This window comes from Helianthus annuus, chromosome 5, assembly GCF_002127325.2.
Source record: "Helianthus annuus cultivar XRQ/B chromosome 5, HanXRQr2.0-SUNRISE, whole genome shotgun sequence".
NCBI lineage: Eukaryota > Viridiplantae > Streptophyta > Magnoliopsida > Asterales > Asteraceae > Helianthus > Helianthus annuus.
This window is the reverse complement of record NC_035437.2, coordinates 54,340,373-54,412,461: the sequence shown is the minus strand read 5'-3', so window position 1 is coordinate 54,412,461 and position 72,089 is coordinate 54,340,373. Positions and strand designations below refer to the sequence as shown.

General features: G+C 38.5%; 1 protein-coding gene and 2 long non-coding RNA genes across 7 annotated transcripts; 2 read left to right on the top strand and 1 right to left on the bottom strand.

The window, feature by feature from the left end:
* Nucleotides 1-17,210: 17,210 nt before the first annotated feature.
* LOC110940325 (receptor-like serine/threonine-protein kinase At3g01300) lies at nt 17,211-23,970 on the bottom strand. Its single transcript, XM_022181881.2, has 6 exons — nt 23,408-23,970; nt 22,149-22,483; nt 20,687-20,822; nt 20,228-20,361; nt 17,882-18,005; nt 17,211-17,786 (listed from the first exon to the last, which is right to left on the bottom strand). The coding sequence occupies exons 1-6, from the start codon at nt 23,535-23,537 to the stop codon at nt 17,341-17,343; spliced, it is 1,305 nt and encodes a 434-aa protein (XP_022037573.1). The 5' UTR covers nt 23,538-23,970; the 3' UTR covers nt 17,211-17,340.
* A 7,590-nt stretch (nt 23,971-31,560) lies between these two features.
* On the top strand, nt 31,561-33,085 carry LOC118492354. The gene is made up of 3 exons (XR_004893331.1): nt 31,561-31,860; nt 32,518-32,598; nt 33,039-33,085. It is a non-coding gene; the product is annotated as an uncharacterized LOC118492354 (long non-coding RNA).
* Nucleotides 33,086-57,589: 24,504 nt separating this feature from the next.
* LOC110940318 lies at nt 57,590-67,594 on the top strand. 5 transcript variants are annotated; one of them, XR_002592995.2, is made up of 6 exons: nt 57,590-58,014; nt 59,685-59,768; nt 60,074-60,164; nt 60,894-61,575; nt 66,211-66,294; nt 66,600-67,594. It is a non-coding gene; the product is annotated as an uncharacterized LOC110940318 (long non-coding RNA). The 5 variants fall into 5 exon arrangements; XR_004893328.1 differs by having other exon boundaries at nt 60,074-61,204; nt 61,415-61,575; XR_004893327.1 differs by having other exon boundaries at nt 60,074-61,575; nt 66,600-66,690; nt 67,424-67,594.
* The last annotated feature ends 4,495 nt before the right edge of the window (nt 67,595-72,089 follow it).

Genomic DNA, 72,089 nt, shown 5'->3' with positions numbered 1-72,089 from the left:
GTTTTCCCGCCGCGGTTTTGTACTATGTGGTGTGTTAATTAACCTTAAACCCGGCACGAACCGGGAAACTGAACGCTTAACGAACATGTAATTCTTTTACAAGATTAGATTTGATTAATTATCCCAAGTTATAAAAGTTTGTGCCTCGTGCATTCAAATCAATTTTTATTAAACTTTTTAAAAGTGTCGGTTGAATGTATTTACCAGTGTAAACTGACTTATTTTCCTCAAAAAGATTAAATGCAGGTTCTACACGAAATAGGCTAGCCACTCCTTAGCATCGTTAGAGTCTCGCAAGCCTGGATGCCACTATCTGTTGAACATTACTTCCTATTTTATTGTTGATCCCCTGTGGATTATTTCGACTACTTGTGATACTTGGATATTACATTTGATGGTTGAAATATATCTATCCTTATGCTTCCGCTGTGCATTTAAATATTGTGTGGTTTGACTATATTGTTGCCAACTACGTCACGGTAATCCCCCACCAGGCCCACCGGTGAAACGTGTGGAAATCGGGGTTTGACAAGTGCCGATGGGGGTAAGTGTACATTGAGTCTAGTTTAAGTGTTTTTGCATCGTCTTTGTGTCGTTTTAGCATAGTTTTAGTAGTATTTAGTATTGTTTGGGTTTACTTGCACGTACAAGTGGTTTAAGCTCGCCCGTACTCAATCTCCATTCGGGCGAGTTCAACTACCACTTAGCAATTGTAAAAAGTAACCCGCTTGTGTTAGAATTAGCCGCGAATGGAATGCTATACAGCTATTCTTATTTTTTCGAAAAATTATAAAAAAAATCATAAAACTTGAAAATATCAAAAATAGTTTGTTATTACTGACTGTCTGCTTGTTTTGTCTTGAAATTTATCTGTTTTGCAGGCATGGCTAGTAGTTCTCGCCGAGGAAAAAGTAGGAAAACAGGAGCGGGCCAGTCAGCACCGCAGCAGGATTCGGTTCCTCAAGAGACACCGATAATTCAAATAGTTGCGGATGATCCGAAACTTAGAAAAATCAAATATCAAGCGGGTTATAACTTTATTCCGGAACAGAAAACGCATAGAGCTGATCACCCGATTCTGAAATTTCAGCCAATGACAAACGAGTGGAACAAATATGATAAGATGAATGATACTGAGCTACTTCAGCATCGGGTCATCGATTGGAGTTGGTTGGAGGAGATAGGTTCGTTACAGGAAGTGCAGGACCTTGTGGGTCCTAAGTTGTCTGATGCGATGGAATGCACACAGCCTCAGTATGAGGAGTTAGTACTGGAGTTTCATAGTACGTGGTTACATAAGGAAGGGAAGTTCGAGCAGGACACAGCGGTGTCGTCTAGTCTGGGGAGGCAAGTGTATGAAATGAATATGGCGCGGTTTGCTATAGTTTCGTGGTTGTATACTGAAGAGGAGGTGAAGAGGCCGGAATTTGTTACTTGCTTGAGGGGTGCGTATAATAAGCCTAGGGATTCTAGTGTCGGTGGGACTGAGTTGAGAGAGTTTTGGAGTACGATTTCTGATCATCCATTCGCATCTACGAATCTGATCACGTCAGTTCGTAATCCAATTTACAGGTATTTGCTGAAGATCTTGTCTACTACACTTGTGCGTAGCAAGTCGGGGGAGAACAAGGCAAACTGGATCGAGCTGTTTATTTTGATGTGTAGAGTGCAGAAGAGGGAGATGAATCTGGCTACGGTTTTAGCAGATTCCTTTAGTAAAGGTCGAAGAGGTGGTATTCGTGCTGGTTTGGATATGGTCCCCTACATCACTAGGATTGCAACAAATTTGGGGGTGCTTGACAAATATCGCCCCGAATTTTTACATGAGGGGCCAAAGACGGTGATTTTGGGTTGAAAGAGCTACAGTAGGCAGGCATTGTGTCATGGCAGGAACCCTACAGCTAGGAGCCGATCAGACAGGGTCCACAGGTTCAGCCGCCACAGGGACATACAGCTCAGGATGTCATGATTCAGATTGAGCCGACACACAGGTAGCAGCCACCGCAAATACATGAGCTGCCAGTACGTCAGTACCCGAGGAGGCAGCGTCCACCTGAACCTCTTACTTTGGAGTCACTCTCTGGCTATGTGAAGCAGAGATTTGACAGGCTGGAGCATTTGATTGAGGCACTTCAGATGGGTCAGTCGAGGCAGGATGATGCTCTTCGTTATATGATGAACGTTCACAGCATGAGGATTCCAGATTACTTCCAGCCAAGGCAGCAGGAGGGCCAGGCTGGTGCTGGTTCACAGGTAGATTCGGAGCCTCCGTTTCAGGTATTTGGGGAGAGCAGTGGTGCAGGTGGTAGGCAGGAGAGCAGTCACGCGTCCGATAGTGGATAGTGAGGAGTAGTGTGGGGATTGCACGAGGATGCAAGAGCAGCAGCTGATATTATATCTTTTGTTGATTATTTTTCTTTTATGCTGTTTTTTTTATCCTCATACTTTTGGTCTGTATTGATATTTATACACTTTAAACAGGTTGGTTAGGGATGGCTGGGTTGGTTGATGTGATGAAACTGATGAACTACTGATGATTTTGATATACATATGATGATATGTTTTGGTAGTTTGTTTGATTCAAATAGGTTGATTTTGTTAGCCGCTTTCATACGCGTGTCCGAGGTTAGAGTTGTTTGCTGAGCGCGTTTCGAATTAGAGGGCTTATGTGGAAATGACTGGCACTTTGACAGTCTCACATATCAGCTAAGTCGTTTCCCTTTTTGTTGTTGTATTTTATTTATTTATTTCGTCGTTAGTCGTTATTTATTTAGTTAGTTCGTTAGTAGTTTAGGAGTTTAATTTTAGTGTTTAGGTAGTTGAGTCGTATTTTGATACATATCCAACTGACCTAACGGGTCAAATTAACCCATTTCCTGTTGATGATCCTAGACCCATGACCCAGTCAAATGACCCAATTAATTGCAGTCAAATGGCTCAATTAATTACAGTTCTAGTCCAGTCAAAAGACCCAATTAACTGCAGCTTTAATCAAGGAGGAAACTGATGTAATGTGGGGACATGTTATGGGCAGTTACTTAGTATCTTGTATCTTTAAATAAGTTTTTTAAGGTGAGAATAAGGTGTCTGGGATATTTTATTTGTATTGTGATCTTTGATCAGAATTTAGGAGACTAGCCCCTCTCGAATCGGGCCAACTATCGTGTTTGTTCTTGTTTCAATTTAATAAGATTTTCAGTATCTATCATTTGGTTCCATTGCCGGGAAACCTGATGGTGTAGACCCGGAGCAACCAGATTGGAGGCATCGAAATTTTTTATGATTCAATCGTTGCGCGGTTGGAGATCATTTCAGAAAAACTCGATTCCTTGTTATCTCTGAAAAATGATATTGCAGCGATTAGGGAAGCTTGGCTAGCAAGACAAACACAGCTAACCAAGGAACCCGAGGATGACCCTCCGTGCCTCACTGCGCCCTCAAACAAACATCAACCATCACCAACAATCACACCGGTTCTACGAGTACCCTTTCCCATGTTCTTTACAACCACGCCCAAACAAGGGACATGCTTTCCAAGAGCTCCTGTATCACCAAACGCATCATTACCAACTTCAACCGGGTGTCGCAATGACGTGCCAAATCAATATGGGATGGCACAAAGTTTTGTTTTCGACCCCGGCCAACAAGAAGCTCACAGCTTTGCTACTTGCCACCATCTCTCCATCGAACCGTTCAAGGAACAACTAATGATTTGTACGTATCAATTTTCGTCAAATCGACTTGAGGACAAGTCGGTTTTCTGGGCGGGATGTATTGATACATATCCAACTGACCTAACGGGTCAAATTAACCCATTTCCTGTTGATGATCCTAGACCCATGACCCAGTCAAATGACCCAATTAATTGCAGTCAAATGGCTCAATTAATTACAGTTCTAGTCCAGTCAAAAGACCCAATTAACTACAGCTTTAATCAAGGGGGAAACTGATGTAATGTGGGGACATGTTATGGGCAGTTACTTAGTATCTTGTGTCTTTAAATAAGTTGTTTAAGGTGAGAATAAGGTGTCTGGGATATTTTATTTGTATTGTGATCTTTGATCAGAATTTAGGAGACTAGCCCCTCGCGAATCGGGCCAACTATCGTGTTTGTTCTTGTTTCAATTTAATAAGATTTTCAGTATCTATCATTTAAATAATAGACACCGGAAAATAAAGGGCTGATTTATTGAAATAATAAGGTAGTTGGCCTGATTCGAGATGGCTAATCTCCAATACAAAAACACTTAGATAATCAAACTAAACAAGTCATAGAAAACTAGGGCAGAAATGAAATACTTAAATAAGAAATAGAGAGGTTACTAATCCTAAAGTTTAGCCCTTAAATTCAGCCCTTTGACTCGTTCTTGACTTTCACTCCAATAGCAGTCAACCCCCATTAATTCAGCCCTAAATCTTTGCTCTTCCTTGATTGGGTCAAGGTTATTGAACCAGGACCCGTTGGATCCAGATGGGTTAACCCGCTGACAAGGTAGAGTCCTATCAATACTTCCCTCCCAGAGAAACGACTTGTCCTCAAGTCGATTTGGCAAAAACTGATATGCTGCTATCATTAATTGTTCCTTGAACGGTTCAATGGAGAGATAGTGGCATGTAGTAGAGTTTTGAGCTTCTTGTTGGTCGGTGTTGAAAACCCACCTTTGTGCCATCCCATACTGATTTGGCAGGTCATTTTGACACCTGGTTGAAGTTGGCAGTGATGCGATCGGTGGTATAAGAGCTGCTGGAAAGTTGATCCCTTGTGTGGGCGTGGTTGTAAACAACACGGGGGAGGGTACTCGTAGAACAGGTGTGAGCGTTGGTGATGGTGGAGGTTTGTTTGAGGACATAGTGAGGCAAGGAGAATTGTAGGTAGCGAAGTGCTTTGGTGGCAATTCAACGGTAATATGTGGTGGGGTGGCAGAGGTAGGTGGTGGATATGCTACTGTTGGGGATTGTGCTAGAGGAGATGGTGGTGTAGAGGCGGGAAATGATGGTGAAGATGGTATGGTCCCCTTAACCAGATTCGTCAATAGGCCTTGAGGTTCATCCTCAGGTTCTAAATTATGTTTAGGATGAGCAATCTGAGTAGGTATGATAGGATCAATTGCTGGACTAGAATGTACCATGATAGCGGATGTTCCATACATCTGGGCCTTGATTGTTTCAACATCATTCTTCATGGCTACAAAAATTGAATCCAGTCGCGCTCCTATGGCTGCTAATTGAGCAGCGATAACATCTCTGTAATCTCCGGGTTTCTGATCCATCTTCTCTTCGTTTCCCGGCAATGGAACCAAATGATAGACACCGGAAAATAAAGGGCTGATTTATTGAAATAATAAGGTAGTTGGCCTGATTCGAGATGGCTAATCTCCAATACAAAAACACATAGATAATCAAACTAAACAAGACATAGAAAACTAGGGCAGAAATGAAATACTTAAATAAGAAATAGAGAGGTTACTAATCCTAAAGTTTAGCCCTTAAATTCAGCCCTTTGACTCGTTCTTGACTTTCACTCCAATAGCAGTCAACCCCCCATTACTTCAGCCCTAAATCTTTGCTCTTCCTTGATTGGGTCAAGGTTATTGAACTAGGACCCGTTGGATCCAGATGGGTTAACCCGCTGACAAGGTAGAGTCCTATCATATTTCCATTCTTGCATTAGGGACAATGCAATCTTTAAGTGTGGGGATGGGATACATGTAAATAATCGAGTCTTATTGAAAAAATACAAAAAAATTAATAATTTTTGAAAATCCAAAAAAATCGAAAAACTAGAAAATGTCCTTCGATATGAGAAGTTTGCATATCTAAAACGGAAAATGATAGAAAAGTTGAATTGTATCTTGGGTTAAATAATAATAATATGAGATTATAATAAATCGAGCTTGCGTCTAGTTAGGGATATGTGGATAGGCCCGGGTTTGGTTTTAAGTCTCTTTAAGCTAATATACCTTAATTGTCAGTCTGCTAGTGGGTTTTCGCCTGGGAGATATGGGAAATTAAAACTACCGATAATAGTATAAGGGGCACCGTTATAAGTTAAAACTGTTAGAGTTTGTGATCATGCGAATAAAAATAGAATAAAAAGTGAGCTAGAAACTAAATGAAAGTAGTGCATTCCTATGTAGTCTGGGCTGGGGATAGCGATTCTACAGCAGGATTACCGCTAGGGTGTGTGAAATCGACCGTGCAAAGAAAAGAAAAAAAAGTACCGAAGCTTATGCAATCCGAGTTGGGGATAGCGACTCTACAGCCGGATTGCCTCTTGTTTAGGGAAAGCATTGTCTAAGCTCATGAAAGAAAAAAAAAAGAGAAAAGCGAAAAAAATGGAAAAAGAAAGAGAAAAAATTTTGATTGTAAACTCTCTTGGTTTTTATATAAGACGGTTGGGAATTGGTCAGGTGATCGTTCCTTTAGTCCTATAAGCTTGAGGTGGGAGTAGGTGGACCGTAAATTCTAGTGTGAGGCCCTAGGTGGATTGACCGCACTTAAATTAAATTCACATGATAAGGGCTTAGGATTGGATTCGGGTTTAAAGGGATAAGTATATTCGCAATCGCGGCTAACGCAAGCCTTGGTTTGAATAAGATATAAATAATTTTTGACCTAAGTAATTGTTCGTCTCTGATTCCGTTGCACAATTCTTTTTCGAGGACGAAAAAAGAGCAAGTGTGGGGATATTTGATGTATTGCAAAATACATCCTTTATCGTGTATATTTTGTATAGTTTATCGTTATTTATAGTCTAGTTTTATTTAGAATTACGTGCTATTGATCATAATTCAGTTTTCCAGGTCTCGATGAATAAAGTTGCTGAAAAAGGAGCAAAAATGAGCTTGAATGCTGAAACATCACGTCCTGGAACAAGTCAAAAAGAGTTAGAATAATTCTTGAATGTTTTGGGGTTGGAAAGCTGAGTTTTGGACGAACATTCTGTGGAAATACGCCCGTGGCGTCGCGCCATGGGTAGGTGATATGATGCTCGCGCAGCGCCAGCATGTAACAAGAAAAATCTGGTTTTTGACCTGCTGGCATCGCGCCACCGCAAAAGAAGGTCCCCGTCGCACGACGCGACGGGGTGATATCCGGAAATTAATTGTTTAATTATTAGGGTTTGGTATTTAATGGAAGAGAATCATCATTAACGAGGGATTGACGAATCTAAGAACCCTAAGGCGAATTTCAGAGTTATTTTCGAGGTTTTTGGAGTGCTTTAGCTTGCGGGAATCATACGGTTGAAGCTTGGAGTGTGGAAACGAAGATTGTTCGGGTTTTATCTCCCGGTTTTCTTTAATTTCGTGTTTCAATATTTTTCCAATGAATTCTTGTCTTGAACTTGATTTGTTTATTTTAGATAACATGTTTCTTGGCTAAAACCCTTATTACTACCTAGGCAAGATGATAGTTTGATAAAAGTTTGGATTTTTAACGGTTATTATTACTTGCTATGGATTGATTTCTGAAAGTAAAGTATTCTAGAATTTCTGATTTGGTGCGTATGCGTATTTACTTGTGATTGTTGATTACTTGCTGTTTCACATAGATTTTGGTGAACGTCTTTCACATAATAAATTTGTGTTGATTATTTGCATCCTTGCGGGTTCGGGTGATCTTTGGGTAAATTGGCCAATAGCCTTAGAAACAATAATTAAAATACAATTAGAATTAAATATTCTGCTTAACTTGTCGCTGAGAGGCTCGAGTTAGTTATTAGGTCTCAGTGCAATATATAGCTAAGACAGGTTTTGAGATAAGTCGGTTTTAGTTCCCTGATTGCATTTGTGTCTAATAAACCAAGTTAGAACCTAGAATTGCCTTAGATTATCACGTTGAGAGGTAGATAGTCAAATTAGGGCACTTTTAGAGTCGTTAGAGGATTGAGAGGAAGTCTAACAGTCGGTGTTCATAACAGCCTTGTAGGGTTTCCTAGGTTTCTTCCTGAGAAGGGTCGGGAAGTCTTAGCTTGAAATACCTTAAGGTTTAGTATTTTACGATCCCGACTCCGTACAACAATAATACCGTTAGAAGTCCATTCATAGTTAAACTGGATTCAAGTCTAGGTAGTCGTTAATCTCATCTGAATCAAACCTTAGTTTCTTTCGTGTCTTAGTCTAATTTTCATTTTAATTTCAATTTTAGGATTGTAGTAAAATCCCCCCCCCCCTTAAAACATAACAATTGTTAAGTTGTGTCAGTGTCTAGTCTAAATAGAGTCGTTAACGTAATTAATTAGAGTCCTTGTGGGTTCGACATCCGGACTTACTTTTCTTTGCTAGAGTCGACCGGTTCACTTGCGGTGAGTAGTTTAGTCAAGTTAGAGAGTCTAGATTTTTATTACTTGAGTCTTAATTTAGGGTTATTTTAGTCTATTTAGTTGAACTACTTTTTCCACATCAGCGAGCATATGAGAATTCTATGGTATGATTCAAAGGCCTGCACACTTTTGAATTTTTTTACCTAAATTAGTATGTTAATTTTTAAAATAATTTAAGGTTATTCATGGGGCTTTGAATGGAAATGGATATGTATACTTATCCAGGTGACTCATAATCGTTGGGTAAGTAACTACAATTAGGAATTTTTTTTTGAATGAAATCTTTTGCAGACCAAAATTCAACAATATTAGAATAGTTTTAATTACTTGGTATCTTTTTATAGAATGACCCACTTTGACCTGAACCTATTTTTGGTAAACATGTTCTGACACGACCCAATATGACCATGTATTGAACTTACGTGTTTTGACCCGAACAAATCCTGACTTGCCATCCTGCATGACCGTTTTGCCACTCGACCGAACACTTGGTGCATTCTTGGTTTTAGATTGTGTGATGCGCCCGATGCGTTTGGTCCAAAAATCAGATGCGAGATGCGTGATGTGTGATGCATGATGTGCGATGCGAGCGCATCACGCATGCGATGAGCTATTTATAAAAAATACTAAAAAAATATTTATACATAACAACTTATACAAACATACTTAAACTAAAACAACTAATATAATAAGAAGAGAAAAGTTGTACTTTTGGTTCAAATATTTTTAGAACTGACTGTCTTATATGCTATCTGAACGATGGTGGATATATGAAGTTGGATCGAGTTATTGGCATTGACTTAACTCTAGAAGTAGAATGAATGATGTACCCAATTACACATTGCTCGGTTCAGACCATTTCCAACGACATGGCCCTTGGACACCTGTGGCCGATGTGTATATTGAACCCAACTTTTATTTGTCTATGAAGGCCTTGTTGAGTATGAAAGATATGGCTATAATGGGCTCCATTATTCTAGCCGAGCAAACATATTTAGGGAAGGTAAAAATACTTTTTTTATCTAAAATTTATAAAGCCCAGCTCATTATCTTTTACCTAAATACATGCGAAAAAAAAAGTTGACATCTAATTTATATCCTCATAGGGTTTTGGGTAAAAGTAAGGATAATGAGCTTTAAATTGGTGAGCAAATATGAGTAGAAAAAATGAATTTTGGATAAAGAATTTGCATAGAATTGTTGTCACAAGGTTATTACAAACATGTTGAGCCTGTAACAACCCGACTTTTCGAGTCATTACTTGTATTTGTCATCCTTGCTTAATTAACTTGTACTCTCGAGATTTCGGTTATCGCAATGGGTTAACTATTTTAAACTACATTCTACAAACGTGTTCACAACGCTTATTCAAAACGCAGTTATCACAACTAAACGCTATTTACAACGCATACTATTTACATGCATTTTATCGCTTGTTTAGACTAAACGCTATCGCAACGCAATCTCAATGCAAACTCAAAACGCAGATTTACTTTTATGCATCTTAGTTATTATGTGTGTCATTTGTGTGATTACTTGTTTAAATGTTATGTAGTTATCTCAACGCAACGCTTACTCGCAACTCACTTAAACGCAACTCAACGCTTAACGCACGAAATGAAAGTTGGAAAACTGACTCACACAACTAGGCTGTCCGGATAAACAACCAATCGAATGGACTACCGTCCGGATGACCATCCACTCGGATGGCCATCCGATCGGATGGTCATTCGATCGGTAGTTCATCCGACACCTCGCACTTCCCCACTGCCTTAACCTCTCATCTCACCCTATAAATACCCGCCGTACACGTCTCTTTCACTGATGTGACAGCTCCATTCGACCAAACACTCCCAAGTCACTTTCAAGCACTATTTCCCTCGATTCAAGGCTATTTCGTAAATATTTCTCCCTAAATCTTGTACAATCATCATCACTACACACTTCTCCATCATCTTCTCCATCAAAATCACACACTTCTATCTTGAAATCACCTGGTTTGGACTCCTTGAAGGTGGTTCTCACTCAGGATTAGTTCAGATCTAAAGTATTTTCGCACTATTCAATAGGATTTCAACATTTTTCAACTGTTTTTAACTTATCTTCAACCTTTCTTCACTTTTTACTCAAAACCGATGGAATCTAGATTCACTCAGGCTCTCTACATATTCTCTAGTTGAGAACCGGTCTGAGAACGAATTTCCACCGAACAGATGACCGATTTACGGGTTGAACATGAAACTCCATCAAGAACAGTGAATCTGATCGAATGGGGTGATTCTCATCCGATCGAATGAGCTGGACTTGGTGTGGTTTCCGTTGTTTGACACGTCATCACGCTGTCTCCGATAAACTCAAAACTTTTTAACTTTGAAAATTTTATAGAATTTTCAAACTAACAGATCGCCCACTCGAGTGGCCATCCGATCGAATAATCATTCGATTGCATGACCATTCGACCAGGTGACCTGTCCCTTATAATATTCCTTGCTCAAAATGTCTTACCGAAAACTTCAAACTACCAAACTCTCAATCGAATAGCCATCCGATCGAATGGTCATCTGTCCGGATGACCATCCGACCGGATGACTTGTTTAAATGCTACAACAAAAACTTCAAAAGTTTTCAAAACAATTTAGAAACACCCACACCTTATTCGAATGGCCATCCGCTCGAATGGTCATCCGCTCGGATGACCATCTCCTTGGATGACCATCCGATCGAATGGGTATTCACCCGTTCGACTCACCATTCGACATTTATCTCATCCAACATGCTGTTCAACGCTTACGCTACTGTTCTATGCTCAGGCTAACTCCAACGCGCTCCCTTCAATCCAATTCAAGGCTGTGTTTATTTGTTAAACACCTATTGTGAGTATACTCGAACTCTTTTTCGCTTAACGCACTTTTGGGTGTTACACACGTTCTATATCAACACACAATGCACACAATACTCATACTCTTTATAAACGCTAACCGCTCTCGCATGCTATACGTGATTGGATGAATGCTTGTATGTTATGTTTACACAGTGATTGTTTGCCTGACACCTTAGCAACGATAGTACTATAGTTTGGACTCAGCACCTGTTTGTTCACGGATTGTTAAGGGCCTTACTTCACATGTTCATAGTGGTGAAAATGTGTTGCGCATTCTACAACTCGCAGTCATGTCGGTTGCATGCGTCATTGTCGATAGCTTACTTGATTCACATTTCTATGTGTTACATGCTGGTTATGCGTAAACGCTTTCGCCATACTATATGCTACTCAAACTTGTGTACTCACCTTTACATTTTATGTATTGACTGTATTTTAACGTATGTGACAGGTTGATAGGATGCTATGCTTGGTGAAATGAGTAGGAAGTCTAAACACTCCATTAAAGAGTTGTCGGAACAGTTTATTTGTTTTTGAGACACGCTATCTGTAATGATTGTTTTTACTTTGTATGTTAGTGGTATGGGACATTAACGTTAAATATATTGTCATTAATAGTTGTTATGGAATCTCTTGGACAATCTGTTTCGCTCAGTGCCACGCCCCAATGTTTCCGCCATCGGTTGGGGTGTGACAGAGCCAAACACTCTTCCCATCTATTAATTAATAAGTAAAAATAATAGAAAACGAATGTGGTATTGGTCAGGGGTAAGAGGTAGCAAAATAAGACATTCACCTTTAGTAACGTACTAGAACATGGACTTTTCTTAGAAGTGGTAACCAATTTTAACCGATATTATTAATCTACTAACGTAACCGTGACATTGGAAGTTCATATATCAATGTCCACTGTCTTATACAGGTGTGCTTTAATTAACCAAACAGGTTGAAGTGTCGACCCTGCCAACTCCCTTTGATTTCATGGTTTATGAACACATTCTCTGGTTTTGTGCGCGACGTGGATCTCGCAGCTTTCATCGGGTGCGTATCTTCTACCACCGTAAATTCTTTCTTGGCGTATGTGATCGCCACCCTAGACTCAGTTGGGAAACCGATTCCGGAGTGAGGTGTGGATGTGATCATGCTAAAGTCACCTTGCGAAACCCGCCCTAGAAGTACATCATGCCTGGAGTTTGCTGGCATTATCATGAAATTTGCCTCTTTGGTTCTTGAATACTCCCTGTTGGTGAGCATAACGTCGAAAGCAATTTACCCCAAAGGAAAAATGACTTCATTGCAGAAACTTTGAACAGGTAGTTATGTAACGTTCCGTATTTTTGTAACTCTTTTCATTTTATTGTCATTCGTATCTTCATTTCAATATTTTAATTCTGAGACTTTGATGATAATGGAAATCGAATTTTATATCATACTTGCTTAATCATGCATGCACAATACGCAAACAATCTCGAGATACGTGTTTTAATTAATAACCGAGACATAAATCGAGATAATATTTTCTCGGAATGATATTCATACATGTCCATACATTACACATGCGTAATTACACTTTAAAATGTCCAAAACATGCTTAACTATACGTTTATGGCCCCAAATAACAACTAAACCTAAGCACAAGGCCCAAAAGGGAATTTTGGTACTTTTGAAAGGTCTTACGGACCGCCAGACCAAACCTCTTAGGGTTCGCAAGGACCTGGTCTGGAAGTTTATTTGGATTTCGTGAATTTTTTCTCCATTTCCTTCCTTTCAACCCCAACCACTTCATTTAACACCCAAACTCTAATCCAAACTATCGATGCAACCCCTTACCACATCCTAAACACTTTCCACACTCCAAACACTCTCTCTAACACTCTCAAATCTCCATATTTCTCAAGTTAGGGCAGAAAACTCCAAGTTCAAAATAATGAGTTTTGGACTCTTTCCTTACAATTTTTTCTTGTTTTCTTGCTTTCTCCATCATTGGATAATCTATAGGAGTGTTCTACATGTTTACCAAGGTAAACAAAGATGGTACCACAACTAGGGGTGCAAATGAGCCGAGCCGAGCCCGAGCTCGACCAGGCTCGATATCGAGCTCGTTTAATATATGAAAGCTCGAGCTCGAGCTCGGCTTGATTCGAGCTTTATTTCTAAAGCTCGAGCTCGACTCGAAGGTAAATTTTCAAGCTTAAGCTCAGCTCGGGCTCGACTCATTTAGTATTTATTAATTAATTTATATTGATTATAATTATTACTATACATATAATTTAGTTATTTTTATATTTATATAAATGGTACTTATTATTATACAAATATATGTTTAATATATTAATAAAAAATATATAAACAGAAAGCTCGTTTAGGCTCGCGAGCCGGCTCGAGCTCGATAAGTGAAGCTCGGCCTCGGGCTCGGGCTCGAGATCGAGCTCGTTTAAGCTTGGCTTGTTCGAGCTTTTTTTTCGAGCCGAGCTCGAGTAGCTCAGCTCGTTTGCACCCCTAATGGTACATCACCATTTTGAGGTCCAAAGTTGGGAATTTTTCTTGGTTTCTTCAAAACTTGTTCATTATACGTAGGTTTCTTGGAACATTTGCAAACCAAACCAAGCTATTAACTAACTTCAATGTTGAATGGCTTGTGTTAGGGTTTTGTTCCAGAAATATTGAGGTTCAAAAGCCTCCATTATATGCACTCTAAGTCACTAAGGAGGTGTTTATTCTTTCGAAGAAACCTTCCTGGCCTCTTATGTCTGCGTCGCGCAGACCTTTGGGTCTGAAGACTGTTTGTTTTCTCGAAGACCCTTCATTGAAAAAGGTCTGCGAGTTCTCTTTTTGGTGTAGATGTGGGTCAAGAACTTCTTACATCTTCTCCATTTTTTGCCATATATCAACACCAAAACCCTAGAGCTCCTTCTCCATCTCCTCTACCCCAACCACCCCCTCCCTCATCCCCGTCGCCGCCTCCTCCTCCCTCCTCCACACCACTGCCACCTCCTCCCTCCTCAGTGCTGCCGCCTTTATCCTCCCTCCCCACCGCCACCTGCTCCTACTTCCTCCTACATGCCGCCGCTGCCACCTCCTCCTCACCGCCGCGCATCCTCCTCCCTCATCTCCGCCCTGCTGCCACCTCCCTGCCACTTCCTTCAGCCGACATTAACCACAGCCGACAGGTATGTATTGTTTTTATGAATTTCTTTTTGTTTGATGTTATGAATTGTTGGTGCTTATATTCCGACTATAATTGTTGCTTTTGATTATGTTAATTTATAAGTTAATTGTTGTTTAATGTTAGTTTATAAGTTAATTGTTTTTTTTTGTTTAATGTTAGTTCATAAGTTAATTATTGGTGTTTATATTCTGATTTTTGCTTATGATTATGTTAATTTTTTGTGTTTGTTATGGAATATAGATGTTCATCTTGATAAATTGTTTGATTAGAGTTCTTTGTTTGTTATGATTATGCAGCTTGCAGAAGTTAAAAATCAAACAGTCTTCTTCTTGCAGACTACAGAGGTTTGGTCCATCTTTTCTGCTACAGATGTGGTCCGTAGACTGCAGGCGTTTTACCTCTGAAAAAAAAACAACGCCTAAGTAACTTCCAAGTAACAAAGTGAACAAACTACACCAAGTCTCCAATCATAACCATGTTTGGAATGCACTCGTCTAGTTGTACTCACTTGGTTACTTAGTGATTTAGATGATTTATTTATGTTATTCATACTTGTATTTCATGACCATTCAAATCGTCCTTGTGGTAATTTTGTACAATGGTGAACATCATGAGGTTAGTGGATTACCCTACCTCTAATACATGACATATACATGATTATAATATATCTAGTAATATACATATATAATACTACCAAAACCAAACTATAACATCAATCAGAACCATGATTGAATGTTATATGTTAAAGGTGAAAATTATCTTAGTTTTAGACTCCATATTTTGGACTTCTAATGGGTTACTTCGTGCTAATGAAAAACACTTACTAAAATAGTGTCCGAATAAGTATCTAAGCAAGATGTATTTTTATGTATTTTCATACTTATAAATTCGTGAATACATTCCGTCTTTAAACTCCACAACCTCATACACCTTTGTTTATCCTTTTAGGGTAACTTGGTGATTCCATCCTCTAACCGCTTACTCGCCTTTTGTGGAATAGTTTCGCAAACCGTGAGTATACTTGACCCATTTTACGTTTTAAATCACTTTGCAACATGTACCATTATTAAATTCAAAATCACACATACAATCAATATTATGCAAACACTCAATCCTTAGACGTGCTATTTGTTATGCTATCTGTTTATACATTCTAGGACAATCTTACGCATGCTATCTATCATTAACTTTGCAAGCCTTCCTTAAATGTATAGCAATATAGGAGTAGTACACCGCCCATTTTGTGATCATTGTTAAGTATACAATCAATACGGTCTTATTCACTTAGGTGATAAGATTACGCTAGTGGACACTTTGGTTTGATTTATAGTTGATGCATGCTAGTATGTTTATATAACTTAGTGTACAATTAACATGTGGATTTGAGACACTTTTATACTTATGCTATGTAAACAAAACCTACATGCTCACCGACCTTTTTGTGTTGACGGATACTTATTATATGATGATGCACAAGCAATCGAATTAGGGTGGAACAAGAAACGCACCCAAACTTTACTTTATGTTTTTCTTTTATGTTTATCACACTAATCCCAACTTGTTGTAATTTTCTTTTGAAACAATATTATTTGAAGTTATGAAATGAAATGAAATTTGAACTTTAATCTATTGTTGCAAATTTAGTGTTATGTTGTCTTTGAGCAATCTGTTACGTCTCGCCTTGATGTTTCCGCCATCGGTTAGGGTGCGATAGATTGGTATCAGATCCATAACTATAGTGAATTAGGAAAATTGCCATGATTGACCTAGTCTATAGTTAAGAAACCCGCATGAACCACCCTTTGGTGTGAGAATAAGTATCGTTAACATAGGAGTAACGAGTCTGTATTAAGAGTAAGAGAGTGAAAAATCTGATCCTTAAACTTGTGGTTGAAGGCTGGTATTTATAGCCAAAAAATGTGGAGAAGGAGATGGGTTGATGGGCCTTGGGTTGGACGTCGCCAACAACGAATATCCTGTTTGTCTCCTCTGACACGACCGTTAGTGCTTGTAGAGGATAGAGATGTTGACGCACAGTGATTGGAGCCACGTGGTCTGACGATTGTCCTTGTTGTAGAGTCTGTAACCAGTTGTGAGTGGACATCATGGAGTAGTGAACGACGCAACCTGATTGGTTCCACGTCACTGTCCTTTTATACTTCTTGTCTCCTGCACGACTGGTCATCGTGGGAGTTGTTTGGTCAGGGCCTAGCGCATGCTGATTAGCTTCAACTCCGACCATCTATACTATTGTACTTATCTTAGTTGCCGTTGTGCTGCATACGCCAGTCTAGGCCTGCGCGCATGCTCTTGTTAAGGCTAAGTATAATTTTGTTGTCTTGGGTATGGTCTTTTGCGTGCATGTCTTTGGATGCTTTGTGTAGGATTTAAGACCATACCCTTTTAGTCCCTAATCTAAGGAGTTTAGACCATGTAAATATATAAAATATACTTAGATTTAATTTCAATACACTGGTTGTGTGAAATTAGTGCTTACCAGTTAGTTAAAAAGTATAAGTTTGGAAAAGTTCGCAAATCTATAACATTTTCTATTTGTACTTGAACACCCTGAAAATGTGTTACTTTTTGTTTGATGAATCTCTTTAAGCCTAGTGTTTGTGAGATTTAAACTCATGACCTTCAAACCTTGGTTGTTCCTAAAGGCTTTGCCATCAAGCCCATTGGTTCGAAAATGTGTTACTTAATATAGACAAATTTGTTGTATTTGTACTTAAAAGTTCTACTCAAAAACTAACGACTCAACTTGGCTCATCATCATATTTTGATGAGAGTTAAGACTTATGATACATACCGTCCAAATCTCAATGCACAATATACAAGTCATCAATCCAATCCAACATTAGCCTTGTTAAATATTTGACACACAAAAACATACACCATAAAGGTCTTTAAATTGACTAAATACATTCGCAAATTAGCAGGTACATACAATTTCTATTTACAATGTTACTTACCCGAGCTCCTTGGGGACTCATTAAAGCACTTGGATTGATTAAGAGTAACATTTTGAGTCCCTTCGGGTTGTTTCTTTTTACGCCTAGCTTGTTGTGACATACGCGCGTGATAAGATAGAATGGCAAAGTCGTTTAAGCCCTGCAATGGGCTCAGGGCTTTAACAACATCATCCATTGAGGGCCGGGCCTTTGAGTCTCGGCTCAAACAATTGTATGCTATTTGAGAAACCTTTTGGACTCCTTTCACCGAGTAGTTTAGCTCCAATCGAGGGTCAACTAGTTGATATACTTTTCGCTTGTCAGCTAGGTATGGACGGGCCCACATAACAAGGTTTTGCTCACCACTTGGGCGTTTTTTGTCCATTGATCTTCGTCCTGTCAAGATCTCTAGTAGTACAACTCCAAAGCTGTAAACGTCACTCTTCGTTGTCAAGTGTCCTATGAAAACACAAATTAAAAACCTAATTAATCTTTACACGGACGGATTTTCATGCTTAATAAATATACAGTTAATAGTATATAATGAATAGTACCTGTCATCACATATTCCGGAGCGGCATAACCGTAAGTTCCAACAACCCTAGTAGAGACATGAGTCTTATCTCCTTGTGGTCCTGCTTTCGCTAGACCGAAATCCGAAAGCTTCACGTTATATTCCTAACAAAAGATACGAAAAAATATTAAGAATCATATAAATGTAACTTTAATACAAGTAATTAATGAGTTTTTTTTTTTTTTTTTTTTTTCAAAAGTGTATCGGTGAAAAAAAATATTTATCAAAACACGTGGTTTCAAAAATATTTAGCAAAATGACTGTTTCATATATTTTTTATTTTCAATTTAAAAAAAATCAAAGTAAAGTTCAAACGCCACTACTTTTAATTAATCTTAAATTGCTATTTCATATCTGGAATGAAATCAGACAATTAATTGTAGATGAATGAAATCAAAATCGCTGCTTGTTCATTAGTTTAGATTTCATTTTAATAGGATAAATTAGTTAAGAGAATAATAGATGAACTTCAGCCCTGAATATATATGCCCAGCAGCATCCTACTCTTCCACCATTGTACAAGAAGCTGAAGCTACTACAACCGCCAAATCTGGGACTTTGGCGAGATTCCGGCAATCTTCCCCGGTCAGAACCCAACCCATGATTTTACTACAGAAATACAATATTTCCTCTCCTTATTTTACTGTCCATCACGAATTATATGGGATTGTTATTTTATTCCCAGTTTAATTCTTTCCATTATTATGTAAACCTCATGCCTATTTAGGCTTTTTTAAATGAGAACGTAAAAGCATCTTTTGTGAAATAAACTCTCTGTACCAAAACTATATTTACGGCTACCAATGCCATGTGCATATAGAAATAGCCGGCAAGTTCAGTTGCTTCAAACGGAGTGGCTGTGAGTTCTGTTGGGGGCATCTACGAAATAATAAATAGGTGTCTTTTGCTGTGATATATGGTGGGTATCTTTTGTATAAAACCGTGTTTTTTACGCTACGAAAATGGTATGGAAACGAAGTTGAGGGATAGCCCGTGTTACCCCTCCCAGTCCCCTAATACACTAACTCCACCTCTGATGGGGCGTCGGAAAGTTCATGACCAAAAGGGCGTGTCTTTTAGTTTTTTTTTAAATTATCTCAACGAATTCTAGCTAGTTAGTCGTGATCACTGTTAAGCCACCGGACACATCGGTCGCCAGCGATCGGAAAAATGAAGAAGACATAGCTGTTAAGGGGTCGGGGTGGACGTGACCATGTGATGACTTAGATGGTGTTTGGGATTGAGTTTGAAAATGACTTATTGAGTTATTAGTTTTTCAAAAAGCCAATAAGTTAAAAATAATGTTTGACATTGATAAAAGTAATTTTTTTTTTTTATTTTGGCTTGTTGAAAGAAAGAAAATTGTTTTCAAAAGACACAAAACCCCGACTTCTTAAATGCCGTTTAGCTTTTTAAACATAAAATTATAAATCTAACCTCACAATTTAAAATAGCAACTAAACATGTAAATTTATCATATCTTTTTGTGATTATTTTACTATTTTCCACCACAAAAGATAATCTAAACAATTTTTTAAAAAAACTCCTTTTAAAAAAGTAGTAAGTCGATAAGTGCTTCTGAAAAAAAAAAAAAAAAAAACACTTTTAGAGTTAAATATACAATCCCAAACACCCTATTAATAAAAAAGAATATTGGATTTTAATAATCCCAACTATTCGTTGTTGGCCGCCAACGGTCCCAGCTTTAAAAATAACCACTGATAGTCCTAACTTTTAACATATTGGCCTCCAATGGACCCTGACTAACAGAACCCTAACGCCGTTAGTCTCCGGTTGCCGGAAAAACGTTATTTTTGGCAGGAAAACTCATTGTAACTTCATTATGGACCTTTGGGAACCTTTTTCTAGTAAAAGCCCCAATTATTAAAGTTCCCAGAAAACTTCTTTTTTGTCGGAAAACTTCTTTTTCGCCGGAAAACTCAACATTTTCGTCTCAAACCTCTTTCTAACCTTAGATCGGACCTTTAGAAACCTTTTTCTAGACAAAAACGGTTTTCTGGTGACCGAAGACTAACGGTGGTAGGGTTCTATTAGTCAGGGTCCATTGGTGGCCAATATGTCAATAGTTGGGACTGCTAGTGGTTATTTTTGAAGTTGGGACTGTTGACGGCCAACTGCAAATAGTTGGGATTATTAAAATTCAATATTCCTAATAAAAATAAAAAGAAAACACTAATGAAAGCACTTTGAAAAACAAAAAAATATCAAAACATCAATTTTAGTAAATATTTTTAAAATCACCAATTTTAGTAAATATTTTTTCCAGTAACACTCTGAGAAAACTCAAGTAATTAAATATACGTACCGTGTCAAGCAAGATATTTGAGGTCTTGAAATCCCTGTAAATAATAGGCTTTGTTCCTCCATGAAGGAATGCTAGCCCTTTGGCTGCACCCGTTGCTATTTTTATCCGGTTTGACCACGTTAGCGGTATGGTTCCTTCAAAACATTTAGCCATGTGTTAGAAGTAACCTTCATTTTGACTTTTATGGTCAAACATGTTGTTTTCTAAAATTAAAGACAATATTGACCGGAGCACATAAATGATACCAATAATATTGATATGTCATACACTATTCAATACTAGTTTTTATGTGTCATTTACTTATCACACATACATTTTAATGTTTTTATCTATGTATTTGACACTCGAATGTCACTGATTCAATAAACATTATAAAAATCTAACTGGCTTCGTCACTAAAAGACAATTTGTTAGAAATGGATATCAAGAAATCTTGATTCACTTATTTGAGATACTTACTTCTAAAGAGATGGTTTTCAAGGCTTCCACGAGTCATGAACTCGTAAACAAGTAGTCGTTGATCGTCTTCGATACAATATCCGATGAGCTTAACGAGGTTTGGATGATGAAGTTGTCCAAGAAAATCAACCTCTGCCTGCAAATACCATAAATAGAGGTTAGGTTGTAACAAAAATTAAAGTGATTATTTTAGAACAACAACTCACACACTCTCTAATTCTATTACTAAACTACACATTGATTGATCGAAGCCTTATCACTTAGAAAAACAAAATCTTATCCAACATCTTAATATTGCTAGGCCAAAATCCATTTGGTATAAAAGTGATGGGTGTACCTATTGGCACACCCAAATGCGTATATGCACACCAAAAGGGCTTTTTTGTCATATATGCACACCCTGTAGTGTCGAGCTGTAGCCAAAGCGCGGCGTTTTGGTCCGGTCAACCAGACATAAGACTGACGGGTCTGTTGACCGGATTAAAACGCCGAGCTTTGGCCGCGTTTTGGTCCTATCAATCAGACAAAAGACTGTCCGGATGTCTGGTTGACAGGACCAAAACGCGGCCAAAGCTCGGCGTTTTGGTCCGGTCAACAGACCCGTCAGACACCCGTCAGTCTTTGTCTGGTTGACCGGACCAAAACGCCGCGCTTTGGTCACAGCTCGACACTGCAGGGAGTGCATATAGGATAAAAAAGTCTTTTTTGGCTGATTATCTACACACCAAGTGTGCAAATAGTCTCCCCAGTGATACTTAACTCATCGTTTTATGTGATGTACAACTACTATACCAATCATGCATCAAAGAGTTGTACCATGTTACTATCAATGCAAAATTTTTTGCTTCCAAGGTACTAAGTACCAACTAGGGATGAGCATTTGGTACTGGGTACCGGTAGTCACTTTTTGTCATTTACGGTATCGGTATTTTCAGTATCAGTACCGGTTCGATACGTTACCGGTAAAATACCGAATTTTAACTTCAAATATCGGTACCGTACCGGTCCCGTACGGATACAGGTACCATACGGTACCATACCGAATATTTCGGTACCGGTACCCAATTTTGACGAATTTCGGTATCGGTATTTTTGGTACGGTACCGGTACCACACTCGTCCCTAGTACCAACTATGAAGTATTCACACTTTTAAAACTTGTGCAATTAGACATGATTTGCATAGAACAACAATCAATGCATTTGTGTGTTGCACCATGTGAACCCATGCATTAATTTGTTGTACCTCAAAAACCTACCAGTACTAGGAAAACAGTAATTCAGGTATGTTTCTAGTACCATTGTTCAAAAAAGGGTAAAATCGTTTCACTGAGTTGTACATTATGCAATAATAGGTGTTTTGTCTCATCATTTATAACACTTCTAGTTTTAGGAATGTCAGTGAGATGCATTAATCAGTTGTACTAATGTACTGTTACACGACACAATGTACCAAGTACTAACCACCCATTCTCTATGGCCTTGTAGACCATCAGGCTTCAAACTCTTGACTGCAACCGTGATACCCGACCCGGGTTTCGCTGGGGCGGTCCCGTTTTCCTCAATCCACCCTTTGAACACGAACCCGAATCCGCCTTCACCCAATATGCTATCCGGCCTGAAATTTCCTGTAGCCGATTTCAGTTCATGGAAACTGAATTGAAGAAGTTGACGTGGCTTTTTATCCGGTTCTTGATTTGGATCCGGATCCGGGTTTGGATTCGGATCCGAAGAGTTTTGTGGTTCGTTTGGAGCACACATCTCCCTGTTGCTAGCATTCAAGTAACGGGTCTCCGTAGCTAAACAAATACAGAACAAACAATTTTAAACAAAGAATTACGAGAATCATATGCTTTAATACTAAGACCAATATTTTAAAAACCGGTTTTTAAATCATATCGGGCGGTTTAACCGGATTAACTAATTAACCCTATAAATCTATAAAATAGAATTTCAACTCAAAAAATAATCAAAAACTATATCATTCCATAATAAAAAAAATATTTCAAAAATTAATTGATAATAAAAAAATAACCCAATGATCGATGTGGATTGTGGATGAAGTATAATCGATGTGGATTGTCGGCGCTAAGTTTTACTAAAAAAAGGTAAATCGTCACCTTTTTGGGAAAAACAAGATTAAAAGTCCAAATTTTATAACCTTGGCCCGGTACCGGTATACTTGTTTAAACCGGTATTATCAACGGCGGATGTAAGATTTTATTCTAATGGGTTTGTTTTGGTAAATTCTCTTTAATTCTCACTAATTTTTTCTAAAATCTACAAAGTTCTCACTAATTTCTTTCCGTTTTTTTTCCAAACGCACTGTGGGAACCCACATATATGGGCTGGATCCATCCCTAGATATTATAACCCAATTTACTAACGGTACAACTTCTTTGCCGTTCCCCTTAGTTTACCGGTATGATTCATGCCAGGCAAGCTTCCAGCATCCTAACCGGCCGGTTTAAACGAGTTCTTAAAACCTTGCATAAGACGTTATGCAACCAGCTAAACTTTCTCTTTCATATCAGCAAAGAACTACGTATAAATGCATTATATGGTGTTTGTAATTCTGTAACTAAAACTGGTTGTATGAACACTAAATAATAATTCAGTTAACCAAATATTTAAGAATATATATCTACAAACAAAATTGAATATATTTAAATAAAATACTATAAAGGTGGTAACTTTTTGAAATACGAAAGAAAAGAAAGTACCTGCATCATAAACAAGACTGGATCTTGGAAAAGAAGTGGAAGAGTTTCTTGTTGATTCAAGAGAGGGTTTACAAGAACCATTGCTAACAGTTCTCCTTAAAGCTGACCAACATCCACACTTGTTCTCCATACCTTCTTTCTCTCTCTCTCTCTCTCTCTCTCTAGAATTGATGTTCTTTCATTGGGTGTTGATGATTCAAGAAATCTTGAAACAATATTAGCAAAAAGAAAGATTTACTACAAACCAATTAATATTTTTTCATGTGGGTATTTATAATTCAAGAAATCATATGATCATAGACGGTGAGTGTCTTTGATTTAAGAAATCTTGGGTGGTGAGGGAATTTCTTTTTAATCTAGTATATGGTTTGGTTGATGTGAGAGAGATTTTAGAGAGAGAAGAAGGATTCTATGTTTGTTGTTGTTTGTGATGGTTGAGTAAAAGATTGTAGAGAAGAATCAATCATGGCCATCATCACCACCATCCACATTGTGTACAAAAACAACTTTTTTGCCCACCACTCTCTCTCTCTCTCTCTCTCTCTCTCTCTCTCTCTCTCTCTCTCATTGCAAAAAGGAGGCTGTGAAATGGGACAATTTTTAAGTGATTTTAAAGAAACCGAATCATTCATCATTCTCAAAAGAAATTTTGTTAATTAATCACTAAAATATAGGGAAAAAGTATGACTTAAGATAATCCCATATATGGTATATTTTGGTGACTTAAAAAAATTAGCTGATTTGTAAAAGCCAACAAGGTTACTTAATACACAAATGTGTTATTGTTAAAGTTAGTCGCAACTCATCACATACCATACTCAATCATCACTTGACACCGTAAAAGGTTACATTCCATCACACTTGTAATGGTTCTCACTTATCACTCACTTTATTTTTTTAATTAAACAAATAAGATATAAAATTAAAACAAATAAAAAAACAGTTATAAAATGCAATAAATTAAAAAAATACAAACAACAAGAAAAATAAATAATGATACTTAAAAACTAAAATAAAATACTACTCTTCTTGGAAATCAGAAATATATCTAAACCACCAAAGTGTTCCTTTAGATCAACGAGTCGAAAATGTGTTTCTTTGTTTCACAACTCCAACTGAATATCCTGAAACATCTTTTCAATAAACTGCAAAACACAACCCGAAGAGTCGAGCGGAAATGTACCTGGGTACTCTATATCCCAAAAGGTAAATTTCAAAAACTATAAAGATATATAAGTGTAGAGGATTTTTAGACTTGATAGGTGAATTGGAGTGTATAAAATGGGTAAAGATTGGGTGTATTTATAGGTTAAAATTGTTTCTTATTTAAGCCCCCCCCCCTCAATCAAACAACCTCCACCGTCACTCGTGATGAACATTACAGATTCAGGCTCCATCAAGCATGATCAAGTGCTTGTAGCGGTGTTCCATCACCCACACTCCTTCACAGACCACCCAAGCACCTTTTATGTGTTATGGTGTATAATCACCATGCAATTGCTAACTTCCTTTTGTTAAAATCTTTTATTATTTTATTGGTTAAAAAACATGAAAATATACTAAAACTCCATTTGAATATAAATCACAAAGTGATCAAAGAAAGTTTAATTGTAAAAAATGTTTATGTTGTGAAGGGTATATGTGTGATTTCACCTAGCTCCTCTTTCTTCATGATTGCCAAAATTGGGCAGAGAAATGAGACAGTTTTAGGGTGATTATAAGGGTGAGAGGGGCACTCCCCTCCCCTGTTAGGGGAGTCCCCTCTTTTACGCACACCCAATTAGGTTATGTCACGTCAATTCCCCTCTTAAACTCCCCTCACACCCTCAATTTGATGGCGGCACTCCCCTCTTAGGGACTTGTTTTTTTATTCAAAAAGAAAAAAAAAAGAAATGTTTTGATTGGTTAAAAAAAGGGTAGCCCACTATCTCTCTCCCTCCTTCAAGCAGTGTCTTCTCCCCGATTCCCCTCCCCGATTTGGGTCCCCACAGTGATGGCGGCGGTGTTCCCGATCGGGGAATGGGGTCACCGATTTGGGTCCCCGCTAGTGCTGCGGACACCCTAAAGAAAGATTAATTAACCTTTTTACAATGTTAGATGATTGCCATCATTGTTACAATTTTATTATCAATAAAAGGATTGCTTTCAAATTCCTTTCCCTCTCATTAAATTGAGGCCGCAAAAGGATAGTTTCTTTTGTATCACATTTATAACAGAAAATCAAAGTAGTTAATTTATGGAGTTTTATATCTTTATTTATAGTTATGTTTAATAATAATTACGAAAATAGTTATATGATACCTAATGTTACCACAGTGTATTTACTTTTAATTGCATGTCCGATTTCAAACCCAATATTTCTCGTTAGAAACCATGTCTGTTAGCCTAAATGATTTTAGATTTACTTTTCCATTCATATAACATTTATAACTCACAAAAAATATATACCCTTAGCTAGACTGAAGGGTGTGGGATCATGATTGAAACATGATTTGCCACGTAGAAACATTAATGAAAGACTACACCACCCACCCCGTCTTGATTGATGATGGTTGGTGGATATTAAACCACGAGTACCATGGCCCTCCATTTGATGACTTAAAAGACAAAAATATATTAACATAATAAAGAGGATAGTGGTTTTGGTCATGATCACACCTTAAGGGTAATGGTTTTGGATAGTGAATTAGAGGTGGGTGACATAACACCTATATAAAGGGTCATGGTAATCACAAGGATCATAACCACACCCTTTAACCCTTAAAAGATGAGTCACAATATTCAAATTCTGCATCATATTCAGAATACTTCATTACATCTATAAAGTGTGTATTTGGTAAAAAGTTGTCATGCTATATTCCAATTTACACACAAAAAGAAGAGCACAAGAAAGCCAAATGACAAGTAGTATCAGACCATGTGTAGTAGTTAAGAAAAATAATGCTCCTACCATGGGACATTATTCGATGTGTGTCATCCCAGTCAGTATGGGGCGTTATTGCAAAAGTGATGTAGTGAGAATAATACCCATTCCAATCATTAAACAAAAAAAAAAAAAAAAAAAAAACAAAGATAGTGCTCATTGGTTAGTCAAACAGTTGACCACTCCTCATTGGCCACCATTTATCTCTTAAGCGTTATAATTAAAACGCTTGTATGCAAATTTTCAAAAAGTAACGCCCCAAAACGCCTAGTGTAGTGGGGGAGGGGACGTTTTGGGGCGTTTTTTTTTCAACTTTTTTTAAAAATAACGCCCCACTACGGGTGGTCTCATAAGCAGTAGCACTTAAATCTAATACAGACTATCTAAATATATAACAACATTGTATAGTAATTAGTTATATAAGAACATTCATTATAGACTAATATTTATTAAAATAATTAAGTATATAAATAGATTCAAGGGTAGAGGATCCTGTAAAAAAGGCCTAAAGTGTAAGAAGGGTAAGAAAGAATCTCAGCCATTAGATCTTTTGATCTAATGGTTAAGATCAATAGGGACCAAATTGTAAAATATTTTCATTCATTTGGACTAATTTGAAATATCTAGGGGCAATATAGTCTTTTAAACCCACTAGAATTTAGATAATGCACATGTAACTTCCCCCCGTCTTTTTTAAACGTTAATAGCTTTTTGTACGTAACTTTTAAAAAAAAAATTACACCATAATAACGAGCGTTTTTTTTATCTTTAATATGAGTACCATATTGCTATACTTATATAGAGAAAAAAATATGTTTCGATCAGATGTTTAGTCAATTAATGGTGTTATATACTTGCTGAATGGTGTTATATACTTGCTGAATGCTGAATGGTGTTATATACTTGCTGAATGCTGAATGGTGTTATATACTTGCTAAATGGTGTTATATACTTGCTGAATGGTGTTATATACTTGCTGAATGGTGTTATATACTTACTGAATGGTGTTATATACTTGCTGAATGGTATTATATACTTTCTATAATTAAGGTGGCGGTTATGAGAAGTTTTTAATTAATTGAATTAATGATAAAATTACTTGTTTACCCTTTTCAATTAATTTAGATCTAATGACTGAGATTCTTTCTTACCTTTCTCACACTTTTGGTCTTTTTTACAATAACCTTACCCTAGATTCAAGTTTATTTCAATTTAATAGTTTTTTTTATATAATTGGTATTTGCAAAAAAAGTTAACTTACAATTATTACAAATAGAAGAACCCGAATCGAACGAAGTTTGTAAGCTTTTTTTATTTATTTTTTCTTTTAACTTGGAATCGAACAAACTTTTTGCAATAAAACAATGTTGATTACGATTTACGAGTGAGGGAATATTAATTAATAGGGATATACATACTTTCACCAGATTAACTTTTTTACATTCTTATTCCATTAACAAATGTACCTTTAGCTTTTATGTTCAGTTATTAAACGACTTTAATTTAATTTTAGTTTACTCAATGGTTGTCACACGCTATTATGGATTATGTTCGATTGCTTACTCTTTCTTTTTTGTTACTTATAGTTTAATTTTACATCAGATAAATATAAGGAAATTGTTTAAAAAGAAAACGTTACACTCACGTGTCTTCATTCTCACCTTTTGAGACTCCAGCCCATCAAGATCATGATTGACTACGTTTAGAACAAACCAATTAGGGTCACCCAAAAAAGGCCAGTTCAAACTCTGTTTGTATAATATGTTTAGGTGGCTTTTATAGAAAGTAATATATGTTAAAAGGGGATTAGGATCAAATACAAAGGATCCTAATTGTAAGAAGTGTAAGAAAGATTTATAAAGTGACAAGTGTCCAATAACCTAAAAAAACCCACTACACAAAAAAACCTCACTAAAAAAAAAAAACTTAAACATCCACCACCACCAAAAACCTAAACCCCCACCCCCCCCACATCACCCACACCATTTTTTTTTTTTTTTTTTTTTGCCGAGGGGGGGGGGGGGGGTGTGGGTTTAGGTTTTTGGGTGCTGGTGGGGGTGGGTGTTTAGTTTTTTTTTTAGATTTTTTTTAGGTTTTTTTTTTGGGGGGGGGGGGAGGTTAGGTTTTTTTAGGTTTTTGGGGTTTTTTTTTTTGGTGAGGTATAGTTTTTTTTTTTTTGCCGCGCGCGCGCGCGCGCTGGGGGGGGGGTGTTTAGGTTTTTGGGTAGGGAGGGGGGGTTTAGGTTTTTGGGTAGGGAGGGGGGGGGTTTAGGTTTTTGGGTGGTGGTGGGGTGGGGGTGGGTGTTTAGCTTTTTGGTGGTGATATAGTGGGTTTAGTTTTAGGTTATTGAACACTTGTCACTCTATAAATCCTTCTTACACTTCTTACAATTAGAAGCCTTTGTAGAATAATTTGACCCGTTAAAAGGGATATCACCAAAATAGAGAGATTGATCTAAATTTTATTAAAGAGTGAGAACTTTTTGAACTTAAAAAACTAGACATATATAAAATTAAAGGATATCTATTACACCCCAACTGATGGCGGAAGCATTGGAATGAGACGAAAACGAGATTGCTCGAGACTTTATAACTTGCTAATTGTAACAATAATTAAGTAATTCGAATTTTATTTCATACTAAAGGAGAAATACATTGTTTTGGAATGGAAAGTACAAGATATTGCAAATAACATAATGACATGAAACAAATTCATAAATTAAAGGTAAGTTGTTGTAAGTACATCACCTAAAACACATCCTTTAACTGGTTGATCCAACAAAGAGTGACCCGATCTCTGATCTGCAAAACAGAACACCATTATGAAACGTTACAGGAATGAGGTTATTCCTGTAACCACCCTTCGGCGTGAGAATAAGAACTCGTTTGTGGGAGTAGAAAAAATGTAATACGAGAGAACAGAATACCTTACCTTCATGACAACATATTTATTTATACTAAGGCTATAGGGTGTGAATGGCATGGTTGGGTCATCAATCGCTACATAGGATCATTAATTGATTGCTACACCACCCTCTTGTCTCATCCACCATGATTCCCATGGATTAAACCATGGCAACCATGGGCCTCCTTTCCTTATTCAATATTTTCCTTTCATTTTCACAAAAAATAAATTAAAATAAGATAATAGTGGTTTGAGTCATGACCACACCCTTAGGGTAGTGGTTTTGGATGGTGGATTAGAAGTATGTGACATGTCGCTGACGTGGAGGATCATGGTGATCATGAGGGTCATGAACACACCCTATAGCCTTATGGGTGAACTTAGGGTTTCCCCTTAAGTGGGGAAGTCAGTTAGGCGATCTTTCCTATTTTGCCGGAGATTATTTCCTTCGTAAATTTGCATGGATATCTCCTCCATATTTGTTCATTATCATTTATTCGATGGTTAATATTCGACCCAGAATGACTGGGCCGGGTCGTTCCTTCACCTGTCCCCCCAGTCCGATTCTATAGGGTTTTGCATGGGGTTGGACTTAAAAAAGTGATAAACACTAAAAGTATGCCAATAAATAAATTATTAAATGAATAAGCAATTAAATAAAGGAAACAAAATCTCTGGACGCCTGGTATCCGAAAGGGCGTTGACGGCGTCAGTTATCACATCAAGTGACTTACTTATTATGACCTGAATCCCCACACATCAATTTGGGCTTCATTTTTGAATTTTAAAATGTGGAAATAATTGGTATAAATGGGAGATTGATCTCAAAAGGTCAAGACTTTTTTCCGCAATTATTTCGACCGTCGTTTTTCCCTTCTTGTTTTCTCTTCAATGGCCCCTAAAACCTCTGAATCATATTCTCGCGATGAAGCCCTGTACTTCAAATGGAATAAAACCTCATTTGAATTGTTGCATTAGGTCGGAATGGCATCCGGTGATGCCGTCGGAGAACGATACCACCTTTCCCCTAAAGGACCACCAGGTCACTCTATTTGCATATTTCTTCAAGTTCTACAACTTCCGGCTTCTGTTGTGCGTTAGGTGTAATATAATTTAGGTATATATTTTAAGCCCCTTTTACACTTTTTAGCCAAGTTTTAAATTTATAAAACACGATATTTACTAACACTAAACACACATATGGGCAAGTGCACCCATCGTGGACGTAGTATAGTGTTGGTAAGATACCGAGGTCATCCAAGGACACAAGAGCTTTTAGTACCGGTTTATCCTCAACGTCTAATCAATTAATATGTTAGAAAAAGGTTTTTAAACTAAGAAAATAAAACTAACTAAAATGCTGAAAAATAAAATAAAAATAAAACATATAGACAAGATGAATCACTTGGATCCGACTCGTGTGTAGTGTAACCTATGATTATTTTTGCACTTTTGCACTTGTTTAAGAGATTATCTTAGTTATTGTAGTAGGCTCCTCTTTTGGAGGCGACGTTACCCTCAACCCAGTAGTTTGAGTCAGCAAGGATACAATCCTAAAGGGTCGGATTATTGAAAGATAATTAATTAAGTTATTAATGCATAATGTGGTAGGCCCCTCTTTTGAAGGCGACGTTACCCTCGGCTAAGTAGTCTGAGTCAGCAGGGATACAGTCCTAAGTAGCTGGGTTAAAGTTTTAATAGTAGTTTAACTTATGAGGGGATCAAAGAGTTTGGACCTCCGCCATCCAATACCGTTGGGTATTGAAGGAGGTCCTACTAAATTTGACCCAGGTCCTTTGCAGGATCTATACACTGAACAATGGCAAGACTTTTACCAAACCGTTCCCTTAACCCCCTGTAACATCCGCCAAATATGGGTATTAGAAAAGTCCGACCAGTTTTGAAAATTCAGATATGAACAATTAACACCGAAATTTCTTTCTCACAAAATAAACCATCGATTAAACTATATATTTATTTGGTTAGTTAGCTAATTACTTGATTATTTGTTTCAACTAAATATATAAGTATGAACTAAAGTTTACAATATATTTTTTACCTAACCAGTAGGCATATTGTTTAAAATAAAATGTATTATGTATACACACTCGTGACCTGTTTTTCAAAATTTAAACATAAAATATATGTTTCCCTTATTAACATGGAATTTCTAATATACATTGATCCAACAAATATCCACATTTATATTGACAGCCTTCTAAACGCCGTTGATTCCTCGGGACCAAGCGACCGCATTTCTTTTTTTTCTTTTTGCCGCCAAAACAAGCCGAACCAGTCAACTGTGTTTCCTTTGCTTCGATTCGCCGATTGTTCGGTGATTAATCAATTCCGCGTTTCCATTTTTTTTTGTTTTAAATCACGAACCTAGACTCTTTATTTCACTCATACAATAATTCATTGCTTCTTTCCATACTTTGCGAGACATGAGAAACTCTATATAAACGACTTCCGCACAACCATCTCGACACCCTCACCACACCTTTCGAACATCGCTACACATTCGCCGGAGAACCGAAGTCACCGGAGGGAACCATAGCCTTGCCAGAGATCGGAGGCGATGTCGGAGACGACCGAAGCCACGGCGAGAATCACACATTGTCGTTCGGTATACTATTCTTTCCTTTTCCTTCTTTCTTTGTTAGTCTATCCATCCTTCTTTTCATTTTCATGTTCATACAAGACCATGCAATTTAGTTATAACGAAGAAGATGACATAAACTTGTTTCTGTCATTTTGTTTTTTTTAAGAATATGATAACAATGGATGTCTGCATATATGTTTTATTATAGTAAATGAAGATGACACTGTATAGCCAAAATCAATTATTTTATTAAAATAATATATTTACACTTTATCATTTATCAAAAAAATAGTTTACCAAAACTAAAATCCATCACTGTTTAAACCATATTATAACTAAGGATATTTTATTTAGTCAAATACATAATTCAAAATGTTTGGTTGTTTTAAATAAAATATGTATATATTGGTTAAAGTCATGTTTTAATAAGTGTTTTACAAAGAATGTTGTCATTCGAATTCTTAACTTTCGAAAGTCACGTATTATAATTTTTCCATCATCCCACTATTTAGATGTCTTTTTTTATTTATTTAGTTTGAAAATGCGGTTTGAAAACTAAATCTTTAAAAGGGCCATGATTAGAATGATGCATGATAATAATTTAGGGATGTAATTAAATTGCACACCTTAAATAATAGAATAAATATTAATTAGATCGTTATTGTGACATTCCATATTTAGGATAATCGCTTATGTTCGTTCTCTTGGAATTCTCCATCCTTACTCGTGCGTTATTTCAAGGAATTCTTATACGCAACCATTGTGAGTACACTCGACCCATTTATATTTTAAACCACTTTTGGGTTGTAACATGTTACCATACAAAAAATTTCACTTACACACACTTAAACATACTTTGTGAACTCAATCCGTTATACATGCTACTTGTTATGCTAGATAATACATGCTTTATGCCATTACTATGTTATACCCTCGCTTAACAATTATAGCCCTATAGGAGTAGCACACCACCCGACGGGGGTTTGTTAAGTCATTATACTATACGGTCTCGTCACTTTTGTGGCGAGGGATGCTAAATACTAGTGGACACTTTGGGTTTATACGTAATGTTATGCATGCTAGTACCTTGTATACAAAATGCCATGTGGATTCGAGTAAAATGCTTTATACTTATGCTATACTATTCAAACCTTGTGTACTCGCCTTTGCTTTTGCATTGACTTTATTTTAACATGTTACAGGTGGATGTTGACGATGCATGGAATCTAGTAGGATGCTTAGATACACACTTAAAAAAATTGTATTCATATTGTATTAGTTTATTTTTCATGTTGTTGTATTTTGTTTCAAAACCTTGTAATTGATTCTTTAGAAATGGAATGAAATGATCATTTAAATACTTGTCACAATTATTAGTGTTATGATGTCTCGAGCAATCTTCACACTTCGTCTCATCCCGATGTTTCCGCCATTGGTTGGGGTGTGACAGATTGGTATCAGAGCCATAACTCTAGGGAATTAGGAAAATTGCCATGCTTTTGACCTAGTCTATAGTTAAGCACCAAAATTCGACCATATTTGCTTCACATGCTACTTTTATGAGATATCCTTACATGTTATTCTTGAAATGCCTCTTACGTGTTATTTTCTTAAAATGCTTTATGTGCTTATATTTGTTATTGTTATTTTGAGCATACGTCTTTTACTCCTTTATACTAAAATCGAAACCACTTGTAATACACAAACAAGACAACTTCACCAAAATAGGCGTGAAACCCACAATTTGGTGAATGACTCTCAATCTTTCTACTTTTCTTTTTACATGAAATTCACCATCAAGTTAGGATTGAAATCCTCACCTTGATGGAGAAATTCAAATTTCAAATTCTAGTGGACCCTCGTCAAAGTGTCGAAATTAACTTTTGACCCAACGAGTACCAACCACACTTAGGATACTAAATCGCCAAGTTAGGGGTGAAACCCGCACCTTGTCGACTAGTTCCACTTCTCGATTTTTGTTTTTCATAAATCCCGCCAAGTCTCGAGATTTCGATCGATTTGTGACATGTAGTAACCGGAAGGGTAAATACCGTTAACCGACTTGTCGGCGAGAGTATTTTACCTATTAGGCCAAAGCATGCTCCTCAAATTCAAAAGATTTTTTGACCACTTTGGTTAGTCAAAGTTCCACTTTGGAACCATCCAAATCTTAATCAAACATGTGCTCTATTATTTATTTTATATACGATGCAATCTTTCGAATTCGAATTTACTTTCGATATTTACTTCTCACACACACACAACATATTAGATCTTTTTCATACATTTATACATATGCATGATTTCATATAATTTAGATTCATTTTCCTTGTAACGACAAGTGGAGACATATCATCGAGATAGGAGTGACTTCCTTACCTTGATGATTAACTCCAGTCCTTTTTTTTTTCTTAAAACGACCTCACCAACGAGTTAGGGGTGATTCCCTTACCTAGGTGATCGTTACCAAAATGTCTCTTCAAAATATCTTGTTATGCAAACCCGATCATATGTTATACCTAAATTGTTTATCATTATTCAAAATACCTACTTATACAGATTTCAGAATACATTATGCTTAACCAATGAGTACTTTATATCCTCTGACTTATGCAAACTATATTCTACCTTTCAAACTAAGCTCAATCTAATTTTGATTCGATAAATTCAACGTTTCGTTTAAACAACTATACATGCATATCATCATACACGTTTTAGTCGTTGCAACGCGACAAATTCAGTTATATCATTCGTATTTACATGCTCAACCTTTTGAGCACTTTTACATGCTTACCTTTGTTATGTGTGAATAAACACTATATACGCAATCGTTAGTATTCGTACTCACACTCACACTCATATTCATAATAATACGTTTTATGCTCATACTTATAATCATATTCATACTTATACTCATGCGTTTTATGCTTATACTTATACATTTCATGCTTATACTTATACTCATACGTTCCATGCTTATACTTATAGTCATACGTTTCATGCTTATACGTATATTCATACTACTCATACATTCGTACCCGTACGCGAGTGGAATCCGAGGGATTCGCTTGCGTTGGTCCCTTACATACTTAAGCATGGACTTGCTTATATACTATATTCTTATACGTACACATCCTTAATTTTAAATTAAGTATACCCTGATTCATACTCAACTAGTACGAGCTATGCGGATCATGCGACGATCAAAATAATCGTGGGTGCACACGGGATTATAGTGATAGGCGCATGAAAACCATAGAGTGTACTACTGTGTATGGACAATGGATGATGGTGGTGGATGATGGTGTTGTGATGGTGGTGGGTGGTGGGTGAAGTGTGAGAGAGGTGGTGTGCCAAGGGATGAGTTGCAAGAGCTCCAAACACTCCTATTTATAGGCTGAACAGAAGCTCGGGCACAGCCCCGTGTCCATCCGCGTCTCTCTCCTCATTAATTGCAATTCGAATTTCATTAAATGCGTCTGCAGGAAGTTGACCACGCCCCCGTGTCCGCTGGGCACGGCCCCGTGGTGTGCAGCAGAAGCTTCTATGACTTTGTCTTTTCTGCTGACACTTGGGCACGACCCCGTGCTCACTGAGCACGGGGCGTGTTCAGTCTTCTGTCTTCTTTGTTTTGCTTGGGAAGATGCTGTCGGGAGGTCGGGCATGCCACTTTTGTTCCTTTTCTTGTATTTATGTTAGATTTAGCTGTCTTTTTGCGTCTTTTGTTCATTTGAGCTCATTTAATCCTGAAAATACAAAAGGAAGACAAAAGCACACTTTTTCCAACATTAGTACTAAAAAAAGGTTAGTTTTATGCCACAATTGATGTAATTTATATGTTGCATTTTGTGCACATCAAATACCCCCACACTTGAATCTTTGCTTGTCCTCAAGCAAAACTCTTTATAATGTTGGCTTTTTTTTCACTCTCAAATGGAATGGGTAGAAGAGAAGGTTTTTGGGCTTGTCATAGAGTGTCGGGATTTCTAAGATTCTTTATTTAGGTTTTATTTTTTATTTATTTACAATCCTATTCGTCATGATTTATTAAAAACGTTTCATAAAATAAATTACTTATTAGGGCATAACATACCTTTTTAAAATTTCATTTATATACAAGTTCACACACCTCACGGGGAATCACTCAACACTCGGCCGAAGGTGTATTTTTTTAGTGAATCACTCGAGAGCGGCATGGAACTTACTCCTATCATAAGCTTGCCAAGCAATCAATCCTCCTTCTTTTTAACTATATACCTTTGTAAATATCAAGAGGACTTTTTGGGTGAAGGGTTAGGCTTGGCTAAAGGTGGGTGGTTGGGTTAGTGGTTAGTAAAAGGGCGAAAAGCGTAACAAAACGTCGGTTTTTTTAAAGACTTTTTATTTTTTCAATTTTTTTTATTTCATTTTATTTTGATGAACCATTCTTTTTCAAACAAAGTTATTTTTGATGAACTTGTTTGTTTATTTGGTTTCATCAAAATGTATTTTTTTTTCAAGTCATAAGAAAACCGAATGTTGTTACTAAAAGAAGGGGGTAAAATAAAAAGTTTTAGGTGGGTAAAAAGGGTGATTTGTTTTGGGTTAAGAAATGAAAAGGTTTAGGCTCAAAGGGGTTAAATAGGGGGATTTTGGGTAGGTGGTAAAAAAAGTGAAAAATAATGGTGTAGAAAGAAAAAAGGTTAGTCCTAATGCCTCTATCATTTACTTACTTGGGTTTAAGTTGGTAAGGACCGGGAATGTATTGTCGTGCCAAGTTCTAGAGTAGTACGAACCAAGCGGCTATTCACACAAGAAACGAAAAATGAGCATTTAGTGTAAAGATATGTATTTGTATGCTCGATAAAGGCTCAAAACTCACTTTTGTGGGAAAGGGTTTTTATGTGATCAAGTATATTTAATCAAATTTTAACTAAGCTTGTCATGCCGTTTCATAATTTTCTTATGTTGGTTCTTTTTATCACGACGCTATCGGTTGTAAACTTGTAAAAATATAACCTTGTTAGAACTTGAATTCCTAACTTAAACTTAGACAAGTAAAAAGAAAATGAAAATTTTTGAAAAAAATTTGGGGTGATTAGCGGTTCCAATAGAGTTTTGTGTAAGACTTGTTATTAGGACTTGCAAGATTCAAGGTTTTAGCATGCCCCCACACTTAAATTACACATTGTCCTCAATGTGCCCTAAAAATAAGTTTTTAGGTTGATTGAATGTGTAAAAGGGTGTTAAATGCAAAATTTTATGTTACTGGCACTCTGGACACGGCCCCGTGGTGATCGGGCACGGCCCCGTGTTCAGGTGCCGGTGACAAAAATTAATAAAGAGAAACAGAAGCCTGGACACGGGGGCGTGTTCAGTGAACACGGCCCGTGTCCAGTTACCTGAACTGGGCGATTTCTGCAGATTGTGCAGCACGGGGCCGTGTTGGGCGGACACGGCCCGTGCTGAACTTACTGTAATGAAGAAATTGTTGTCGGATGACGCTGTTTTCGTGCATGGGGTGATGTTTCTCATTTCCCTTGTTATCCTTCACCATCCCGAGTGTGTTTTATTTCTGCAAATTAAAATTAAACTAAAAATTAAACTAAACTAAGGATAGTTCTGCGGAATGCCTCCGTGGTGCGCCACGTTTATAAGGGTCCTTGGCTAGACCCAAAGTGAGGTTATATGTTTTCCGAGCGGGATGTTTTGCATCCCATGTTGCACCGTCGGAGAGCATCATCCAAACTCGAATCAATAACCTTCATGTAATTGACCGGGTCATCGTCCTCTACTCTCTTCCCAACCCCAAACTTCACTTCCTTATCCCCATACTTCAAAGTGAGTGTTCCGTCATTCATGTCTACTACTGCTTGTGCGGTGGCTAGAAATGGCCTCCCTAGTATGAGGGGGACTTCGGTGTCTTCTTCCATATCTAGTATGACAAAGTCGGCCGGATAGACGAAATTGTCGACTTTGACCAATAGGTTTTCAGCGACACCTTGTGGGTATTTGACGGATCTGTCGGCAAGTTGTATACTCATCTTGGTAGGGCTTGTTTTTCCTAGGCCGAGTCGCTTGAACATTGATGCGGGCATGAGGTTAATGCTAGCCCCAAGGTCGGCTGGTGCATTACGAATGGGGGATTCCCCGATCGAGCAAAGAATTGTGAAGCTTCCCGGATCAATCTTCTTTTGTGGGAGTTTGTTGAGTACGAGGGCGGAGCATTCTTCGCCTAGGTTAACTAATTGCAATGATTCGATCTTTCCTTTTATGAGTGAGGAAGTCCCTCATGAATTTTGAGTATTTAGGCATTTGAGTTAGGACTTCAATAAAAGGAATATTAACATGCAATTGTTTTAGTAGACTTTCGAATTTTGCGAATTGCTCATTGGTCTTTTGACGAATTAACCTACCGGGGTACGGAACCGGAGGAGCCTTGGTAGGCTCTTGAAGTAGAGGAGAAGCCTTCTCTTGTTGGGGCGGTGTTGTGCTTTCCTAAGTTGGTGGTGGCGGAGCTTCTGCGGGACCCACGGTACGGTTTCTTAATGTTATGAGATGAACTTGTGCTTTCGGGTTTGTTTCAGTATTACTTGGTAATGCGCCTTGTGGTCTCTCGGAGAAATTTTGAGCTAGTTGATTTATTTGTTTTTCAATGTTTTGTATACTAGCTTGTTGATTTCTAAAATTCGATTCCAATTGTTGAAATCGATCCGAGTTTTTCTTTTCAGTGTCGGAGATGAGGTGGGATATAGTATCTTCAAGCCTTTCTCGTCCACCTTGTTGTTGAGGGAAATTTTGTGACTCATTTCTTGGTTGTTGAAAGTTTGTTCGTTGGTTTAGGCTTTGTTGGTTACTACTATTGCCAGGTTCTCTCCAACCAAGGTTATGGTGGTTACGCCATCCTTGGTTGTAGGTACCCGTTGGAGGACCCGACGGCCTAGGTCTATTATCAATGTAGTTTACCGACTCTGATTGATCATTTGTTTCTTTCATACAACTCTAATTTTCATGTGGCCCACCACACCCTTCACAAGCCATAACCGAGACCGTTTTTGTCATTTCTAACTTTTTAATTTTTGAAGAAAGGGCCTCGATTTGGGCTTGTAAAGAAGTGCTTTCATAACTTTTTATTTTGATGAAGCATTTCTTTCAAACAAAGTTCTTTTTGATAGACTTGTTTGTTTATTTCTTTTGGCTTCATCATCATCATATATTTTTTTTTTCTTTTTTTTTTCTCTTTCTTTTTTTTTCAACATAAGGAAGTCATAAGAAAAACCGAGCTTGTTACTAAAACAAAGGGTTTAAAATAAAAAGGTTTTGGTGGGTAAAAGGTGTTTGTTTTGGGGAAAGAAACGAAAAGGTTTAGGCTCAAAGGGGTTAACTAGGGGGATTTTGGTTAGGTGGTAAAAAAAAAAGAAAATTAATGGTGTAGAAATAAAAAAGGTTAGTCCTAATGCCTCCATCATTTACTTACTCGGGTTTAAGTTGGTAAGGGCTGGGAATGCATTGTCGTGGCAAGTTCTAGATTCGTAAGAACCAAGCGGCTATTCACACAAGAAACGAAAAATGAGCATTTAGTGTAAAGATATGTATTTGTATGCTCAATAAAGGCTCAAAACTCACTTTTGTGGGAATGGGTTTTTATGTGATCAAGTATATATAATCAAATTTTAATTAAGTTTGTCATGCCGTTTCATAATTTTCTTATGTTGGTTCTTTTTATCACGACGCTATCGGTTGTAAATTTGTAAAAATATAACCTTTTTAGAACTTGTTATTCCCAAATTAAACCAAGACAAAAAAAAATGAAAAGTTTTTGAAAAAAGTTTGGGGTGTTTAGCGGTTCCAATAGAGTTTTGTGTAAGGCTTGTAATTAGGACTTGCAAAATTCAAGGTTTTAGCATCCCCCCACACTTAAATTACACATTGTCCTCAATGTGTCCCAAAAATAAGTTTTCCGGTTGATTAAAATGTGTAAAAGTGGGTTTAAAACAAGATTTTATGGTACTGGGTAGCTGAACACGGGGTGGTGTTGGCTGAGCACGGCCCCGTGTCCAGACTGCCAGTACCAAAAGTAAACAGAAGGCTGGGCACGGGGGCGTGTTCAGTGAGCACGGCCCCGTTTCCAGTTACCTGAACTAGGCATTTTCTGCAGAACCTTGGGCACGGGGCGTGTTGGGTGAGCACGGCCCCGTGCTGAACTTGCTGTAATGAAGAAAAATTGTCGGGAGGCTCTGTTTTTGTGCATGGGGTGTTGGTTCAAGCTTCCCTTAATATCCTTCACCATCCCGAGTGTGTTTTTATTCCTGAAAAGTAAAACTAAACTAGAAAACATAAAAGTTAATCTAAACTAAAACTAAGGATAGTTCCGCGGAATGCCTCCATGGTGCGCCACGTTTATAAGGGTCCTTGGCTAGACCCACCTTATCAGGTGGTTCTGGCTCATCTTCAATTAGGGGGTCGTTATTTCCGATTGGATATTTCATCGATCGCTCAAGATCGATACTCTTTTTTGTAACACCCCGTGTTTTCCAAAAGTCAAAGTCAAAGTCAAGTGTTGACTGTTATTGGAATTAAAGATTAATAAAGATTAATTTCATTTTAGTTTCATTTTGATTTTCGTATTATTTGGAGTAAGTGTTGTATAATCAAACTAATCGACCGATAATCGAACTGTGAATCAACGACCGACTGTGAATGATAGGAAGTAACAACGCAATAAAGCTAGTCAATCAATAATCAAGCTAACCGAAACGATCATCAAACTCTAGTGTGGGGATTTTAGTACTTTTATACGTGTGTGTGTGCCTTACGTGTTACTAGCGCATGTTTACTTTTATGTTTAAAGTGTGTGGTGAATCAATCAAATCAATCAAGACTCAAAGGTGAATCAAACTCAATGGAAATCGAACCCGAAATGGTTGTAAGGATGCTTGTATGTTAGATATAGTAGTTGAGACTAAAAGTAATTTGATTAGGAATTCTATCATTCTCAAATCATCGTTCATCGAACTCGAAATATCACAAATCGTCGCGAAACACTCAAAACTAGGCAAGCCGTTCGAACAGGGCAACCTGATCGAACAGGCTAGCCGATCGAACAGGGCAACCTGATCGAACAGGCTAGCCGATCGAACAGGACTGTTCGATCGGACAGCTGCTCGATCAGGGATGCTGTTCGATCAGCTGACCCTTTCCTCTTTTGGAAGCCTATAAATAGGGCTGTCCTTGTCAAACTTTCCACTTTTGGAAAAGCTCTGACCGACCAGCCTCTTCTTCTCACTAAATCTCAGATTTCTCTCAAACCGGTAAGTATTTTGCTCTAATCCTTGTACGTTTTTGTTCATTAATCGATTCTCCACCTTTCTATCTTTCAAAATCTGAATTTCATCCATGAAATCACCAAGATCTAGGTGTTCTTGAGTGATGTCATCATGGTGTTCTTGGTGTTCATCAAGAACTTCATGTTCTGGACTTCATTCAACCATGAATAAGCTAGATCTAACCGATTTCCACATAAATAACCTAAAATCTTCCAAAGATCTTAACATTTCACGGTGGAAAAGGATTGGAAGATGGGTTTTCATCTATCTTTCAACTCTTTTACACTCAAAAAGGTGAAAACGAGACTTGAACCGATTTACAAATCTAACTAAACAAACACATGGTTCAAGATTCGGGTTCTACCGAGAGATATACCGATTTCGGGTTAAACGTTAAACTTAAGTTCCAAACCGTCTCTGGCCGAGCTTGGGTGATTCCTGCTCGAGTCAGTAGACTAAGTAGGGACTTCTGCTTTGTGGTTCAACTCGTAGTCAAAATACCTCCAAAACATCAACAATTAACGGGAATAACCAAGTGTTAAGTGAAAGGTTAACCGAATCGAGAAGCTGGCCGAACGGCTAGGCTGTTCGATCGAACAGCCCAACCGAACGACTACGCCAGCCGATCGGCTAGGCTAACCGATCGACTAGCACTTAGTCCCACAAACTCATGAAGTGTAGTATTGACGAGGTACTGTTCGATCGACTACGCCACTCGATTGTAATCATTACTGCTCGAATCATGAGATACTATACTTCAAGACACTTAGACCTTTCGAAACATTGGAATGTCACCCGATCGAGCATGCCAACCGATCGAGTGACAGACTTGAAAACAATGAAGTGCTAACCGATCGGTTGGGCTAACCGATCGAACAGCTGTTCGATCGGCCAACTTGAAAGGTAGTACAAACCATCATACACAAACACATCCTTCACATCAAAGGAAGAAACAATCCACTTGAAGGAACCAGCCGATCGAGCCAGCCGGCCGATCGAATGGATGTTCGAACGGACTTTCAAACCAATCGAACAGCCCACTCGATCGAACTGCTGTCCGATCGAATGGCCTACTCGATCCAAGTACATTGTTTACTTTTTTTCCGCGTTACTCATCGTTGTGTTATCGAACTATTCAGGCTAACCTATTCTCAGTGCTCCCTTCAATCCACGATCGACCACTGTGAGTATACTCGATCCCCTTTTTGCTTTCAGCACTTTTGGGTGTTACATACGTAAACTATCAAAATCACAATCAACACAAACTATTTGAACGCTAACCTATTTGCATGTGTTACTTGTCTAAATGATTGCTGTTTATTATGTTTACACGTGGAGTGCTATCTACCTGCTTTAGCAACGTAGTACTATAGTTTGGACTCAGCACCCGTTCACACGGGGGTTGCTAAGGACAATTTCTTGCATGGATTACGGTGGTAATCATGTATTGCGAACTGTCTCGGACAGTCAACCCGCAGTCGTTGGTATCGATGGTCCCATGTCGATAATTTACATGCATCGTTTTCCCTTGTGTACGTGCTTGGTTATGCGTAAACTATTCGAACTCTATATGCTATATCAAACTTGTGTACTCACCTTTACATTATATGTATTGACTTTTATTTTAACGTATGTGACAGGTGTTTAAGCTACTAGCTTGCTAGGGAAGCGAAGCAATAATAAACTTCTAAGAGCCTGTGACCTTAGGACAGTGTCCACGTACCTGCTCCAGGGCCATAATTATCTGTAGATCTTGTACTGGCACCTGTAGTCAGTAAGATTTACGGATAGCCGTCTAGAAGTCTTAAAACAATATTTACATTCGGTCTGTAATAATTAAGAATTTGAGTTGTCGGAACAGTTCCCATATTGTTTAGTTGATTTCTATGATAACTTGTTATTGTTTGGGACACGGTATGGGACGTGTTATATAACTGAATTGTATGATAGTTGTTATGGAAACTTCTGAACAATCTGTTTCGCTCAGTGCCGCGCCCCGATGATTCCGCCATCGGTTGGGGTGTGACAGATTGGTATCAGAGCCACAACTATAGGGAATTAGGTTAGACACGATCTAGTCCGGATCGCTGTCTTAGAGACCTAGACTATAGTTAGGAACCAAGAGACCAAGTTTATGTGCTTATTTTATGTTATATTGTTTCCTTCTATTCTATCATTACATCCGAACTCCGAGCCAAATTTTGTAATTTGGACGGGATTAGGAGTGAAACCCGCAAATTCCTGCCTAAATTACAAATTTTGCCAATTATTTTGTGCGATTTTCTATCAACAAAACGGGGGAGAATTATACCAAATCAGGGCTGAAACCCGAAATTTGATGAAAACTTTCCTCTAAATTTTCTTAAAACAAGGAAGAAATTGCTAAGCTAGGGGTGAAACCCTAACCTTGGCAGTTATTCCAACTTTATTTTATCTCGCCAAGGCAATTGACGGACTCCAACGACCTGAACTCACGAGTATGGCCTAGAATGCGCATGCATAATGCCCAAGAATCGAGGCAAAAACATGTCCCCTAGAGTCGAAAGTGACGACAAGTCAACTGTGAATAGTTAAATTGCCATGGTTAGTCAAAGTCTAGTAGCCGCAGACAATCCATTTTCCGATTTTGAGTGTTGCTTCGTTGATTTTATATGATTTACCTGTTTACGTGTTTTAAGATTCGTTGATTACTCCATTTGTTATCAATCTGCGTGACCTTTGTTGTTATTCTATCTCGATTCAAAACCCTGTTGATGTGATCTAAACGAAACCAGTGTGCTATGCTACGCTATACGACTAAGATAGACGATACAATGTGGTGCTATCCGATACGCAAAACGAACGACACTCGACTTGTGGTTATAGGTTTCTGTTTTCTGACTACCTCTGTGATAAAATTGCGTACGTGTTTAGGAAATTAAGTGCTCTATTTGCTTAATTGCTTATGTGCCCTAATTGCTTCTGTGCTTATGTGCCCTAATTGCTTCTGTGCTTATGTGCCTCTATGATTATGTGCTTATGTGATTATATGTGTTACGTGACGAGAGATGCGACGTGATTCTAAGCTTTAGAGATCTAAGAACGTGTGAGACTCGAATTCGTTGTGTTGAGCCTGTGACGATGTCTATTGCAGACCATGTCGTCATCTGGACAACCTAGATCACGCTCGCGTCTTACCCGCCAGGAGAAAAGAGATCGACGTCTGGCTGCTATCATCTCTAAGACCGTGGCGAAGGCCGTGAGTGAGGTTTATGAGAACGCCAGCAAATCATCTGAGATGTCACAAGCTGATGCTCCGAAAGAATCCAGCAAGACTGCTTTTAGCTTCAAGCAATTTAAGGCATGTGGGCCAAAAGAGTTCACCGGCGAGGATGGTCCAACGGCTATGTTTCACTGGTTTGACTCGATAGAAGTCACCTTTCGACAAAGTGGATGCCCAGATAATCTCCGGACTCTCAATGCTACTGGCGTCTTCCAGTCCCGTGCTTTGGACTGGTGGACTGCTGAAAGAAACAAGCGCGGAAACGACGCAGCCTATGCTCTGTCATGGAAGAAGCTGAAGGAAATCATGATCGAAGAATACTGTCCCTCCCATGAGCGTCATAAGTTGGAGGATGAATTCTGGGGTATTAAACAAGACAAGGGTGACAACGCCGGTCTCACTGCTCGCTTCAAGCAGTTAAGCATCATCTGTCCAGACCAGGTCAAGACTCCCGACATGACCATCAAAAAATACATCCGCGCTCTTCCTGACTGTGTAGCGGATTTTGTCCTAGCTTCAAAGCCCGCAACGATTGAGGAGACCTACCTGCTCGCCGCTGAGATTAATGACAAGCGGGTGAAGGCTGGTTTCTGGGATAAGCAAGTCAAGCCCCTGCATCAAGTCACCGCCGCATCAACCGACAACACCACCACTCAAGCCTCCAAGTCTTCGAGAAGAAGAAAGAAGAACAAAAGTTGCGCTGCCGCAACCACTGCTGCTCCACTACAGTCTGTACCAGCCCAACAGCAGCAACCACAGCGCACTGCGCCAGTGATCAATGCGCCGCCGGCTAAGCGTGCGTACACCGGCCCCCACCCACTCTGTGCTACATGTTCCTATCATCACCCGGTGGGTGTGGCCTGCCGATTCTGTGCCCACTGCAACGTTTACGGGCATTTCACTGCGAGTTGCCGCTATGGTCCTCGTCAAACGCAAGCTCAAGTCGCTGTTAACCAAGCTCTACTCCCTGCTCCTCAAGCTCCTCAAGCTCAACAAGCCGCTCAGGCCCCAACAACCAATGTTCGGACCTGCTTTGCATGTGGTGACCCTAACCACTTCGCAAACCGGTGCCCGAACAGGGTGGTGAAACAAGAAGCTCAACAACCCCAGCAACAACAACAACAGCCTCAACAGCAAGCAGCTCACGCCAGAACCTTCAACATCAATGCACGTCAGGCTCAAGCTGACAACAACGTGGTCAATGGTACGTTCCTTGTGAATGGTATATATGCATCATGTTTGTTTGATACTGGAGCCGATAACTGCTTTGTGTCCTTTGAATTCGAGAAACTTCTTAGACGTAAGCGCTCTTATCTTTCGACACCCTTCGAAGTAGAAGTCGCTACCGGAAGAACCATTGCTGTCAATTCTGTGCTCCGTGATTGTACTCTCGAGCTCAACAATCATATATTCCCGATTAATCTCATTCCAATGCAGCTCGGAAGTTTCGATGTCATAGTAGGCATGGACTTTCTTCGTGAAAACCATGCTGAAGTTGTGTGTGCCGATAAGATGATTCGTTTTGTGCTAGCTAGTGGTGATATTCTATGTGTTTATGGTGAAACTACTGCGAAAGATCTCAAGCTCATGTCATGTCTTCAAGCTCGTAAATATCTCCGCAAGGAATATCGAGCCTTCTTGGCCAACATTGTTGTAGATGAGACGGACAAGAAAAAGAAAGTTGAAGTCAAAGATGTTCCAGTTGTCCGAGAATTTCCTCAGGTGTTCCCTGATGATCTTCCTGGATTACCTCCTAGTCGTGATATCGACTTTCGAATCGACCTTATACCAGGAGCCAACCCAGTGGCCAAAGCTCCGTATCGACTCGCTCCATCTGAGATGCGAGAACTCTCAAACCAACTCCAAGAGTTACTTGAAAAAGGCTTCATTCGCCCGAGCACTTCTCCATGGGGCGCACCAGTCCTTTTCGTCAAAAAGAAGGACGGGTCGTTCCGGATGTGCATCGACTATCGGGAATTGAATAAGCTAACCATCAAGAACCGATACCCATTGCCCAGAATCGATGATCTGTTCGACCAACTACAAGGTGCTCAGTGTTTCTCCAAGATTGATCTACGTTCAGGCTACCATCAGTTGCGGATTCAAGAGGAAGACATACCCAAAACCGCTTTTCGAACCCGATACGGCCACTACGAATTTGTTGTCATGCCTTTTGGTTTGACCAACGCACCCGCGGTCTTCATGGATCTGATGAATCGCGTGTGTAAACCGTTCTTAGACCGTTTCGTCATTGTGTTTATCGACGATGTCCTGATCTATTCCAGATCGAGGGCCGAACATGCGCAGCATTTGCGATTGGTTCTCGAGTTGCTTCAGGGAAACCAACTCTACGCCAAGTTCTCCAAGTGTGAGTTCTGGTTGGAGGAAGTTCAATTTCTGGGTCACATTGTGAATAGTCGGGGTATACACGTTGATCCTGCAAAGATTGAGGCAGTCAAGGGATGGGTTACGCCAAAGAATCCGTCAGAAGTTCGCTCTTTTCTCGGATTAGCTGGTTACTATCGGCGATTCATCGAAGGATTCTCAAAGATTGCTGTACCACTTACCTCCCTTACTCATAAAGACAAGCCTTTTGTGTGGGGAACCGCGCAGGAGACTGCTTTCCAAACCCTCAAACACATGCTGTGCCATGCACCAGTTCTTACACTGCCGGACGGAAGCGATGACTTCGTTGTCTATTGTGATGCTTCAAACCTTGGACTTGGCTGTGTTCTCATGCAACGAGACAAGGTTATAGCTTACGCATCTCGACAGCTCAAAATCCACGAGAAGAACTATACAACCCATGACCTTGAGCTAGGCGCAGTTGTCTTTGCCTTAAAGATTTGGCGACACTACCTGTATGGTACAAAGTGTACGATCTTCACCGATCACAAGAGCTTACAACATATCTTTAACCAGAGGGAACTCAATATGCGTCAACGCCGATGGGTAGAACTTCTCAACGATTACGACTGTGAGATCCGTTATCACCCAGGCAAGGCAAATGTAGTTGCAGACGCCCTCAGCAGAAAGAATTACGTGATAGGTATTCGAAACCTCCAGGCTCAGTATAACCTCGAAGCTCTCATCCGCGAAGCACAACACGCTTGCTTTAACGAGCGTACGTTGAAGAAAGAACGAATCTATCACGATGGAACTCAGCTCGTGAGCAAAGCCAACGGGATATTCTATTATCTGGACCGAATCTGGGTTCCGAGGAGGACAGATTTGCGAAAGATCATCATGAACGAAGCCCACAAATCCCGATATTCCATTCATCCCGGTGCGGACAAAATGTACCAGGACCTTCGCTACAAGTACTGGTGGCCTGGGATGAAAAGGGATATTGCTCTATATGTTGGTAGCTGTTTAACTTGTGCAAGAGTCAAGGCTGAACACCAAAGACCTTCAGGCTTACTCGAACAACCGCCGATACCCGTATGGAAGTGGGAAAGCATAGCTATGGATTTCATAACTAAGCTTCCGACCACGCCATCAGGTCACGACAGTATTTGGGTTATAGTCGACCGTCTAACCAAATCAGCCCACTTCTTGCCAATACGAGAAGACTACAAGGTGGCCAAGCTAGCCCAAATCTACACCGACGAGATCATTAAGAATCATGGTACGCCTCGAGACATCATTTCGGATCGCGATGCTCGGTTTACATCGAGATTGTGGGAAACTTTTCAAGCAGCTCTTGGTACGACGCTGAATTTGAGTACCGCATTCCACCCGCAAACCGACGGGCAGACTGAAAGAACGATTCGTACTATTGAAGACATGCTCCGTGCGTGTGTTATCGATTTTGGTGGTAGTTGGAGCAAACACCTACCGTTGGTCGAATTTTCGTACAATAATAGCTATCACTCCAGCATCGAAATGGCACCTTTCGAAGCCTTGTATGGTAGGAGATGTCGCTCGCCTATTGTATGGCACGAGGTCGGTCATTCACAATTGACTGGGCCCGAGATTCTGCAAGAAACGACTGACAAGATCCACCAGATAAGGGAAAACTTGGTGAAGGCCCGGGACAGACAAAAGATGTACGCCGATAAACGACGCAAGCCCCGCGAATTTGCAGTTGGCGACTACGTGCTCCTAAAGGTATCACCTTGGAAGGGAGTAGTCCGATTCGGCAAAAGAGGGAAACTTGCGCCTCGATTTGTTGGACCTTTTAAGATTCTGGAAAGGATCGGTAAAGTTGCCTACAAACTCGAATTACCGGAGGAACTCAGCAATGTCCACCCGACTTTCCATATTTCAAACCTTCGAAAATGCGTAGCCGACCACGACGCAATAATACCACTCGACGATCTTCAGGTCAATGAGACGCTACACTTCGTGGAAAAGCCTGTCGAAATCATGGACCGACAGACCAAGCAACTCAGACGCTCTCGCATTCCTATTGTAAAGGTACGATGGGAAGGCAAACGAGGCGCGGAGTTCACTTGGGAACTCGAAAGTGACATGAAGGCCAAGTACCCGCAGTTGTTCAGATAGATCTGAAGCATCAAATTGGTAAATCACACGGCGATGTACGGTTCTCAGCCTAATTTCGGGACGAAATTCCCTAAAGGAGGGGAGACTGTAACACCCCGTGTTTTCCAAAAGTCAAAGTCAAAGTCAAGTGTTGACTGTTATTGGAATTAAAGATTAATAAAGATTAATTTCATTTTAGTTTCATTTTGATTTTCGTATTATTTGGAGTAAGTGTTGTATAATCAAACTAATCGACCGATAATCGAACTGTGAATCAACGACCGACTGTGAATGATAGGAAGTAACAACGCAATAAAGCTAGTCAATCAATAATCAAGCTAACCGAAACGATCATCAAACTCTAGTGTGGGGATTTTAGTACTTTTATACGTGTGTGTGTGCCTTACGTGTTACTTGCGCATGTTTACTTTTATGTTTAAAGTGTGTGGTGAATCAATCAAATCAATCAAGACTCAAAGGTGAATCAAACTCAATGGAAATCGAACCCGAAATGGTTGTAAGGATGCTTGTATGTTAGATATAGTAGTTGAGACTAAAAGTAATTTGATTAGGAATTCTATCATTCTCAAATCATCGTTCATCGAACTCGAAATATCACAAATCGTCGCGAAACACTCAAAACTAGGCAAGCCGTTCGAACAGGGCAACCTGATCGAACAGGCTAGCCGATCGAACAGGGCAACCTGATCGAACAGGCTAGCCGATCGAACAGGACTGTTCGATCGGACAGCTGCTCGATCAGGGATGCTGTTCGATCAGCTGACCCTTTCCTCTTTTGGAAGCCTATAAATAGGGCTGTCCTTGTCAAACTTTCCACTTTTGGAAAAGCTCTGACCGACCAGCCTCTTCTTCTCACTAAATCTCAGATTTCTCTCAAACCGGTAAGTATTTTGCTCTAATCCTTGTACGTTTTTGTTCATTAATCGATTCTCCACCTTTCTATCTTTCAAAATCTGAATTTCATCCATGAAATCACCAAGATCTAGGTGTTCTTGAGTGATGTCATCATGGTGTTCTTGGTGTTCATCAAGAACTTCATGTTCTGGACTTCATTCAACCATGAATAAGCTAGATCTAACCGATTTCCACATAAATAACCTAAAATCTTCCAAAGATCTTAACATTTCACGGTGGAAAAGGATTGGAAGATGGGTTTTCATCTATCTTTCAACTCTTTTACACTCAAAAAGGTGAAAACGAGACTTGAACCGATTTACAAATCTAACTAAACAAACACATGGTTCAAGATTCGGGTTCTACCGAGAGATATACCGATTTCGGGTTAAACGTTAAACTTAAGTTCCAAACCGTCTCTGGCCGAGCTTGGGTGATTCCTGCTCGAGTCAGTAGACTAAGTAGGGACTTCAGCTTTGTGGTTCAACTCGTAGTCAAAATACCTCCAAAACATCAACAATTAACGGGAATAACCAAGTGTTAAGTGAAAGGTTAACCGAATCGAGAAGCTGGCCGAACGGCTAGGCTGTTCGATCGAACAGCCCAACCGAACGACTACGCCAGCCGATCGGCTAGGCTAACCGATCGACTAGCACTTAGTCCCACAAACTCATGAAGTGTAGTATTGACGAGGTACTGTTCGATCGACTACGCCACTCGATTGTAATCATTACTGCTCGAATCATGAGATACTATACTTCAAGACACTTAGACCTTTCGAAACATTGGAATGTCACCCGATCGAGCATGCCAACCGATCGAGTGACAGACTTGAAAACAATGAAGTGCTAACCGATCGGTTGGGCTAACCGATCGAACAGCTGTTCGATCGGCCAACTTGAAAGGTAGTACAAACCATCATACACAAACACATCCTTCACATCAAAGGAAGAAACAATCCACTTGAAGGAACCAGCCGATCGAGCCAGCCGGCCGATCGAATGGATGTTCGAACGGACTTTCAAACCAATCGAACAGCCCACTCGATCGAACTGCTGTCCGATCGAATGGCCTACTCGATCCAAGTACATTGTTTACTTTTTTTCCGCGTTACTCATCGTTGTGTTATCGAACTATTCAGGCTAACCTATTCTCAGTGCTCCCTTCAATCCACGATCGACCACTGTGAGTATACTCGATCCCCTTTTTGCTTTCAGCACTTTTGGGTGTTACATACGTAAACTATCAAAATCACAATCAACACAAACTATTTGAACGCTAACCTATTTGCATGTGTTACTTGTCTAAATGATTGCTGTTTATTATGTTTACACGTGGAGTGCTATCTACCTGCTTTAGCAACGTAGTACTATAGTTTGGACTCAGCACCCGTTCACACGGGGGTTGCTAAGGACAATTTCTTGCATGGATTACGGTGGTAATCATGTATTGCGAACTGTCTCGGACAGTCAACCCGCAGTCGTTGGTATCGATGGTCCCATGTCGATAATTTACATGCATCGTTTTCCCTTGTGTACGTGCTTGGTTATGCGTAAACTATTCGAACTCTATATGCTATATCAAACTTGTGTACTCACCTTTACATTATATGTATTGACTTTTATTTTAACGTATGTGACAGGTGTTTAAGCTACTAGCTTGCTAGGGAAGCGAAGCAATAATAAACTTCTAAGAGCCTGTGACCTTAGGACAGTGTCCACGTACCTGCTCCAGGGCCATAATTATCTGTAGATCTTGTACTGGCACCTGTAGTCAGTAAGATTTACGGATAGCCGTCTAGAAGTCTTAAAACAATATTTACATTCGGTCTGTAATAATTAAGAATTTGAGTTGTCGGAACAGTTCCCATATTGTTTAGTTGATTTCTATGATAACTTGTTATTGTTTGGGACACGGTATGGGACGTGTTATATAACTGAATTGTATGATAGTTGTTATGGAAACTTCTGAACAATCTGTTTCGCTCAGTGCCGCGCCCCGATGATTCCGCCATCGGTTGGGGTGTGACATTTTTAAATGCCCCTAATTGAATAGATAGATTATTGTACCTCCGGTTTTTCAAAGCTTCGTGTGTTTTTACAAAAGGTCGTCCCAACACTAGAGGAGCGGCATCGAGGATGACAAAGTCGGTTGGGATTACCATTTGATTTGTTTGAACCAAGACATCCTCAACTACACCGATTGATTTTATTACTTTCCGATCGGATAGAAAAATGGGTATTTGAAGTGGAGAAAAATCACTAATACTTAATTTTTCAAAAATGTAGTTAGGCATTATGTTAACACAAAGATCTTTATCAATGGTGATATTACTAATAAAGGAATTTTGAAAGAAACATGGAATCGGTGTAATGTTAATTTCAAAAGGGTCTTCTTTTATTAGCGAAGTTTGATCATTAGTTAACTTAACACTTACCATTCCCTCAATTTTTGCGTTAGTGTTTAGCTCTTTTAAAAACTTAGCATGAGTTGATATAAAACAATGATTTTCAAAAGAAGGTGATAAGAGATTAATTCCTTCAAAATTAGACTCTTCTTGAATTTTAACGTTATCATCCTCACCTTTTTCGTTGTTTAACTCATGTGTCGGTTTTTCACTTATTTGTTCTTCCATTTTTAACTTTTCAACTATCGTTTCTTTATTTAATTCTTCTCTAGCGCGGGACTCCTCTTCCCTTGCGCGAGATTCTTTTATGCAACGTTCGATAGTTTTAATGTGTTCTAATATCCTATCGGTCACTTCGGTGATAGAGAAAGGATCGGGATCCTCAAAGCTTGAATCCGGTTGTTCGATCCTTGGTTCCTCATAGTACTCATATGAAGTAGATAGTTCACACCATTATTCCTCATTGTAAGTATATGATGGATAAGGGTCGTAATTTTGTTCTTCATAGTACTCATATGAGGTGGGTTGTTCACGCGATGGTTCCTCATAATAAGTATATGAAGGTGGCGGTTCATATCTTGACTCCTCAAAGTATGAGTATGAAGGCTCATACCTTGGTTCATCAAAATATGAGTATGAGGGAGAAGGTTCATACCTTTGGTCTTCATAAGATGTGTATGAAGTCGATGGCTCGTACCTGGGTTCCTCATAATAGTTGTATGAAGTGGATGGTTGAAATAAGTTACAACATTGTACCGAGTGTGGGTTACCACAATTAGTGCAATATTCTCTCATGTAATCGTCCTCCTCATAGGTGTAGTTGTAGGCTCCTGAGTATTGATCCATAGGAATCACTCAACAGACCACAACTGAGTCTCGGGACCAGAAAATAGAAATAAAGACGGAAACAGAAGCTGGACACGGCCCCGTGTTTGGTGAACACGGCCCCGTGTTCAGGGTCTGTATCTGGGCGTTTTAATTAAAGTTACTGGTCTCGTTGAGCACGGGGGCGTGTTCAGACTCTGTATCTGGGTATCTAACTAAAAATATGCAGCACGGCCCCGTGTTCAGTGAACACGGCCCCGTGTTCAGGCTACTGTAAATGTAAACTAAACTAAAATGCAGAAAAATGTGCGCGCGTTTTAAAAAGGTTTTTGAAAAACTGATTAGGCCATCAATTTTAAGCTTTCTTAAAATCCTTGTGTCCCCGGCAGCGGTGCCAAAAACTTGATGTGCGTGAAGTGTGCTATATTTTAGGTATATATTTTAAGCCCTTTTACACTTTTTAGCCAAGTTTTAAATTTATAAAACACGATATTTACTAACACTAAACACACATATGGGCAAGTGCACCCATCGTGGACGTAGTATAGTGTTGGTAAGATACCGAGGTCGTCCAAGGACACAAGAGCTTTTAGTACCGGTTTATCCTCAACGTCTAATCAAACCAAAATGTTAGAAAAAGATTTTTAAACTAAGAAAATAAAACTAACTAAAATGCTGAAAATAAAAATAAAAATAAAAACAGATAGACAAGATGAATCACTTGGATCCGACTCGTGTGTTAGTGTAACCTTTGATTATTTTCGCACTTTTGCACTTATTTAAGAGATTATCTTAGTTATTATAGTAGACCCCTCTTTTGAAGGCGACGTTACCCTCAACCCAGTAGTTTGAGTCAGCAAGGATACAATCCTAAAGGGTCCGATTATTTGAAGATAATTAATTAAGTTGTTAATGCATAATTTGGTAGGCCCCTCTTTTGAAGGTGACGTTACCCTCAGCTAAGTAGTCTGAGTCAACAGGGATACAGTCCTAAGTAGTTGGGTTAAAGTTTTAATAGTAGTTAACTTATGAGGGGATCAAAGAGTTTGGACCCCCACCATCCAATACCTTTGGGTATTGAAGGAGGTCCTACTAAATTTGACCCAGGTCCCTTGCAGGATCTCTAAACGCTGAACAATGGCAAGACTCTTACCAAACCGTTCCCTTAACCCCCGACCAGGTAGCCAACATACCTCCATATAGACCATGGAGATATGAATGGTGAAAATCTTTTATTTTATATAGACAGTAAAATAATGCCAAGACACTACAGACAAACGATAAGGAAGAATGACCTTCAACATAAGAAACTAGTAATTAAAGTCATTAATACAAAACCAATTAAAAAGTGCAAAATATTAAAAATAAAAAGTATTACACTAAACACTTGTCTTCACCAAGTGATGTAAGAGACTTAGGCAAACATGGCCTTTGATTGTCAAGAACTCTTACGATCAATCTTGGATCCCGAGACGACTCACACACTCTATGATGGACAATGGATGATGGTGGTGGATGATGGTGTTATGGTGGTGGTGGGTGGTGGGTGAAGTGTGAGAGAGGTGGTGTGCCAAGGGATGAGTTGCAAGAGCTCCAAGCACTCCTATTTATAGGCTGAACAGAAGCCTGGGCACGGCCCCGTGTCCGCTGGGCACGGTCCCGTGTCCATCCGAATCTCTCTCTTCATTAATTGCAATCACAATTACAATAAATGCGCCTGCAGGAAGCTGACCACGCCCCCGTGTCCGCTGAGCACGGCCCCGTGGTGGGCAATAGAAGCTTCTACAGGTTTGTCTTTTGTGCCAAGGCTGACCATGACCCCGTGTTCGCTGTGCACGCCCCGTGTTGAGCTGGACACGCCCCGTGTTGAGCTGGACACGCCCCGTGTTGAGCTGGGCATAGCCCCATGCTCAGCTGGGCACAGCCCCATGCTTAGCTTTCTTATTGTTTTTGCTTTTGGAGATGCTGTCGAGGAGTCGGGCATGCCACGTTTCTTCCTTTTCTTTGTATTTATGTTGGTTTTGGATGTATATTTGTTCCTTTTGTTCATTTAAGCTCATTTGACCCTGTAAATTCAAAAGGAAGACAAAAACACACTTTTTCCAACATTAGTACTAAAAGTGGGTTACTTTTATGCCTTATTTGATGTAATTTATATGTTGCATTTTACACACATCAATATTTACTAACACTAAACACACATATGGGCAAGTGCACCCATCGTGGACGTAGTATAGTGTTGGTAAGATACCGAGGTCGTCCAAGGACACAAGAGCTTTTAGTACCGGTTTATCCTCAACGTCCAATCAATCAAAATGTTAGAAAAAGGTTTTTAAACTAAGAAAATAAAACTAACTAAAATGCTGAAAAATAAAATAAAAACAAAACAGATAGACAAGATGAATCATTTGGATCCGACTCGTGTGTAGTGTAACCTTTGATTATTTTTGCACTTGTTTAAGAGATTATCTTAGTTATTCTAGTAGGCTCCTCTTTTGGAGGCGACGTTACCCTCAACCCAGTAGTTTGAGTCAGCAAGGATACAATCCTAAAGGGTCAGATTATTGAAAGATAATTAATTAAGTTATTAATGCAAAATGTGGTACGCCCCTCTTTTGAAGGCGACGTTACCGTTGGCTAAGTAGTCTGAGTCAGCAGGGATATAGTCCTAAGTAGCCGGATTAAAGTTTTAATAGTAGTTTAACTTATGAGGGGATCAAAGAGTTTGGACCCCCGCCATCCAATACCGTTGGGTATTGAAGGAGGTCCTACTAAATTTGACCCAGGTCCTTTGCAGGATCTATACACTGAACAATGGCAAGACTCTTACCAAACCGTTCCCTTAACCCCCAACCAGGTAGCCAACATACCTCCATATAGTGTGACAACCCTCACCAAACTAGGTATCTGTACGAATTAATTAATATTTAATTAATGCTTAATTACTGTGCTTGCTTACAATTGTGGATAAACTGCTACTTGAATTCTGATACATACATATACATGCATCATACCTTATTGCTGTCACTCCATTTATTTATACAAACTATAGTGACAAACTTGATGCACAATAGCACAGTAGCACAATGAACGGATAACCCAGTAAACGTGCTGACATAGCCAGCCCCAGATAGACACTGTCTCTAAGGCCAGTATGAGCCGGGAATAGTTACTACAATAGTAGGGAGTGTAGGGAGGAGAGGATTGTAGAACTGCGTCATTAGGTGGTAGTTATAGTGACCGGATGTGCCTAAAACATGTTCTAGTTACAAAATTCTGCACTTTAATACAAAATTCAGCATCTAAGTTAACTAGTAAAGTGCAAAAACATGGAAAAATAATACTAGACACTTTCCAAAGTGTCGGGAATTCATCGTGTCACTAAAAATAATATTAAAGACACTTTAATGCTTATTTAGCACTTTAACGGATCAGTATCCAACCGAACAACCGGACTTTATCCGGAACATAAAAATATTGTCAATGACACTGTTTTTCCTTTTCTGAGGCAGTTAGGATCCCTGAATACCCTAACACCCGTTATAACACACTACACACTAGTAACTAATTAATCACCTAACTAAACTCACTAGTTACTAACCATATGGTTCAAATCAAACTATAAACCCCCCCTTCAACCGAATCGGTCCCCATGGGGGACACACCCTTACACACTTGATTATTTTATTAATGGTTGTCTAATATCTTCCATACACATTATATAGTGGGTATTTAGGAGACATGGATTATAAGTATGTATGAGGGGTTCACATTTCACTTCAAAACACTTAAACAAAATTTGGCTCTCTCTCCTTTCCCTCTCCTTACATTCGGTCGAGATCACCATCCATCATCCCACCATCATTCAAGTTTGATCAAGCCATTCCACTTACATACAAAGGTGAAGGGTCACACATAAGGAGGCTCGGTACTTACGGAATCACAAGGACCTCTCTACATCGCTTTTATCCACCTAGTTTTCGCTTTGATTCTTCCCTAGCCTTGAGCTAGTTGTAAGTGATTCTAAACACCCTCTTGATCTTGTCTAAGGTGGTTAATAAGAGATTTAACGGATAAAAATCATGAACACTTAAGATCAAAACTTAAAGTCTTGTAAGAAAGATGAACAAGGTGGTTAAAGAGTAAATAATGGTGTAAAACTCATGAATCTTGATTAGTTATGGTTATTTTATGTTGTTGATTGCTAGTAGTGGAACGGATCGTCATCTAACCACGCTAGATCATGTTCATGGAACATGAACTAGCATTATGTTAAGTAGGAAAGTTACTAGATGACGAACCCTTTCATACATAAACATGAACTTGTGTAAAAATAGTTTTTCTTGTAAAAAGGAGTTCTAAACTAGTAGATCTAAAGATCTACAAGTGGTATTTACGAAGAGCCAAGTATAAGATGCAATCACGTTTAAAAGCAGGATCTTTCATGAAATAAAAGCATTTTGTGAACAAACAAGTGTGTAAACACTTGTGTGACAAAAGGTTTTAACAAAGAAATATTTTCGTAATTTATGACTAAGAAGATTGTAACACCCCGAAAACGGGTTTGGTAATCAAACCACGTTTATACTAAAAGACGGGTAAATTACCTTTAGTGGTAAAAGTAACCCGGCGAATATTAGGATTCTTAAATAAACAAGAACTTACTAACTAGGAATTTTAACCTAGTTAGCTAATATTCTAGAAGTAACTTATGATAGGGTTAAAAACAACCAAAACTATATGTCAAACAAAAGATGAGGGGCCTAAGTTGTAAGAAATTGAAATTATATTACTAATTTTAATACAAATCAAAACCAAACACCCATTAAGGATGTCTGGTCGTACAGGAAAGGGCAGGGGCGACTCCCCACTCTTCAAAACCCTAGAACTTCACTAATCTTGCAAATTGAAGGTCCAATTCAGTCCAAAATCGAAATTTAAGCATGGATTATTAATCCTCATCACAAGAGGATTAAAAGGTATGTAAAATTTAATGAAAAATCTCTAGTTGGATTTCTAGGTAAACTTAGAAATCTGAAATTTATGGTTGCATGTTCGTTATATGATGAAATTAGGAATGATTTTATGTCTAGGAGTAAACCCTAGTCATTTACTTGTTGAATTGATGTTCCTAATTGTGAATTCATGATCACCCGATTATGTGCTAAATGGGTTTTGTAGAAACATGATGAACACTAGAATCATAATGGTTAAATTGTGTTAATAGAACTCCCTGAAGTTAGATTTGAAGTTTGATGTTAGTACTTGTTAATTTTGCTAGAATTTAAGGGTTAAGAACACTTAAATGGGCTGGAGAAATTTGATGTTTCGTGTTGCACACAAGGTGCTTGTTAAAATGCTTGAACAAGAAAATATAACAAAGCTGATTGGAAATAAAATTATTGGGCTGCAGTTTTTAAAAAATCATATAAAATTACTGGAACGGCCTGTGAGGTTGAGCCTTACATGCTCAGAAAGCTATTAAAACATACTACGTTTAATGTTTGAACATGTTTGTTAAATTCTGATGTTAAATGGGTCAAAACAGTGTCCGAAGTAGGCTGAACTGTTTTGACAGCAAGCTGATTGGAAAAAAAAAATTGTTGGGCTGCAGTTTTTAAAAAATCATATAAAATCACTGGAACATCCTGTGAGGTTGAACCTTATATGCTCAGAAAGCTATTAAAACATACTACGTTTAATGTTTGAACATGTTTGTTAAATTCTGATGTTAAATGGGTCAAAACAGTGTCCGAAGTAGGCTGAACTGTTTTGACAACAAGCTGATTGGAAAAAAAAATTGTTGGGCTGCAGTTTTTAAAAAAATCATATAAAATCACTGGAACATCCTGTGAGGTTGAGCCTTATATGCTCAGAAAGCTATTAAAACATACTACGTTTTATGTTTGGACATGTTTGTTAAATTCTGATGTTAAACGGGTCAAAACAGTGTCCGAAGTCGGCTGAACTGTTTTGACAGCAAGCTGATTGGAAGCATTTTGACTTCTGAGCTGATTTTTGCGAAAATCATAATTAATTATAGGAAGCTCGGATTGAGCTGATTCTTTTTGGGTTGGAAAGATATTTTAGTATTCTATATTTCATCTCTGATCACCAAGGGCTGAATAAAACCGTAAAGTGGTTAAAAGAGTCAATTCCACAGCTACATTGTAAAGTTGCTACACATTTTATTGATAAACTTAATCTAAGAAAATTGTATACAAGAAAAGGATGAATTGTGAGAAATGTGATAATGATGGCATTCTAATAAATTAACTTGAGGCAATGTGTCTAACGTGGAAATATAATTTGATTGTAAGACTTGGTAAGAGATATGTCGTAGTAGCTTTTATTCCATACTTGAATGGTGTGGTGTGTACCATGTATTTGCTTCAAACAAATTTTAAGAAATTGGGTGTATTAAAGGCATCTAAAATACATACAAATGATATATGCAAGGAATATGTACGTGTATGCCAAACATGTTCTAAGTTAGTGCTCAGTCACATACACAAGGACAGTTTGACTTACGAAAGTCAAACTAACCTAAAACTAATGTCTTGATAAATGAGTATGTGTGAATCCATGAGATGTTGTGGTCATTTTATATAATGACTAATCTAACAAATCTTGTGGGTGTTGTGTTAAGTTTGATCTCGTTAAGCTAAGTGGGAGCTGGAAAGGAATGGATCAAACGGATCATGGATGCGAAGAATGTTTGCGCGGACACGACGTAAGTAGAGCTTACACTTTTTTTTAGGATACGTATTTACTTTATAGATTATAAACACGACCAAGGTTATATCCGAAATATGGGTTCCGACACGAAATGATACGGGTCGGGACGAATAAAAGGATAAAAACCATGTTTAATGGCAAAAAGGGGCGAAATGGGTTAAATAATGAAATGGTAAATAAATACCATTCAAATATAAGTGCAAAATGTTTGGTCGTTTAGACTAAACAGGTCAAATGGTAATGTTAACACCATTTGACGAATAACGACTAACAAGTGTATGTCGAGTCTAATGCTCACAGGGTAAAACGGCTTATGGAATTTACGTGGCTATGAATCAGCAAATTATTAAGGCAAGGTATTAAAACGGGTCAATACTTTGACCCGCGCCAGGTACGCGTAAATTTGGTGAAAGATATGTGAATACCTTAATGTAGAAAAATGACATGTGAAAGTAGAGAGTAGGATTTAAACTTAAATGATTAAATCCTCTCTAACGGGTCAAAATAAGAACTTGAACGTAAATGGGTTCTAACTAAGTAAGAAACCCATGATTTATGATTTATTTGATAGGAAATATTGAAATTATGATTTTCATGAGTTTATAGAGCAAGTAAACATGTTTGTTTGATAAAATCGCGAACAGGTTAAAATTTGGTAAAAATGGTAATAAGCCGAAGACTTAAAAGTCTTAAATTTTGTTAATTCGGATGTTGGATTTTGACTCCATATTATGAAGGGTCAAATTACAATCATGTAGGAAGAAACGGTGGGTCAAACGGATAAGCGGTTTGAAAGATACGAAAGTTTTCGTGCCAATAAACGGCAAAATAGGAAAGCTGGAATGCAGGGGCCACCCTTACGGTGTCACCGTAAGTTATGGTGGAGTTGAAGGCTTTACGGCAGCCCCCTACTGATTTACGGTAGGGGCATGTCACACCAGGGGCCATCGTAACTTACGGTGCCACCGTAAGTTACGGTGGAGGCCAGTTGGGAAATCCATGTTTTGAGATCAAGAGTTTAACGTTGGGAATTCTTTTTCCTTCCATTATCATTACCGGATTTGTTTAGATTTATTTCAATCCACGTATGACTAAAGCATTTCATGTTTATGAAATGTAGGTTCATTTTGGATGCCGAGAGACGATCAAGCTCATCGAAGAACCGAACACGATATAGTTACATGCTTCCGCACTTTGCCACGTTGTATATTTTAAACAACGAATTCGATCACGTTTTGTAGAATAACTTATGAATTGTAAATGTTTTAATTTACTCGAAATTTTCTAAGGATACTTAACCTTAAATACATGTTTGTTTTCGTAAATTATACGAAAACCTTTAAAATAATAACTAGGGTGTTACAAGTTGGTAATCAGAGCTCATGGTTAAAGAGTAAAGTGTGTTTGGTTCGAGGCTTGATCGCAAATCCGGTAAGTACATGTATATTAATGGTTTGGTATGTGTTGAAATGTTGTGAACAACACATAGGGTTATCGTGTGATACACGTTACCTCAATTAAATGATAAATATAGTTGAGAAAATTGCGCGCGTTGACGCGTATAGTAGAAAAGCCTTGTATTATAATACGGGCGATTATTGAAGTTGATATTACTAATTCTTGTAAATGTTTTAATTCAAGGACACTCGCATCTGAAGATAGCGGGAGTTTAACAAATTGCGGATATGATGATGGAACGGTCCGAGATGTGACAAGAAGAGCATACTCATCAAGGACCTAAATCGCGTAACGATCGCAAATAAGTAATGGCAAGGAATGCCCGTCGGGGCAAGCATTACCAGGTGCACATTTTAAACTTATAGTACAAACAGTAATATGCAACAAATACATAGTGAATGACAGTTGCATATAGAATATGAAACTTGGAAAAACCTGGATAGGTTACCTATCCAGGATGACGTTTCCAAGAGAAATTCAGTAGAGAATATGTATTATTCACAAATTGTGAATAACAAGACAATAACAGAATTCAGTTTATATAGAAACTTGGACGAGAGTGATCATCCAAGTAAGTATTCTCAATATAAATCCTATTGAGAAAAGTAATGATCACATCAACAAATGTGAATAAATGTTTATAAAAAGGGACATTTTACATGTTCAAGGATAAACGACTAAAACTAATAATTGTTAACTAACAATTAAATAAAGTTTTACCAAATGAAATCATAAATATGGAAATAATTTGAGGAGTTACTTACATGGGACGTGATGTGGTAATTATAATAAGGTCAGCGTACCATGTGTTGATCGCTTACTCTGGCCAAGTAAGTAGTGAACACATGATAGCATGAGCTTCTTATAATGAGCGCAGTTATGTCCGATGTAGTAAGGTCAAGATGAATGAAAATTTAAAGGATCCTTAGGGTCAAGAAATGTTACGGGCATACTCGTATAAATGGTTTTCGCGGGAACCATAAAAACGACGTATGGCGCACATAGAAATAAATGACCCAAGGAAATTCGTGACATAAGTCATTTCGGACGAAACAACCATGGTAGACAAAAAGGGCATTGTAAAACCAAAGTATAAATGACCCGCGGGGTCATAGAAACAAAGGTATTGCCCACATGGGAAAAACGATCAAAAACCATGGTAGACAAAAAGGGCATTGTAAAACCAAAGTATAAATGACCCGCGGGGTCATAGAAACAAAGGTATTGCCCACATGGGAAAAACGATCAAAGTCGTTGACTTTGGTCGTAGTAAAGAAATGATGATGATGATGATAATCATCATTCATAGTTTATAAGACTGTCAAGGATGGTCGAATAAAGAATAAAGGTTTGGTTGAATAAAAGCGATGGATTTCGCTAAGACAACCAAACAAATTAAAACGAAATCTTAATGTATACCGGAATGCTTGCACTAATAATGACATCGGTAAAGTACCCGGTTGATGGGTAAGGATTTAAACACATGCGTAAACCGAGAAACGGGAACACGAATTTAAAGTCAAAAGACTCGGATTATGAGTTATGACTGAAAGACCATAAAATTTCGCAAACAGAAATTTTGATAATTATATTCAACTATTTTGAGGTTGAACGGGTTGAATAAAGTATAATGCTTGATGGCATAAGTAAGCGCAAGCCGGATAACGGTAAGCTTGAGACAAACCGATGCTTAATTGACGTGAGAAGTCATAGAGTCGGAAGAATTATCCGAAAGAAAACGATTATAGACACGAACTACAGTCAAAGTTAACGGATTTCAAGCATGAAAACAAATGATTTTCAAACAAAAAAAAGAGAGTGCTTTGACACCAAATATATATTTTAATAAAGACACGAGTAAAAAGAATGATCTACGGGATCATCATAACCTTCAGGTTATAAACAGTGTAAAGGTCTACGGGACCAAAATGACCTACGGGTCATGAATAAAAAGGAAAAAGGATCATAAAGGACTCGCCTTAAAGAGGTGAGAGCCTAAAGAAATAGCCTACGAGGCTAAGTGAATGAACCTATGGGTTATCTAGACATAGCGAGGGAACTGGTTGAGAATCCCCGCGTAAAATAAGAATGAAAAAGAATAAATTCTTAATTGTCAATTTCTTGATATGAGTAATTGATGAAAGTTAAAGAGAAGACGTTAAATTAAACTTCAAGTTTTAGTGAGAAACAACGTTTTAACAAATATGAATACTACAAGACGATTTTGGAAATAAAAAATATCAAAGAGTATGGGTCTTAACATCGATAGGTGCAAGACGATATATTCGAAAAAGTGGTATTTTCGAAAATGAAAGGTTGCTATAAATTAAACATGACGTGACACGATCACGGTTAAGAAATGAAATGTGAAGTGGAATCACATTATCACCAGGCGAGCGGTAAAAAACAACTGGACTAATAAGTCTAGTTAGTGAGATCGGTTAAGGAAATTTAAGTAAGTTGGTTGCTTGTAAGCGGTGGATTCGGTATAACTGAACCGAATAAATGAATTGGAAAACAAAAGAAATAGTTGCTAAAAGAGAAAGATTTCACTAAAGACCTTTAAACGGGTCAAGGTAACGGATTCACAAAGAGTTCGATAATATATGAAAGCGATGGATATCGCTAAGTTAACTAAACTAGTGGAAATAACAAGATTACGTTATTTCAAGTTGCACTATGTCGTATGAGATATGTAGACAATTAGTGACCAAAAAGATGTTACGATACCTATATGGTAATACGAACAATTGGTTAAAAGTATAAGTAATGTTTAAAAGATATCTCGTAAAAAAAAAATACATTGAGTTTAAACTCAATGAGTTATGTAAGAAAAGGTTTCGAGGACGAAACCTCTTTAAGGGGGGTAGACTTGTAACACCCCGAAAACGGGTTTGGTAATCAAACCACGTTTATACTAAAAGACGGGTAAATTACCTTTAGTGGTAAAAGTAACCCGGCGAATATTAGGATTCTTAAATAAACAAGAACTTACTAACTAGGAATTTTAACCTAGTTAGCTAATATTCTAGAAGTAACTTATGATAGGGTTAAAAACAACCAAAACTATATGTCAAACAAAAGATGAGGGGCCTAAGTTGTAAGAAATTGAAATTATATTACTAATTTTAATACAAATCAAAACCAAACACCCATTAAGGATGTCTGGTCGTACAGGAAAGGGCAGGGGCGACTCCCCACTCTTCAAAACCCTAGAACTTCACTAATCTTGCAAATTGAAGGTCCAATTCAGTCCAAAATCGAAATTTAAGCATGGATTATTAATCCTCATCACAAGAGGATTAAAAGGTATGTAAAATTTAATGAAAAATCTCTAGTTGGATTTCTAGGTAAACTTAGAAATCTGAAATTTATGGTTGCATGTTCGTTATATGATGAAATTCGGAATGATTTTATGTCTAGGAGTAAACCCTAGTCATTTACTTGTTGAATTGATGTTCCTAATTGTGAATTCATGATCACCCGATTATGTGCTAAATGGGTTTTGTAGAAACATGATGAACACTAGAATCATAATGGTTAAATTGTGTTAATAGAACTCCCTGAAGTTAGATTTGAAGTTTGATGTTAGTACTTGTTAATTTTGCTAGAATTTAAGGGTTAAGAACACTTAAATGGGCTGGAGAAATTTGATGTTTCGTGTTGCACACAAGGTGCTTGTTAAAATGCTTGAACAAGAAAATATAACAAAGCTGATTGGAAATAAAATTATTGGGCTGCAGTTTTTAAAAAATCATATAAAATTACTGGAACGGCCTGTGAGGTTGAGCCTTACATGCTCAGAAAGCTATTAAAACATACTACGTTTAATGTTTGAACATGTTTGTTAAATTCTGATGTTAAATGGGTCAAAACAGTGTCCGAAGTAGGCTGAACTGTTTTGACAGCAAGCTGATTGGAAAAAAAAAATTGTTGGGCTGCAGTTTTTAAAAAATCATATAAAATCACTGGAACATCCTGTGAGGTTGAACCTTATATGCTCAGAAAGCTATTAAAACATACTACGTTTAATGTTTGAACATGTTTGTTAAATTCTGATGTTAAATGGGTCAAAACAGTGTCCGAAGTAGGCTGAACTGTTTTGACAACAAGCTGATTGGAAAAAAAAATTGTTGGGCTGCAGTTTTTAAAAAAATCATATAAAATCACTGGAACATCCTGTGAGGTTGAGCCTTATATGCTCAGAAAGCTATTAAAACATACTACGTTTTATGTTTGGACATGTTTGTTAAATTCTGATGTTAAACGGGTCAAAACAGTGTCCGAAGTCGGCTGAACTGTTTTGACAGCAAGCTGATTGGAAGCATTTTGACTTCTGAGCTGATTTTTGCGAAAATCATAATTAATTATAGGAAGCTCGGATTGAGCTGATTCTTTTTGGGTTGGAAAGATATTTTAGTATTCTATATTTCATCTCTGATCACCAAGGGCTGAATAAAACCGTAAAGTGGTTAAAAGAGTCAATTCCACAGCTACATTGTAAAGTTGCTACACATTTTATTGATAAACTTAATCTAAGAAAATTGTATACAAGAAAAGGATGAATTGTGAGAAATGTGATAATGATGGCATTCTAATAAATTAACTTGAGGCAATGTGTCTAACGTGGAAATATAATTTGATTGTAAGACTTGGTAAGAGATATGTCGTAGTAGCTTTTATTCCATACTTGAATGGTGTGGTGTGTACCATGTATTTGCTTCAAACAAATTTTAAGAAATTGGGTGTATTAAAGGCATCTAAAATACATACAAATGATATATGCAAGGAATATGTACGTGTATGCCAAACATGTTCTAAGTTAGTGCTCAGTCACATACACAAGGACAGTTTGACTTACGAAAGTCAAACTAACCTAAAACTAATGTCTTGATAAATGAGTATGTGTGAATCCATGAGATGTTGTGGTCATTTTATATAATGACTAATCTAACAAATCTTGTGGGTGTTGTGTTAAGTTTGATCTCGTCAAGCTAAGTGGGAGCTGGAAAGGAATGGATCAAACGGATCATGGATGCGAAGAATGTTTGCGCGGACGCGACGTAAGTAGAGCTTACACTTTTTTTTAGGATACGTATTTACTTTATAGATTATAAACACGACCAAGGTTATATCCGAAATATGGGTTCCGACACGAAATGATACGGGTCGGGACGAATAAAAGGATAAAAACCATGTTTAATGGCAAAAAGGGGCGAAATGGGTTAAATAATGAAATGGTAAATAAATACCATTCAAATATAAGTGCAAAATGTTTGGTCGTTTAGACTAAACAGGTCAAATGGTAATGTTAACACCATTTGACGAATAACGACTAACAAGTGTATGTCGAGTCTAATGCTCACAGGGTAAAACGGCTTATGGAATTTACGTGGCTATGAATCAGCAAATTATTAAGGCAAGGTATTAAAACGGGTCAATACTTTGACCCGCGCCAGGTACGCGTAAATTTGGTGAAAGATATGTGAATACCTTAATGTAGAAAAATGACATGTGAAAGTAGAGAGTAGGATTTAAACTTAAATGATTAAATCCTCTCTAACGGGTCAAAATAAGAACTTGAACGTAAATGGGTTCTAACTAAGTAAGAAACCCATGATTTATGATTTATTTGATAGGAAATATTGAAATTATGATTTTCATGAGTTTATAGAGCAAGTAAACATGTTTGTTTGATAAAATCGCGAACGGGTTAAAATTTGGTAAAAATGGTAATAAGCTGAAGACTTAAAAGTCTTAAATTTTGTTAATTCGGATGTTGGATTTTGACTCCATATTATGAAGGGTCAAATTACAATCATGTAGGAAGAAACGGTGGGTCAAACGGATAAGCGGTTTGAAAGATACGAAAGTTTTCGTGCCAATAAACGGCAAAATAGGAAAGCTGGAATGCAGGGGCCACCGTAACTTACGGTGTCACCGTAAGTTACGGTGGAGTTGAAGGCTTTACGGCAGCCCCCTACTGATTTACGGTAGGGGCATGTCACACCAGGGGCCACCGTAAGTTACGGTGCCACCGTAAGTTACGGTGGAGGCCAGTTGGGAAATCCATGTTTTGAGATCAAGAGTTTAACGTTGGGAATTCTTTTTCCTTCCATTATCATTACCGGATTTGTTTAGATTTATTTCAATCCACGTATGACTAAAGCATTTCATGTTTATGAAATGTAGGTTCATTTTGGATGCCGAGAGACGATCAAGCTCATCGAAGAACCGAACACGATATAGTTACATGCTTCCGCACTTTGCCACGTTGTATATTTTAAACAACGAATTCGATCACGTTTTGTAGAATAACTTATGAATTGTAATAGTTTTAATTTACTCGAAATTTTCTAAGGATACTTAACCTTAAATACATGTTTGTTTTCGTAAATTATACGAAAACCTTTAAAATAATAACTAGGGTGTTACAAAGATGTAGAGTTACATTTTCTTTAAAAATAAGATTTCCAAGAAACCGATTTTTACTTTTAGAAGTAGAAAGATCTACTAAAAATATTGGAAAGTTACTACATACTTTTACACAACTTACAAGTTCATGTGTTTGCAATTTATGCATATTTTTGACTAGTTTGATGTCTTGATATTGAATATTGATGATTGAAACTTGATTGATTGAGTTGTTAAAAGAAAATGATACGCTTGTAAGCGTGGCCACCTCCAGTTACAGAGGAAACTCTGGCGAAATTTTTCCAGAAATATAATACAACAACCAACAACAACCATACCCAGTAAATCCCACAAATAGCAAAGCTACTTATAGGGTCTGGGGAGGGTGGGATGTAGACAGACCTTGCCTCTATCCCTAGGGATAGAGAGGCTGCTTCCAGAGAGACCCTCGGCTCCAAAACGAACATCATACCAAAACACCAAGTCAAAGAACATAGAAATAAGAAGTCAACAATACCAAGAAAGTTATAAGAGTGACACAATATAATGTAAATCATGTGTAATATCATACAACATTTGGGCATGAACACAGGGATGCAATCACCCGTAAGGTCTCTTAAAGAATAAGAAAACCTACGTCCCTAAAATACAACTAAGACCTTTCTGCAATATCCAGAAATATAACACTTGGAAAATGTTTTACAACAAGTGTTATGAATATATTTTTAACTTATTTTTCCAAATAAAAATTCGCCATGAATTTTTATTACAAAATAACCAAGTGTCGGAGGTGGATTTTCATAAATAAAACTTGTTAAAGATATATACTTAGAATATATATTTCATAGAAAAATGCTTGTGCGATTTTATGATTATTTTGTGAACTACATAAATATTATTATTAGGGTAAAAATAATATTACTGGAATACACTGAACAGTAAGGACTCCAAAATAATACTAACGCCCTCACAATAAATATTTACGTTACACCGGTATTATTATTACCACACGAACCATAAAATGTAACTTATGTATTTTCAGAAAATACTCTTAAATGCGTATTTTGATAAAAGTATTATTTTAGAAAATTTTATGGAATAAAATATAATATTTTTGGGAAAAAATATTTATATTTTGGAAGTAGAATATTTTAGACAAATAAAGTAAAATATATTTTATTAAGTGAGACATAATAATATATTCTTGGAATCATACAAACCCACATGTATTAAAGCCCCCATCATTGGGAAGGAATATAATTAATACATAATTACGAAGTGTAAATACGAAATAGTTGTCTAACTATTTCCCAAAAACGTTAAACCTTAAGCCAAAGCACGGCCGTCTGTCTAATAGAAGTTAGTACGTGTAGGTCGTCACACAGCAGGTTGACTGGGAGATTACTATTTCGAGACGCACTTCAGTGAGTTCATGTCCCCCTTTTCTCTTAGCTGTTTTCAGTTTTTATACTTCGGGGGTGAAATACATGTTACTATGATTACAAATACTTTTTACATGGTATGGTTAGCGTAAGGAGGGTTACTACTTAGATCATGTGAGTGGGTAGGCGGGAACTGGAGGCTATTAATCCTCATTGTAGGACCGAGGGTCTTTAGCGGTAGATCTATCTGGGTGCAGCGAGCCCAGCCCCAGGCCCAACAGTACGGACCTCGGGGTGATTTGGTACCCGACGCAAAAATCTACTAGGTTTGAGTCTTCCTACTGCACGGCACACATATCAATGGCCTTGCAAACCATTGGTGATCTCTTTATTTCCTTATTTGCTACATACCAGGGTTTTTATACTTACAAAGGTTTTACATGCTCACTACACATGAACTCGCTCAACATTTTTGTTGATTTTTCCAACTTACATGTATTTCAGGGAATTAAGGATCTGGCACGGTATGCTACGTTTTCACGCTGCGTAAGAGTTATGGGGTCATCCAAGTTTAGGGGTTGTGGCTTTTACCTGGACGAGTCACAGTTCTTAAACTGCGTCTGTTTTATGTTTGTGGTTATGTCTTCTGAACAATGTTTTTATATTGTTATGTTGTAATTCCGCTGCATGTGTCGACATTTTAAAACTATGTTCTGGTACTTTTTTTTTAAAACATGAACCAGTGCATGATCTGCATGGTTTTACTTTCATATAGCTTTGTTGTGATTAAGTTATGGTATTAAGAACTCACACCAAATAAACCCACGCTTCCGCAAAGCTAGGGTGTGACAGCTTAGTATCAGAGCTCTGATCATAGCGAACTAGGATTCCTTCTCGAGTCTGGACTATGATCACTAGGGCTGTCACGAAAACATTTTTACATTGCATACACTATGTCAAGATCCAGAGTACAAAATATTTTTACCAACAAAAAGTATGAACGCTTTTTCCAAAAGTTATGGGTCAACCATATCGACTGAGGGGCCAATCTGAGAGATTGGGAAGGTTATGTTCTGAGAGGCCAGGGAGTCAGTCTAGGAGGCTGGGAGGTTAGTCTGGTGGGACTAGGGAGTCAGTCTGGGAGGCTGGGAGGTTAAGCTAGTGGGACTAGGAGGTTTAGTCTGGGAGGCTGGGAGGTTAATCTAGTGGGACTAGGAAGTTCAGTCTGAGAGACTAGGAGGGTAGTCTGAGAGACTAGGAGATTCAGTCTGAGAGGCTGGGAGGTTAGACTAGTGGGACTAGGAAGAAATGCTTGTTTATTTATTGGTGACTAACATGCTTATTTGACTATATGGTTGATTGTTTGTGCCTATATGTGTTTGTGTTACAGACGTCATGCCTTCATCTGGTACTAGAGAGTCAGACACTACGGACCCCATGGCTATAGTATCAGACGACATAGTTTCATCAGAGCACGAGGTATATACTTCAGATACTACCAGCACGGACGATGACGACTTCCAGCCCTTTGTGCTGCCCGATGTCGTAGTAGAGCCCGCTGATGGCTATCTTGTTGGGGACTTACCGCTCGCAGATATCCCTGCCCCTGTGCCCCTTGCCGCTTACCATATTGTCGATATGCCCCTCGACGTAGTCTCTGACGACGACGTCGATCTATTTGAGGAGGATGACTTTGAGGGCGAGGCCCATATTGCTGCTGGTGATATTCTACTTCTTGTTGATGCTCCTGCGGAGGAGGCTCCCATTTATTCGCCAGTCCCAGACTCATTTGAGTCTGTGGCATCTGCACCTTCACACACGCAGGGAGTGCGGCACCATTCGCACGACACAGACCCTGATATGGCATCATCCGCTGCACCTGCCCCTAGCTTTGAGTTTGGTCATGACATTGATGACGATTCGGATCCAGTTTTTCCACCTGGCTTTGATCCCGATCATGACATTGAGTTTATTCATTTAGATCAGCCCATGGAGGATCCCGTAGCCCCTGTCGATCCTGTGTTTGCTGATCTAGCTGACTTTGACATGGAGTTTGTTGATCCGGAGCCTGCTGTGGCCCTTGAGCCAGTTGTTGCTCCTGACCCCGCGCTAGAGCATGACCCTGATCATGCCGATGCACCTGCTGTTGCTCCTTTGGTTGATGATGTACCTGTTGATGATCATCCTGTTGTTGTTCCACAGTTGGTGGATGATCATGTTCTTGCTGACATTCCTGCTGATCCTGTTGTCGCACCACATCCTGATCCCATGCCAGTGATGTTCGACCGAGCACCATTTGCGACCCACATAGATCCACGATACGCTCACACCCACAATGGGTGGATAGACGATGATGATGATTTCCCACCTTTCGTGGTACCTGTTACACCCCCCGTAGCTCCCGTTGCAGCCCCTGTTTCAGTTCCTGTTGATGTTCCTTTGATTCCCACACACACTACAGGTGTTCACCGCACCGACTTACCTATTACATTTCTTCAGGACATACCTCCACCACGTCCTGGGGAGGGTTCATCTCGTCAGCCATTTGGTCATGTACCTTTCGTGTCAGGAGGAGACCAGTTTGTACCTCAGGTTCCTCATCATACTTTTATTCCCCCTGTTACACCATCTGCTGTACCATCCTTCGCCCCATCTAGTGAGCTGTTCCTCTGGACTTCGCCACCCATTATGCCACCAACTGATCCTTATCATCCTTACCACATGGGGTATTCTACTGAGGATATTCTCAGGTCTTTCGTGATACAGCAGGAGGCGCTGACCCATCGCGTGCAGGAGCTGGAGAGAGCTCAGCGACTCCCGTGCCAGTGCCAGACTCCACCTGCAGTATCTCACCCTCCACGTCCACTTTCACCAGATTCTGCCGCTCGTTTTTGGACTCCTGAGCAGCAGATGGCTTACTTGATGCGTTCTCATCGCGCTATGGAGGAGGATTGGCTTCATATGTGCCGTTTGCTCTTTTCTCATTTTCCCCTTCCTCCACCGCCATCAGCTTAGGCCTTTTTGTACGACACGGGTAGACTTTTGATGAGAGGACCACGATT

What these genes read in the sequence shown, in the direction of transcription:
- LOC110940325 (XM_022181881.2), bottom strand. Translation starts at nt 23,537, where the DNA reads ATGGAGAACAAGTGTGGATGTTGGTCAGCTTTAAGGAGAACTGTTAGC. An exon ending in AAGGCCATAGAGAATGGGTG is followed by an intron (nt 20,823 to 22,148) that starts GTTAGTACTTGG and finishes TGGTATTTGCAG; the next exon opens with GCAGAGGTTGATTTTCTTGG. An exon ending in CAAATATCTTGCTTGACACG is followed by an intron (nt 18,006 to 20,227) that starts GTACGTATATTT and finishes ATCTTTTGTTAG; the next exon opens with GAATATAACGTGAAGCTTTC.